Raw genomic sequence first — 72089 nt, forward strand, 5'->3', positions numbered from 1 at the left:
AGCGTTTTCAGAACATCCATTTAATAGCAGACTGGTCCAGTTCTCCATTATCCGCTCTCATGGTCCTGCTGGATCAGGAGTGACCGGGAGCTGACGGTTTATGGTGATCAGGAGTTGCAGGATGGCGCCGGTGTTTCCCTTTAGGTCATAGAGCAGTAGGTGACGCGGATTAGAATAAAAGAGTGGAAATGTTTCGGTTATTATCTGCGTCATGACTCAATTAATAATGAGGCCGGTGGTTATTTGCAGCCGGTGATTTCGTTTTATTAATTCAACTCTTCCTTGATGTTGGAAACTCGATACATAGCACAGCAGTGGCAGTTATTATGACATCACAGGGGACATGACATCATAGATATCACATGACATCACAGTTGGTACAGAATGTGTAAAGTTCTAATCCTGAACCATCTTGTGTCCCAGAGGCGGCATCTTGAGGAAGACAAGTCTATGTAGGTAGCTCTTCACTTAGCACTAAGGCCCTGTTCACACATTGTGTAGCTGTGCGCAGTTTGTGGTGAAGTTTAGAACTTCATCATTTACCCCTAAAGAAATCTCAGCAAACATCTCTGAGCGACGTGTTCTCTCTTGTGCATCAGGATGATTCCTTAGATAGGACCTATCATGTAATCCTCTTTTTTGTAATGATAGGTGTTATGTCTCATCTAGTTCAGATGAGCAGCAGTAATGAAGCACGGACAGATGACGGCGGCGCAGCAGGACGGCCGAGCAGAAACAACGGAGAACGCCGTGGCTTGATGGCAGCAGGAAGACCAGAACTGGAACCACAGGAAATCAAGAGCAGAATTGAAGCAGCGGCACCTGGTATAATAGAGGGACAGACTCTGATCAGACTTTCATCAGAGTGGTATCAGGTTTTCTCGGACATGGAGAGGAGAAAGAAAAGGTTTCTCACCTTCTCCCTTCTGCAAGTCGGTGAAAATCGGACCACACTCCGATGTCAAAGCGCGGTCCAATTTTTCCACAAGCGCATAGACTTGCATTGCCATTGCCATATTTTGCAGACTATAAGACGCACCCCAAATTTTGGGGTGGAAAATCATTTTTTTAAATAAAATGGTGGTGCCTCTTATAGTCCGTTTAACAGTAGGTTACCAGGGGGCGGCGGTGGTGGAGCGGGGTAACAGGAGGCAGGGCCACTGCTTTAGGCAGTCGGCGGAGGCAGGAGTGGGGCGATGCTGCGGGCCCTGGGCTCTCATAAGATGTTGGCGCCGGTGAGCAGAGTCCCCTTTCCTATAGATTGCCCTGCAGTAGGCTTTGGGAAAATGGCTGCTGGAGGTGACGCATGTGCAGATTGAGATCTTGGGAGATGCATGCGCCGCCTCAAGCGTCCATTTTCCCAAAGCCCACTGCAGGTCAATAAATGGGAAAAGCTACTCTGCTCACCGGCGCTGACATCTTATGAGAGTCCAGGGCCCGCCGACACCGGCCTCCTGTGACCGCGCTCCACCGCAACCACCCCTCGATAAGCTACATTCAGATATTGTATATTAGATTGTAAGCTCCTAGGACAGGGTGTGCATTATTCTGCATGCCCTCAGGAGCAGTCTGTATATTGTATATTAGATTGTAAGCTCCTAGGACAGGGTGTGCATTATTCTGCATGCCCTCAGGAGCAGTCTGTATACTGTATATTAGATTGTAAGCTCCTAGGACAGGGTGTGCATTATTCTGCATGCCCTCAGGAGCAGTCTGTATACTGTATATTAGATTGTAAGCTCCTAGGACAGGTTGTGCATTATTCTGCATGCCCTCAGGAGCAGTCTGTATATTGTATGTTAGATTGTAAGCTCCTAGGACAGGGTGTACATTATTCTGCATGCCCTCAGGAGCAGTCTGTATATTGTATATTAGATTGTAAGCTCCTAGGACAGGGTGTACATTATTCTGCATGCCCTCAGGAGCAGTCTGTATATTGTATATTAGATTGTAAGCTCCTAGGACAGGGTGTGCATTATTCTGCATGCCCTCAGGAGCAGTCTGTATACTGTATATTAGATTGTAAGCTCCTAGGACAGGATGTGCATTATTCTGCATGCCCTCAAGAGCAGTCTGTATACTGTATATTAGATTGTAAGCTCCTAGGACAGGTTGTGCATTATTCTGCATGCCCTCAGGAGCAGTCTGTATATTGTATGTTAGATTATAAGCTCCTAGGACAGGGTGTACATTATTCTGCATGCCCTCAGGAGCAGTCTGTATATTGTATATTAGATTGTAAGCTCCTAGGACAGGGTGTACATTATTCTGCATGCCCTCAGGAGCAGTCTGTATATTGTATATTAGATTGTAAGCTCCTAGGACAGGGTGTGCATTATTCTGCATGCCCTCAGGAGCAGTCTGTATACTGTATATTAGATTGTAAGCTCCTAGGACAGGATGTACATTATTCTGCATGCCCTCAAGAGCAGTCTGTATACTGTATATTAGATTGTAAGCTCCTAGGACAGGGTGTGCATTATTCTGCATGCCCTCAGGAGCAGTCTGTATACTGTATATTAGATTGTAAGCTCCTAGGACAGGATGTACATTATTCTGCATGCCCTCAAGAGCAGTCTGTATACTATATATTAGATTGTAAGCTCCTAGGACAGGGTGTACATTATTCTGCATGCCCTCAGGAGCAGCCTGTATACTGTATATTAGATTGTAAGCTTCTAGGACAGGGTGTGCATTATTCTGCATGCCCTCAGGAGCAGTCTGTATACTGTATATTAGATTGTAAGCTTCTAGGACAGGGTGTGCATTATTCTGCATGCCCTCAGGAGCAGTCTGTATACTGTATATTAGATTGTAAGCTCCTAGGACAGGGTGTACATTATTCTGCATGCCCTCAGGAGCAGTCTGTATATTGTATATTAGATTGTAAGCTTCTAGGACAGGGTGTGCATTATTCTGCATGCCCTCAGGAGCAGTCTGTATACTGTATATTAGATTGTAAGCTCCTAGGACAGGGTGTACATTATTCTGCATGCCCTCAGGAGCAGTCTGTATATTGTATATTAGATTGTAAGCTTCTAGGACAGGGTGTGCATTATTCTGCATGCCCTCAGGAGCAGTCTGTATACTGTATATTAGATTGTAAGCTCCTAGGACAGGGTGTACATTATTCTGCATGCCCTCAGGAGCAGTCTGTATATTGTATATTAGATTGTAAGCTCCTAGGACAGTGTGTGCATTATTCTGCATGCCCTCAGGAGCAGTCTGTATATTGTATATTAGATTGTAAGCTCCTAGGACAGTATGTACATTATTCTGCATGCCCTCAAGAGCAGTCTGTATACTGTATATTAGATTGTAAGCTCCTAGGACAGGGTGTGCATTATTCTGCATGCCCTCAGGAGCAGTCTGTATACTGTATATTAGATTGTAAGCTCCAAGGACAGGATGTACATTATTCTGCATGCCCTCAAGAGCAGTCTGTATACTGTATATTAGATTGTAAGCTCCTAGGACAGGGTGTGCATTATTCTGCATGCCCTCAGGAGCAGTCTGTATACTGTATATTAGATTGTAAGCTCCTAGGACAGGATGTACATTATTCTGCATGCCCTCAAGAGCAGTCTGTATACTATATATTAGATTGTAAGCTCCTAGGACAGGGTGTACATTATTCTGCATGCCCTCAGGAGCAGTCTGTATATTGTATGTTAGATTGTAAGCTTCTAGGACAGGGTGTGCATTATTCTGCATGCCCTCAGGAGCAGTCTGTATACTGTATATTAGATTGTAAGCTCCTAGGACAGGGTGTACATTATTCTGCATGCCCTCAGGAGCAGTCTGTATATTGTATGTTAGATTGTAAGCTTCTAGGACAGGGTGTACATTATTCTGCATGCCCTCAGGAGCAGTCTGTATATTGTATATTAGATTGTAAGCTTCTAGGACAGGGTGTACATTATTCTGCATGCCCTCAGGAGCAGTCTGTATATTGTATGTTAGATTGTAAGCTTCTAGGACAGGGTGTGCATTATTCTGCACACCCTCAGGAGCAGTCTGTATACTGAATATTAGATTGTAAGCTCCTAGGACAGGGTGTACATTATTCTGCATGCCCTCAAGAGCAGTCTGTATACTGTATATTAGATTGTAAGCTCCTAGGACAGGGTGTACATTATTCTGCATGCCCTCAGGAGCAGTCTGTGTATTGTATATTAGATTGTAAGCTCCTAGGACAGGATGTGCATTATTCTGCATGCCCTCAGGAGCAGTCTGTGTATTGTATATTAGATTGTAAGCTCCTAGGACAGGGTGTGCATTATTCTGCATGCCCTCAGGAGCAGTCTGTATATTGTATATTAGATTGTAAGCTCCTAGGACAGGGTGTACATTATTCTGCATGCCCTCAGGAGCAGTCTGTATATTGTATATTAGATTGTAAGCTTCTAGGACAGGGTGTACATTATTCTGCATGCCCTCAGGAGCAGTCTGTATATTGTATGTTAGATTGTAAGCTTCTAGGACAGGGTGTGCATTATTCTGCACACCCTCAGGAGCAGTCTGTATACTGTATATTAGATTGTAAGCTCCTAGGACAGGGTGTACATTATTCTGCATGCCCTCAAGAGCAGTCTGTATACTGTATATTAGATTGTAAGCTCCTAGGACAGGGTGTACATTATTCTGCATGCCCTCAGGAGCAGTCTGTATATTGTATGTTAGATTGTAAGCTTCTAGGACAGGGTGTGCATTATTCTGCATGCCCTCAGGAGCAGTCTGTATACTGTATATTAGATTGTAAGCTCCTAGGACAGGGTGTGCATTATTCTGCATGCCCTCAGGAGCAGTCTGTATATTGTATGTTAGATTGTAAGCTTCTAGGACAGGGTGTACATTATTCTGCATGCCCTCAGGAGCAGTCTGTATATTGTATGTTAGATTGTAAGCTCCTAGGACAGGGTGTACATTATTCTGCATGCCCTCAGGAGCAGTCTGTATACTGTATATTAGATTGTAAGCTTCTAGGACAGGGTGTGCATTATTCTGCATGCCCTCAGGAGCAGTCTGTATATTGTATGTTAGATTGTAAGCTTCTAGGACAGGGTGTACATTATTCTGCATGCCCTCAGGAGCAGTCTGTATATTGTATGTTAGATTGTAAGCTCCTAGGACAGGGTGTACATTATTCTGCATGCCCTCAGGAGCAGTCTGTATATTGTATGTTAGATTGTAAGCTTCTAGGACAGGGTGTACATTATTCTGCATGCCCTCAGGAGCAGCCTGTATATTGTATATTAGATTGTAAGCTCCTAGGACAGGGTGTACATTATTCTGCATGCCCTCAGGAGCAGTCTGTATATTGTATATTAGATTGTAAGCTCCTAGGACAGGGTGTACATTATTCTGCATGCCCTCAGGAGCAGCCTGTATATTGTATATTAGATTGTAAGCTCCTAGGACAGGGTGTGCATTATTCTGCATGCCCTCAGGAGCAGTCTGTATATTGTATATTAGATTGTAAGCTCCTAGGACAGGATGTGCATTATTCTGCATGCCCTCAGGAGCAGTCTGTATATTGTATGTTAGATTGTAAGCTCCTAGGACAGGGTGTACATTATTCTGCATGCCCTCAGGAGCAGTCTGTATATTGTATATTAGATTGTAAGCTCCTAGGACAGGGTGTGCATTATTCTGCATGCCCTCAGGAGCAGTCTGTATACTGTATATTAGATTGTAAGCTGCTAGGACAGGGTGTGCATTATTCTGCATGCCCTCAGGAGCAGTCTGTATATTGTATATTAGATTGTAAGCTCCTAGGACAGGGTGTGCATTATTCTGCATGCCCTCAGGAGCAGTCTGTATACTGTATATTAGATTGTAAGCTCCTAGGACAGGGTGTGCATTATTCTGCATGCCCTCAGGAGCAGTCTGTATATTGTATGTTAGATTGTAAGCTCCTAGGACAGGGTGTACATTATTCTGCATGCCCTCAGGAGCAGTCTGTATATTGTATATTAGATTGTAAGCTCCTAGGACAGGGTGTACATTATTATGCATGCCCTCAGGAGCAGCCTGTATATTGTATATTAGATTGTAAGCTCCTAGGACAGGGTGTACATTATTCTGCATGCCCTCAGGAGCAGTCTGTATATTGTATATTAGATTGTAAGCTCCTAGGACAGGGTGTGCATTATTCTGCATGCCCTCAGGAGCAGTCTGTATATTGTATATTAGATTGTAAGCTCCTAGGACAGGATGTGCATTATTCTGCATGCCCTCAGGAGCAGTCTGTATATTGTATGTTAGATTGTAAGCTCCTAGGACAGGGTGTACATTATTCTGCATGCCCTCAGGAGCAGTCTGTATATTGTATATTAGATTGTAAGCTCCTAGGACAGGGTGTGCATTATTCTGCATGCCCTCAGGAGCAGTCTGTATACTGTATATTAGATTGTAAGCTGCTAGGACAGGGTGTGCATTATTCTGCATGCCCTCAGGAGCAGTCTGTATATTGTATATTAGATTGTAAGCTCCTAGGACAGGGTGTGCATTATTCTGCATGCCCTCAGGAGCAGTCTGTATACTGTATATTAGATTGTAAGCTCCTAGGACAGGGTGTGCATTATTCTGCATGCCCTCAGGAGCAGTCTGTATATTGTATGTTAGATTGTAAGCTCCTAGGACAGGGTGTACATTATTCTGCATGCCCTCAGGAGCAGTCTGTATATTGTATATTAGATTGTAAGCTCCTAGGACAGGGTGTGCATTATTCTGCATGCCCTCAGGAGCAGTCTGTATACTGTATATTAGATTGTAAGCTGCTAGGACAGGGTGTGCATTATTCTGCATGCCCTCAGGAGCAGTCTGTATATTGTATATTAGATTGTAAGCTCCTAGGACAGGGTGTGCATTATTCTGCATGCCCTCAGGAGCAGTCTGTATACTGTATATTAGATTGTAAGCTCCTAGGACAGGGTGTGCATTATTCTGCATGCCCTCAGGAGCAGCCTGTATATTGTATATTAGATTGTAAGCTCCTAGGACAGGGTGTACATTATTCTGCATGCCCTCAGGAGCAGCCTGTATATTGTATATTAGATTGTAAGCTCCTAGGACAGGGTGTGCATTATTCTGCATGCCCTCAGGAGCAGTCTGTATACTGTATATTAGATTGTAAGCTCCTAGGACAGGGTGTGCATTATTCTGCATGCCCTCAAGAGCAGTCTGTATACTGTATATTAGATTGTAAGCTCCTAGGACAGGTTGTGCATTATTCTGCATGCCCTCAGGAGCAGTCTGTATATTGTATGTTAGATTGTAAGCTCCTAGGACAATGTGTGCATTATTCTGCATGCCCTCAGGAGCAGTCTGTATATTGTATATTAGATTGTAAGCTCCTAGGACAGGATGTACATTATTCTGCATGCCCTCAAGAGCAGTCTGTATATTGTATATTAGATTGTAAGCTCCTAGGACAGGGTGTGCATTATTCTGCATGCCCTCAGGAGCAGTCTGTATACTGTATATTAGATTGTAAGCTCCTAGGACAGGATGTACATTATTCTGCATGCCCTCAAGAGCAGTCTGTATACTGTATATTAGATTGTAAGCTCCTAGGACAGGGTGTACATTATTCTGCATGCCCTCAGGAGCAGTCTGTATACTGTATGTTAGATTGTAAGCTTCTAGGACAGGGTGTGCATTATTCTGCATGCCCTCAAGAGCAGTCTGTATACTGTATATTAGATTGTAAGCTCCTAGGACAGGGTGTACATTATTCTGCATGCCCTCAGGAGCAGTCTGTATACTGTATATTAGATTCTAAGCTCCTAGGACAGAGTGTACGTTATTCTGCATGCCCTCAGGAGCAGTCTGTATACTGTATATTAGATTGTAAGCTCCTAGGACAGGGTGTACATTATTCTGCATGCCCTCAGGAGAAGTCTGTATATTGTATATTAGATTGTAAGCTCCTAGGACAGGGTGTACATTATTCTGCATGCCCTCAGGAACAGTCTGTATACTGTATATTAGATTGTAAGCTCCTAGGACAGGGTGTGCATTATTTTGCATGCACTCAGGAGCAGTCTGTATATTGTATATTAGATTGTAAGCTCCTAGGACAGGGTGTACATTATTCTGCATGCCCTCAGGAGCAGTCTGTATATTGTATATTAGATTGTAAGCTCCTAGGACAGGATGTGCATTATTCTGCATGCCCTCAGGAGCAGTCTGTATACTGTATATTAGATTGTAAGCTCCTAGGACAGGGTGTGCATTATTCTGCATGCCCTCAGGAGCAGCCTGTATATTGTATATTAGATTGTAAGCTCCTAGGACAGGGTGTACATTATTCTGCATGCACTCAGGAGCAGTCTGTATATTGTATATTAGATTGTAAGCTCCTAGTACAGGATGTGCATTATTCTGCATGCCCTCAGGAGCAGTCTGTATATTGTATATTAGATTGTAAGCTCCTAGGACAGGGTGTACATTATTCTGCATGCCCTCAGGAACAGTCTGTATACTGTATATTAGATTGTAAGCTCCTAGGACAGGGTGTGCATTATTCTGCATGCACTCAGGAGCAGTCTGTATATTGTATATTAGATTGTAAGCTCCTAGGACAGAGTGTACGTTATTCTGCATGCCCTCAGGAGCAGTCTGTATACTGTATATTAGATTGTAAGCTCCTAGGACAGGGTGTGCATTATTCTGCATGCCCTCAGGAGCAGTCTGTAAATTGTATATTAGATTGTAAGCTCCTAGGACAGTGTGTACATTATTCTGCATGCCCTCAGGAGCAGTCTGTATACTGTATATTAGATTGTAAGCTCCTAGGACAGGGTGTACATTATTCTGCATGCCCTCAGGAGCAGTCTGTATATTGTATATTAGATTGTAAGCTCCTAGGACAGGGTGTGCATTATTCTGCATGCCCTCAGGAGCAGCCTGTATATTGTATATTAGATTGTAAGCTCCTAGGACAGTGTGTACATTATTCTGCATGCCCTCAGGAGCAGTCTGTATACTGTATATTAGATTGTAAGCTCCTAGGACAGGGTGTGCATTATTCTGCATGCCCTCAGGAGCAGTCTGTATATTGTATGTTAGATTGTAAGCTCCTAGGACAGGGTGTGCATTATTCTGCATGCCCTCAGGAGCAGCCTGTATATTGTATATTAGATTGTAAGCTCCTAGGACAGGGTGTACATTATTCTGCATGCCCTCAGGAGCAGTCTGTATACTGTATATTAAATTGTAAGCTCCTAGGACAGGGTGTACATTATTCTGCATGCCCTCAGGAGCAGTCTGTATATTGTATATTAGATTGTAAGCTCCTAGGACAGGGTGTACATTATTCTGCATGCCCTCAGGAGCAGTCTGTATATTGTATATTAGAGTGTAAGCTCCTAGGACAGGGTGTGCATTATTCTGCATGCCCTCAGGAGCAGTCTGTATACTGTATATTAGATTGTAAGCTCCTAGGACAGGGTGTACATTATTCTGCATGCCCTCAGGAGCAGTCTGTATATTGTATATTAGAGTGTAAGCTCCTAGGGCAGGGTGTGCATTATTCTGCATGCCCTCAGGAGCAGTCTGTATACTGTATATTAGATTGTAAGCTCCTAAGACAGGGTGTACATTATTCTGCATGCCCTCAGGAGCAGCCTGTATATTGTATATTAGATTGTAAGCTCCTAGGACAGGGTGTACATTATTCTGCATGACCTCAGGAGCAGTCTGTATATTGTATATTAGATTGTAAGCTCCTAGGACAGAGTGTACATTATTCTGCATGCCCTCAGGAGCAGCCTGTATATTGTATATTAGATTGTAAGCTCCTAGGACAGGGTGTGCATTATTCTGCATGCCCTCAGGAGCAGTCTGTATGCTGTATATTAGATTGTAAGCTCCTAGGACAGGGTGTACATTATTCTGCATGCCCTCAGGAGCAGTCTGTATATTGTATATTAGATTGTAAGCTCCTAGGACAGGGTGTACATTATTCTGCATGCCCTCAGGAGCAGTCTGTATACTGTATATTAGATTGTAAGCTTCTAGGACAGGGTGTACATTATTCTGCATGCCCTCAGGAGCAGTCTGTATATTGTATATTAGATTGTAAGCTCCTAGGACAGGGTGTACATTATTCTGCATGCCCTCAGGAGCAGTCTGTATACTGTATATTAGATTGTAAGCTCCTAGGACAGGGTGTGCATTATTCTGCATGCCCTCAGGAGCAGCCTGTATATTGTATATTAGATTGTAAGCTCCTAGGACAGGGTGTACATTATTCTGCATGCCCTCAAGAGCAGTCTGTATATTGCATATTAGATTGTAAGCTCCTAGTACAGGGTGTGCATTATTCTGCATGCCATCAGGAGCAGTCTGTATACTGTATATTAGATTGTAAGCTCCTAGGACAGCGTGTACATTATTCTGCATGCCCTCAAGAGCAGTCTGTATATTGTATATTAGATTGTAAGCTCCTAGGAGAGGGTGTACATTATTCTGCATGCCCTCAGAAGCAGTCTGTATATTGTATATTAGATTGTAAGCTCCTAGGACAGGATGTGCATTATTCTGCATGCCCTCAGTAGCAGCCTGTATATTGTATATTAGATTGTAAGCTCCTAGGACAGGGTGTAAATTATTGTGCATGCCCTCAGGAGCAGTCTGTATATTGTATATTAGATTGTAAGCTCCTAGGACAGGGTGTAAATTATTCTGCATGCCCTCAGGAGCAGTCTGTAAATTGTATATTAGATTGTAAGCTCCTAGGACAGGGTGTGCATTATTCTGCATGCCCTCAGGAGCAGTCTGTATACTGTATATTAGATTATAAGCTCCTAGGACAGGGTGTGCATTATTCTGCATGCCCTCAGGAGCAGTCTGTATATTGTATATTAGATTGTAAGCTCCTAAGACAGGGTGTACATTATTCTGCATGCCCTCAGGAGCAGTCTGTATATTGTATATTAGATTGTAAGCTCCTAAGACAGGGTGTGCATTATTCTGCATGCCGTCAAGAGCAGTCTATATATTGTATATTAGATTGTAAGCTCCTAGGACAGGGTGTAAATTATTCTGCATGCCCTCAGGAGCAGTCTGTAAATTGTATATTAGATTGTAAGCTCCTAGGACAGGGTGTGCATTATTCTGCATGCCCTCAGGAGCAGTCTGTATACTGTATATTAGATTGTAAGCTCCTAGGACAGGGTGTGCATTATTCTGCATGCCCTCAGGAGCAGTCTGTATATTGTATATTAGATTGTAAGCTCCTAGGACAGGGTGTACATTATTCTGCATGCCCTCAGGAGCTGCCTGTATACTGTATATTAGATTGTAAGCTCCTAGGACAGGGTGTGCATTATTCTGCATGCCCACAGGAGCAGCCTGTATATTGTATATTAGATTGTAAGCTTCTAGGACAGGGTGTACATTATTCTGCATGGCCTCAGGAGCAGCCTGTATATTGTATATTAGATTGTAAGCTCCTAGGACAGGGTGTACATTATTCTGCATGGCCTCAGGAGCAGTCTGTATATTGTATATTTGATTGTAAGCTCCTAGGACAGGGTGTACATTATTCTGCATGCCCTCAGGAGCAGCCTGTATATTGTATATTAGATTGTAAGCTCCTAGGACAGGGTGTACATTATTCTGCATGCCCTCAGGAGCAGTCTGTATATTGTATATTAGATTGTAAGCTCCTAGGACAGGGTGTGCATTATTCTGCATGCCCTCAGGAGCAGCCTGTATATTGTATATTAGATTGTAAGCCTCTAGGACAGGGTGTACATTATTCTGCATGCCCTCAGGAGCAGTCTGTATATTGTATATTTGATTGTAAGCTCCTAGGACAGGGTGTGCATTATTCTGCATGCCCTCAGGAGCAGTCTGTATATTGTATATTAGATTGTAAGCTCCTAGGTCAGGGTGTACATTATTCTGCATGGCCTCAGGAGCAGTCTGTATATTGTATATTTGATTGTAAGCTCCTAGGACAGGGTGTACATTATTCTGCATGCCCTCAGGAGCAGCCTGTATATTGTATATTAGATTGTAAGCTCCTAGGACAGGGTGTACATTATTCTGCATGCCCTCAGGAGCAGTCTGTATATTGTATATTAGAATGTAAGCTCCTAGTACAGGGTGTGCATTATTCTGCATGCCCTCAGGAGCAGCCTGTATATTGTATATTTGATTGTAAGCTCCTAGGACAGGGTGTACATTATTCTGCATGCCCTCAGGAGCAGCCTGTATATTGTATATTAGATTGTAAGCTTCTAGGACAGGGTGTACATTATTCTGCATGGCCTCAGGAGCAGTCTGTATATTGTATATTTGATTGTAAGCTCCTAGGACAGGGTGTACATTATTCTGCATGCCCTCAGGAGCAGCCTGTATATTGTATATTAGATTGTAAGCTCCTAGGGCAGGGTGTGCATTATTCTGCATGCCCTCAGGAGCAGTCTGTATACTGTATATTAGATTGTAAGCTCCTAAGACAGGGTGTACATTATTCTGCATGCCCTCAGGAGCAGCCTGTATATTGTATATTAGATTGTAAGCTCCTAGGACAGGGTGTACATTATTCTGCATGACCTCAGGAGCAGTCTGTATATTGTATATTAGATTGTAAGCTCCTAGGACAGAGTGTACATTATTCTGCATGCCCTCAGGAGCAGCCTGTATATTGTATATTAGATTGTAAGCTCCTAGGACAGGGTGTGCATTATTCTGCATGCCCTCAGGAGCAGTCTGTATGCTGTATATTAGATTGTAAGCTCCTAGGACAGGGTGTACATTATTCTGCATGCCCTCAGGAGCAGTCTGTATATTGTATATTAGATTGTAAGCTCCTAGGACAGGGTGTACATTATTCTGCATGCCCTCAGGAGCAGTCTGTATACTGTATATTAGATTGTAAGCTTCTAGGACAGGGTGTACATTATTCTGCATGCCCTCAGGAGCAGTCTGTATATTGTATATTAGATTGTAAGCTCCTAGGACAGGGTGTACATTATTCTGCATGCCCTCAGGAGCAGTCTGTATACTGTATATTAGATTGTAAGCTCCTAGGACAGGGTGTGCATTATTCTGCATGCCCTCAGGAGCAGCCTGTATATTGTATATTAGATTGTAAGCTCCTAGGACAGGGTGTACATTATTCTGCATGCCCTCAAGAGCAGTCTGTATATTGCATATTAGATTGTAAGCTCCTAGTACAGGGTGTGCATTATTCTGCATGCCATCAGGAGCAGTCTGTATACTGTATATTAGATTGTAAGCTCCTAGGACAGCGTGTACATTATTCTGCATGCCCTCAAGAGCAGTCTGTATATTGTATATTAGATTGTAAGCTCCTAGGAGAGGGTGTACATTATTCTGCATGCCCTCAGAAGCAGTCTGTATATTGTATATTAGATTGTAAGCTCCTAGGACAGGATGTGCATTATTCTGCATGCCCTCAGTAGCAGCCTGTATATTGTATATTAGATTGTAAGCTCCTAGGACAGGGTGTAAATTATTGTGCATGCCCTCAGGAGCAGTCTGTATATTGTATATTAGATTGTAAGCTCCTAGGACAGGGTGTAAATTATTCTGCATGCCCTCAGGAGCAGTCTGTAAATTGTATATTAGATTGTAAGCTCCTAGGACAGGGTGTGCATTATTCTGCATGCCCTCAGGAGCAGTCTGTATACTGTATATTAGATTATAAGCTCCTAGGACAGGGTGTGCATTATTCTGCATGCCCTCAGGAGCAGTCTGTATATTGTATATTAGATTGTAAGCTCCTAAGACAGGGTGTACATTATTCTGCATGCCCTCAGGAGCAGTCTGTATATTGTATATTAGATTGTAAGCTCCTAAGACAGGGTGTGCATTATTCTGCATGCCGTCAAGAGCAGTCTATATATTGTATATTAGATTGTAAGCTCCTAGGACAGGGTGTAAATTATTCTGCATGCCCTCAGGAGCAGTCTGTAAATTGTATATTAGATTGTAAGCTCCTAGGACAGGGTGTGCATTATTCTGCATGCCCTCAGGAGCAGTCTGTATACTGTATATTAGATTGTAAGCTCCTAGGACAGGGTGTGCATTATTCTGCATGCCCTCAGGAGCAGTCTGTATATTGTATATTAGATTGTAAGCTCCTAGGACAGGGTGCACATTATTCTGCATGCCCTCAGGAGCTGCCTGTATACTGTATATTAGATTGTAAGCTCCTAGGACAGGGTGTGCATTATTCTGCATGCCCACAGGAGCAGCCTGTATATTGTATATTAGATTGTAAGCTTCTAGGACAGGGTGTACATTATTCTGCATGGCCTCAGGAGCAGCCTGTATATTGTATATTAGATTGTAAGCTCCTAGGACAGGGTGTACATTATTCTGCATGGCCTCAGGAGCAGTCTGTATATTGTATATTTGATTGTAAGCTCCTAGGACAGGGTGTACATTATTCTGCATGCCCTCAGGAGCAGCCTGTATATTGTATATTAGATTGTAAGCTCCTAGGACAGGGTGTACATTATTCTGCATGCCCTCAGGAGCAGTCTGTATATTGTATATTAGATTGTAAGCTCCTAGGACAGGGTGTGCATTATTCTGCATGCCCTCAGGAGCAGCCTGTATATTGTATATTAGATTGTAAGCCTCTAGGACAGGGTGTACATTATTCTGCATGCCCTCAGGAGCAGTCTGTATATTGTATATTTGATTGTAAGCTCCTAGGACAGGGTGTGCATTATTCTGCATGCCCTCAGGAGCAGTCTGTATATTGTATATTAGATTGTAAGCTCCTAGGTCAGGGTGTACATTATTCTGCATGGCCTCAGGAGCAGTCTGTATATTGTATATTTGATTGTAAGCTCCTAGGACAGGGTGTACATTATTCTGCATGCCCTCAGGAGCAGCCTGTATATTGTATATTAGATTGTAAGCTCCTAGGACAGGGTGTACATTATTCTGCATGCCCTCAGGAGCAGTCTGTATATTGTATATTAGAATGTAAGCTCCTAGTACAGGGTGTGCATTATTCTGCATGCCCTCAGGAGCAGCCTGTATATTGTATATTAGATTGTAAGCTCCTAGGACAGGGTGTGCATTATTCTGCATGCCCTCAGGAGCAGTCTGTATATTGTATATTAGATTGTAAGCTCCTAGGACAGGGTGTACATTATTCTGCATGCCCTCAGGAGCAGCCTGTATACTGTATATTAGATTGTAAGCTCCTAGTACAGGGTGTACATTATTCTGCATGCCCTCAGGAGCAGCCTGTATACTGTATATTAGATTGTAAGCTCCTAGGACAGGGTGTGCATTATTCTGCATGCCCTCAGTAGCAGCCTGTATATTGTATATTAGATTGTAAGCTCCTAGGACAGGGTGTAAATTATTCTGCATGCCCTCAGGAGCAGTCTGTAAACTGTATATTAGATTGTAAGCTCCTAGGACAGGGTGTGCATTATTCTGCATGCCCTCAGGAGCAGTCTGTATACTGTATATTAGATTGTAAGCTCCTAGGACAGGGTGTGCATTATTCTGCATGCCCTCAGGAGCAGTCTGTATATTGCATATTAGATTGTAAGCTCCTAGGACAGGGTGTGCATTATTCTGCATGCCCTCATTAGCAGCCTGTATATTGTATATTAGATTGTAAGCTCCTAGGACAGGGTGTGCATTATTCTGCATGCCCTCAGGAGCAGCCTGTATACTGTATATTAGATTGTAAGCTCCTAGGACAGGGTGTGCATTATTCTGCATGCCCTCAGGAGCAGCCTGTATATTGTATATTAGATTGTAAGCTCCTAGGACAGGGTGTACATTATTCTGCATGCCCTCAGGAGCAGCCTGTATACTGTATATTAGATTGTAAGCTCCTAGGACAGGGTGTGCATTATTCTGCATGCGCTCAGGAGCAGTCTGTATATTTTATATTAGATTGTAAGCTCCTAGGACAGGGTGTGCATTATTCTGCATGCCCTCAGGAGCAGCCTGTATATTGTATATTAGATTGTAAGCTCCTAGGACAGGGTGTACATTATTCTGCATGGCCTCAGGAGCAGCCTGTATATTGTATATTAGATTGTAAGCTCCTAGGACAGGGTGTACATTATTCTGCATGCCCTCAGGAGCAGTCTGTATACTGTATATTAGATTGTAAGCTCCTAGGACAGGGTGTACATTATTCTGCATGCCCTCAGGAGCAGTCTGTATATTGTATATTAGATTGTAAGCTCCTAGGACAGGGTGTGCATTATTCTGCATGCCCCCAGGAGCAGTCTGTATATTGTATATTAGATTGTAAGCTCCTAGGACAGGGTGTACATTATTCTGCATGCCCTCAGGAGCAGTCTGTATATTGTATATTAGATTGTAAGCTCCTAGGACAGGGTGTACATTATTCTGCATGCCCTCAGGAGCAGTCTGTATATTGTATATTAGATTGTAAGCTCCTAGGACAGGGTGTACATTATTCTGCATGCCCTCAGGAGCAGTCTGTATATTGTATATTAGATTGTAAGCTCCTAGGACAAGGTGTGCATTATTCTGCATGCCCTCAGGAGCAGTCTGTATACTGTATATTAGATTGTAAGCTCCTAGTACAGGGTGTACATTATTCTGCATGCCCTCAGGAGCAGCCTGTATACTGTATATTAGATTGTAAGCTCCTAGGACAGGGTGTGCATTATTCTGCATGCCCTCAGGAGCAGCCTGTATATTGTATATTAGATTGTAAGCTTCTAGGACAGGGTGTGCATTATTCTGCATGCCCTCAGGAGCAGTCTGTATACTGTATATTAGATTGTACGCTCCTAGGACAGGGTGTACATTATTCTGCATGCCCTCAGGAGCAGCCTGTATATTGTATATTAGATTGTAAGCTTCTAGGACAGGGTGTGCATTATTCTGCATGCCCTCAGGAGCAGTCTGTATACTGTATATTAGATTGTACGCTCCTAGGACAGGGTGTACATTATTCTGCATGCCCTCAGGAGCAGCCTGTATATTGTATATTAGATTGTAAGCTTCTAGGACAGGGTGTGCATTATTCTGCATGCCCTCAGGAGCAGTCTGTATACTGTATATTAGATTGTAAGCTCCTAGGACAGGGTGTGCATTATTCTGCATGCCCTCAGGAGCAGTCTGTATATTGTATATTAGATTGTAAGCTCCTAGGACAGGGTGTACATTATTCTGCATGCCCTCAGGAGCAGTCTGTATATTGTATATTAGATTGTAAGCTCCTAGGACAGGGTGTGCATTATTCTGCATGCCCTCAGGAGCAGTCTGTATATTGTATATTAGATTGTAAGCTCCTAGGACAGGGTGTGCATTATTCTGCATGCCCTCAGGAGCAGTCTGTATATTGTATATTAGATTGTAAGCTCCTATGACAGGGTGTACATTATTCTGCATGCCCTCAGGAGCAGTCTGTATACTGTATATTAGATTGTAAGTTTCTAGGACAGGGTGTGCATTATTCTGCATGCCCTCAGGAGCAGTCTGTATATTGTATATTAGATTGTAAGCTCCTAGGACAGGGTGTGCATTATTCTGCATGCCCTCAGGAGCAGTCTGTATATTGTATATTAGATTGTAAGCTCCTAGGACAGGGTGTGCATTATTCTGCATGCTCTCAGGAGCAGTCTGTATATTGTATATTAGATTGTAAGTTCCTAGGACAGGGTGTGCATTATTCTGCATGCCCTCAGGAGCAGTCTGTATATTGTATATTAGATTGTAAGCTCCTAGGACAGGGTGTACATTATTCTGCATGCCCTCAGGAGCAGTCTGTATATTGTATATTAGATTCTAAGCTCCTAGGACAGGGTGTACATTATTCTGCATGCCCTCAGGAGCAGTCTGTATATTGTATATTAGATTGTAAGCTCCTAGGACAGGATGTGCATTATTCTGCATGCCCTCAGGAGCAGTCTGTATATTGTATATTAGATTGTAGGCTCCTAGGACAGGGTGTACATTATTCTGCATGCCCTCAGGAGCAGTCTGTATATTGTATATTAGATTGTAAGCTCCTAGGATAGGGTGTGCATTATTCTGCCTGCCCTCAGGAGCAGTCTGTATATTGTATATTAGATTGTAAGCTCCTAGGACAGGGTGTACATTATTCTGCATGCCCTCAGGAGCAGCCTGTATACTGTATATTAGATTGTAAGCTCCTGGGACAGGGTGTGCATTATTCTGCATGCCCTCAGGAGCAGTCTGTATATTGTATATTAGATTGTAAGCTCCTCGGACAGGGTGTACATTATTCTGCATGCCCTCAGGAGCAGTCTGTATGTTGTATATTAGATTCTAAGCTCCTAGGACAGGGTGTACATTATTCTGCATGCCCTCAGGAGCAGTCTGTATATTGTATATTAGATTGTAAGCTTCTAGGACAGGCTGTGCATTATTCTGCATGCCCTCAGGAGCAGTCTGTATATTGTATATTAGATTGTAAGCTTCTAGGACAGGCTGTGCATTATTCTGCATGCCCTCAGGAGCAGTCTGTATATTGTATATTAGATTGTAAGCTCCTAGGACAGGATGTGCATTATTCTGCATGCCCTCAGGAGCAGTCTGTATATTGTATATTAGATTGTAAGCTCCTAGGACAGGGTGTACATTATTCTGCATGCCCTCAGGAGCAGTCTGTATATTGTATATTAGATTGTAGGCTCCTAGGACAGGGTGTACATTATTCTGCATGCCCTCAGGAGCAGTCTGTATATTGTATATTAGATTGTAAGCTCCTAGGACAGGGTGTGTATTATTCTGCATGCCCTCAGGGGCAGTCTGTATATTGTATATTAGATTGTAAGCTCCTAGGACAGGGTGTACATTATTCTGCATGCCCTCAGGAGCAGTCTGTATATTGTATATTAGCTTGTAAGCACCTAGGACAGGGTGTGCATTATTCTGCATGCCCTCAGGAGCAGTCTGTATATTGTATATTAGGCTGTAAGCTCCTAGGACAGGGTGTACATTATTCTGCATGCCCTCAGGAGCAGTCTGTATATTGTATATTAGATTGTAAGCTCCTAGGACAGGGTGTGCATTATTCTGCATGCCCTCAGGAGCAGTCTGTATATTGTATATTAGATTGTAAGCTCCTAGGACAGGGTGTACATTATTCTGCATGCCCTCAGGAGCAGCCTGTATATTGTATATTAGATTGTAAGCTCCTAGGACAGGGTTTGCATTATTCTGCATGCCCTCAGGAGCAGTCTGTATATTGTATATTAGATTGTAAGCTCCTAGGACAGGGTGTACATTATTCTGCATGCCCTCAGGAGCAGTCTGTATATTGTATATTAGATTGTAAGCTCCTAGGACAGGATGTGCATTATTCTGCATGCCCTCAGGAGCAGTCTGTATATTGTATATTAGATTGTAGGCTCCTAGGACAGGGTGTACATTATTCTGCATGCCCTCAGGAGCAGTCTGTATATTGTATATTAGATTGTAAGCTCCTAGGACAGGGTGTGCATTATTCTGCATGCCCTCAGGAGCAGTCTGTATATTGTATATTAGATTGTAAGCTCCTAGGACAGGGTGTACATTATTCTGCATGCCCTCAGGAGCAGTCTGTATATTGTATATTAGCTTGTAAGCACCTAGGACAGGGTGTGCATTATTCTGCATGCCCTCAGGAGCAGTCTGTATACTGTATATTAGATTGTAAGCTCCTAGGACAGGGTGTACATTATTCTGCATGCCCTCAGGAGCAGTCTGTATATTGTATATTAGATTGTAAGCTCCTAGGACAGGGTGTGCATTATTCTGCATGCCCTCAGGAGCAGCCTGTATATTGTATATTAGATTGTAAGCTCCTAGGACAGGGTGTACATTATTCTGCATGCCCTCAGGAGCAGTCTGTATATTGTATGTTAGATTGTAAGCTCCTAGGACAGGGTGTGCATTATTCTGCATGCCCTCAGGAGCAGCCTGTATATTGTATATTAGATTGTAAGCTCCTAGGACAGGGTGTACATTATTCTGCATGCCCTCAGGAGCAGTCTGTATATTGTATGTTAGATTGTAAGCTCCTAGGGCAGGGTGTACATTATTCTGCATGCCCTCAGGAGCAGTCTGTATATTGTATATTAGATTGTAAGCTCCTAGGACAGGGTGTACATTATTCTGCATGCCCTCAGGAGCAGTCTGTATATTGTATATTAGATTGTAAGCTCCTAGGACAAGGTGTGCATTATTCTGCATGCCCTCAGGAGCAGTCTGTATACTGTATATTAGATTGTAAGCTCCTAGTACAGGGTGTACATTATTCTGCATGCCCTCAGGAGCAGCCTGTATACTGTATATTAGATTGTAAGCTCCTAGGACAGGGTGTGCATTATTCTGCATGCCCTCAGGAGCAGCCTGTATATTGTATATTAGATTGTAAGCTTCTAGGACAGGGTGTGCATTATTCTGCATGCCCTCAGGAGCAGTCTGTATACTGTATATTAGATTGTACGCTCCTAGGACAGGGTGTACATTATTCTGCATGCCCTCAGGAGCAGCCTGTATATTGTATATTAGATTGTAAGCTTCTAGGACAGGGTGTGCATTATTCTGCATGCCCTCAGGAGCAGTCTGTATACTGTATATTAGATTGTAAGCTCCTAGGACAGGGTGTGCATTATTCTGCATGCCCTCAGGAGCAGTCTGTATATTGTATATTAGATTGTAAGCTCCTAGGACAGGGTGTACATTATTCTGCATGCCCTCAGGAGCAGTCTGTATATTGTATATTAGATTGTAAGCTCCTAGGACAGGGTGTGCATTATTCTGCATGCCCTCAGGAGCAGTCTGTATATTGTATATTAGATTGTAAGCTCCTAGGACAGGGTGTGCATTATTCTGCATGCCCTCAGGAGCAGTCTGTATATTGTATATTAGATTGTAAGCTCCTAGGACAGGGTGTGCATTATTCTGCATGCCCTCAGGAGCAGTCTGTATATTGTATATTAGATTGTAAGCTCCTATGACAGGGTGTACATTATTCTGCATGCCCTCAGGAGCAGTCTGTATACTGTATATTAGATTGTAAGTTTCTAGGACAGGGTGTGCATTATTCTGCATGCCCTCAGGAGCAGTCTGTATATTGTATATTAGATTGTAAGCTCCTAGGACAGGGTGTGCATTATTCTGCATGCCCTCAGGAGCAGTCTGTATATTGTATATTAGATTGTAAGCTCCTAGGACAGGGTGTGCATTATTCTGCATGCTCTCAGGAGCAGTCTGTATATTGTATATTAGATTGTAAGCTCCTAGGACAGGGTGTGCATTATTCTGCATGCCCTCAGGAGCAGTCTGTATATTGTATATTAGATTGTAAGCTCCTAGGACAGGGTGTACATTATTCTGCATGCCCTCAGGAGCAGTCTGTATATTGTATATTAGATTCTAAGCTCCTAGGACAGGGTGTACATTATTCTGCATGCCCTCAGGAGCAGTCTGTATATTGTATATTAGATTGTAAGCTCCTAGGACAGGATGTGCATTATTCTGCATGCCCTCAGGAGCAGTCTGTATATTGTATATTAGATTGTAGGCTCCTAGGACAGGGTGTACATTATTCTGCATGCCCTCAGGAGCAGTCTGTATATTGTATATTAGATTGTAAGCTCCTAGGATAGGGTGTGCATTATTCTGCATGCCCTCAGGAGCAGTCTGTATATTGTATATTAGATTGTAAGCTCCTAGGACAGGGTGTACATTATTCTGCATGCCCTCAGGAGCAGCCTGTATACTGTATATTAGATTGTAAGCTCCTGGGACAGGGTGTGCATTATTCTGCATGCCCTCAGGAGCAGTCTGTATATTGTATATTAGATTGTAAGCTCCTAGGACAGGGTGTACATTATTCTGCATGCCCTCAGGAGCAGTCTGTATACTGTATATTAGATTGTAAGCTTCTAGGACAGGCTGTGCATTATTCTGCATGCCCTCAGGAGCAGTCTGTATATTGTATATTAGATTGTAAGCTTCTAGGACAGGCTGTGCATTATTCTGCATGCCCTCAGGAGCAGTCTGTATATTGTATATTAGATTGTAAGCTTCTAGGACAGGGTGTGCATTATTCTGCATGCCCTCAGGAGCAGTCTGTATGTTGTATATTAGATTCTAAGCTCCTAGGACAGGGTGTGCATTATTCTGCATGCCCTCAGGAGCAGTCTGTATATTGTATATTAGATTGTAAGCTTCTAGGACAGGCTGTGCATTATTCTGCATGCCCTCAGGAGCAGTCTGTATATTGTATATTAGATTGTAAGCTTCTAGGACAGGCTGTGCATTATTCTGCATGCCCTCAGGTGCAGTCTGTATATTGTATATTAGATTGTAAGCTCCTAGGACAGGATGTGCATTATTCTGCATGCCCTCAGGAGCAGTCTGTATATTGTATATTAGATTGTAAGCTCCTAGGACAGGGTGTACATTATTCTGCATGCCCTCAGGAGCAGTCTGTATATTGTATATTAGATTGTAGGCTCCTAGGACAGGGTGTACATTATTCTGCATGCCCTCAGGAGCAGTCTGTATATTGTATATTAGATTGTAAGCTCCTAGGACAGGATGTGCATTATTCTGCATGCCCTCAGGAGCAGTCTGTATATTGTATATTAGATTGTAAGCTCCTAGGACAGGGTGTACATTATTCTGCATGCCCTCAGGAGCAGTCTGTATACTGTATATTAGATTGTAAGCTCCTAGGACAGGGTGTACATTATTCTGCATGCCCTCAGGAGCAGTCTGTATATTGTATATTAGATTGTAAGCTTCTAGGACAGGCTGTGCATTATTCTGCATGCCCTCAGGAGCAGTCTGTATATTGTATATTAGATTGTAAGCTTCTAGGACAGGCTGTGCATTATTCTGCATGCCCTCAGGAGCAGTCTGTATATTGTATATTAGATTGTAAGCTCCTAGGACAGGATGTGCATTATTCTGCATGCCCTCAGGAGCAGTCTGTATATTGTATATTAGATTGTAAGCTCCTAGGACAGGGTGTACATTATTCTGCATGCCCTCAGGAGCAGTCTGTATATTGTATATTAGATTGTAGGCTCCTAGGACAGGGTGTACATTATTCTGCATGCCCTCAGGAGCAGTCTGTATATTGTATATTAGATTGTAAGCTCCTAGGACAGGGTGTGCATTATTCTGCATGCCCTCAGGAGCAGTCTGTATATTGTATATTAGATTGTAAGCTCCTAGGACAGGGTGTACATTATTCTGCATGCCCTCAGGAGCAGCCTGTATATTGTATATTAGATTGTAAGCTCCTAGGACAGGGTGTGCATTATTCTGCATGCCCTCAGGAGCAGTCTGTATATTGTATATTAGATTGTAAGCTCCTAGGACAGGGTGTACATTATTCTGCATGCCCTCAGGAGCAGTCTGTATATTGTATATTAGATTGTAAGCTCCTAGGACAGGATGTGCATTATTCTGCATGCCCTCAGGAGCAGTCTGTATATTGTATATTAGATTGTAGGCTCCTAGGACAGGGTGTACATTATTCTGCATGCCCTCAGGAGCAGTCTGTATATTGTATATTAGATTGTAAGCTCCTAGGACAGGGTGTGCATTATTCTGCATGCCCTCAGGAGCAGTCTGTATATTGTATATTAGATTGTAAGCTCCTAGGACAGGGTGTACATTATTCTGCATGCCCTCAGGAGCAGTCTGTATATTGTATATTAGCTTGTAAGCACCTAGGACAGGGTGTGCATTATTCTGCATGCCCTCAGGAGCAGTCTGTATACTGTATATTAGATTGTAAGCTCCTAGGACAGGGTGTACATTATTCTGCATGCCCTCAGGAGCAGTCTGTATATTGTATATTAGATTGTAAGCTCCTAGGACAGGGTGTGCATTATTCTGCATGCCCTCAGGAGCAGCCTGTATATTGTATATTAGATTGTAAGCTCCTAGGACAGGGTGTACATTATTCTGCATGCCCTCAGGAGCAGTCTGTATATTGTATGTTAGATTGTAAGCTCCTAGGACAGGGTGTGCATTATTCTGCATGCCCTCAGGAGCAGCCTGTATATTGTATATTAGATTGTAAGCTCCTAGGACAGGGTGTACATTATTCTGCATGCCCTCAGGAGCAGTCTGTATATTGTATGTTAGATTGTAAGCTCCTAGGGCAGGGTGTACATTATTCTGCATGCCCTCAGGAGCAGTCTGTTTATTGTATATTAGATTGTAAGCTCCTAGGACAGCGTGTACATTATTCTGCATGCCCTCAGGAGCAGCCTGTATATTGTATATTAGATTGTAAGCTCCTAGGACAGGGTGTACATTATTCTGCATGCCCTCAGGAGCAGCCTGTATATTGTATATTAGATTGTAAGCTCCTAGGACAGGGTGTACATTATTCTGCATGCCCTCAGGAGCAGCCTGTATATTGTATATTAGATTGTAAGCTCCTAGGACAGGGTGTACATTATTCTGCATGCCCTCAGGAGCAGTCTGTATATTGTACATTAGATTGTAAGCTCCTAGGACAGGGTGTACATTATTCTGCATGCCCTCAGGAGCAGTCTGTATATTGTATATTAGATTGTAAGCTCCTAGGACAGGGTGTACATTATTCTGCATGCCCTCAGGAGCAGCCTGTATATTATATATTAGATTGTAAGCTCCTAGTACAGGGTGTACATTATTCTGCATGCCCTCAGGAGCAGTCTGTATACTGTATATTAGATTGTAAGCTCCTAGGACAGGGTGTACATTATTCTGCATGCCCTCAGGAGCAGCCTGTATACTGTATATTAGATTGTAAGCTCCTAGGACAGGGTGTGCATTATTCTGCATGCCCTCAGGAGCAGCCTGTATATTGTATATTAGATTGTAAGCTTCTAGGACAGGGTGTGCATTATTCTGCATGCCCTCAGGAGCAGTCTGTATACTGTATATTAGATTGTACGCTCCTAGGACAGGGTGTACATTATTCTGCATGCCCTCAGGAGCAGCCTGTATATTGTATATTAGATTGTAAGCTTCTAGGACAGGGTGTGCATTATTCTGCATGCCCTCAGGAGCAGTCTGTATACTGTATATTAGATTGTAAGCTCCTAGGACAGGGTGTGCATTATTCTGCATGCCCTCAGGAGCAGTCTGTATATTGTATATTAGATTGTAAGCTCCTAGGACAGGGTGTGCATTATTCTGCATGCCCTCAGGAGCAGTCTGTATATTGTATATTAGATTGTAAGCTCCTAGGACAGGGTGTGCATTATTCTGCATGCCCTCAGGAGCAGTCTGTATATTGTATATTAGATTGTAAGCTCCTATGACAGGGTGTACATTATTCTGCATGCCCTCAGGAGCAGTCTGTATACTGTATATTAGATTGTAAGTTTCTAGGACAGGGTGTGCATTATTCTGCATGCCCTCAGGAGCAGTCTGTATATTGTATATTAGATTGTAAGCTCCTAGGACAGGGTGTGCATTATTCTGCATGCCCTCAGGAGCAGTCTGTATATTGTATATTAGATTGTAAGCTCCTAGGACAGGGTGTGCATTATTCTGCATGCTCTCAGGAGCAGTCTGTATATTGTATATTAGATTGTAAGCTCCTAGGACAGGGTGTGCATTATTCTGCATGCCCTCAGGAGCAGTCTGTATATTGTATATTAGATTGTAAGCTCCTAGGACAGGGTGTACATTATTCTGCATGCCCTCAGGAGCAGTCTGTATATTGTATATTAGATTCTAAGCTCCTAGGACAGGGTGTACATTATTCTGCATGCCCTCAGGAGCAGTCTGTATATTGTATATTAGATTGTAAGCTCCTAGGACAGGATGTGCATTATTCTGCATGCCCTCAGGAGCAGTCTGTATATTGTATATTAGATTGTAGGCTCCTAGGACAGGGTGTACATTATTCTGCATGCCCTCAGGAGCAGTCTGTGTATTGTATATTAGATTGTAAGCTCCTAGGACAGGGTGTACATTATTCTGCATGCCCTCAGGAGCAGCCTGTATACTGTATATTAGATTGTAAGCTCCTGGGACAGGGTGTGCATTATTCTGCATGCCCTCAGGAGCAGTCTGTATATTGTATATTAGATTGTAAGCTCCTAGGACAGGGTGTACATTATTCTGCATGCCCTCAGGAGCAGTCTGTATGTTGTATATTAGATTCTAAGCTCCTAGGACAGGGTGTACATTATTCTGCATGCCCTCAGGAGCAGTCTGTATATTGTATATTAGATTGTAAGCTTCTAGGACAGGCTGTGCATTATTCTGCATGCCCTCAGGAGCAGTCTGTATATTGTATATTAGATTGTAAGCTTCTAGGACAGGCTGTGCATTATTCTGCATGCCCTCAGGAGCAGTCTGTATATTGTATATTAGATTGTAAGCTCCTAGGACAGGATGTGCATTATTCTGCATGCCCTCAGGAGCAGTCTGTATATTGTATATTAGATTGTAAGCTCCTAGGACAGGGTGTACATTATTCTGCATGCCCTCAGGAGCAGTCTGTATATTGTATATTAGATTGTAAACTCCTAGGACAGGATGTGCATTATTCTGCATGCCCTCAGGAGCAGCCTGTATACTGTATATTAGATTGTAAGCTCCTGGGACAGGGTGTGCATTATTCTGCATGCCCTCAGGAGCAGTCTGTATATTGTATATTAGATTGTAAGCTCCTAGGACAGGGTGTACATTATTCTGCATGCCCTCAGGAGCAGTCTGTATGTTGTATATTAGATTCTAAGCTCCTAGGACAGGGTGTACATTATTCTGCATGCCCTCAGGAGCAGTCTGTATATTGTATATTAGATTGTAAGCTTCTAGGACAGGCTGTGCATTATTCTGCATGCCCTCAGGAGCAGTCTGTATATTGTATATTAGATTGTAAGCTTCTAGGACAGGCTGTGCATTATTCTGCATGCCCTCAGGAGCAGTCTGTATATTGTATATTAGATTGTAAGCTCCTAGGACAGGATGTGCATTATTCTGCATGCCCTCAGGAGCAGTCTGTATATTGTATATTAGATTGTAAGCTCCTAGGACAGGGTGTACATTATTCTGCATGCCCTCAGGAGCAGTCTGTATATTGTATATTAGATTGTAAGCTCCTAGGACAGGATGTGCATTATTCTGCATGCCCTCAGGAGCAGTCTGTATATTGTATATTAGATTGTAGGCTCCTAGGACAGGGTGTACATTATTCTGCATGCCCTCAGGAGCAGTCTGTATATTGTATATTAGATTGTAAGCTCCTAGGACAGGGTGTACATTATTCTGCATGCCCTCAGGAGCAGTCTGTATATTGTATATTAGATTGTAAGCTCCTAGGACAGGGTGTGCATTATTCTGCATGCCCTCAGGAGCAGTCTGTATATTGTATATTAGATTGTAAGCTCCTAGGACAGGGTGTACATTATTCTGCATGCCCTCAGGAGCAGCCTGTATATTGTATATTAGATTGTAAGCTCCTAGGACAGGGTGTGCATTATTCTGCATGCCCTCAGGAGCAGTCTGTATATTGTATATTAGATTGTAAGCTCCTAGGACAGGGTGTACATTATTCTGCATGCCCTCAGGAGCAGTCTGTATATTGTATATTAGATTGTAAGCTCCTAGGACAGGATGTGCATTATTCTGCATGCCCTCAGGAGCAGTCTGTATATTGTATATTAGATTGTAGGCTCCTAGGACAGGGTGTACATTATTCTGCATGCCCTCAGGAGCAGTCTGTATATTGTATATTAGATTGTAAGCTCCTAGGACAGGGTGTGCATTATTCTGCATGCCCTCAGGAGCAGTCTGTATATTGTATATTAGATTGTAAGCTCCTAGGACAGGGTGTACATTATTCTGCATGCCCTCAGGAGCAGTCTGTATATTGTATATTAGCTTGTAAGCACCTAGGACAGGGTGTGCATTATTCTGCATGCCCTCAGGAGCAGTCTGTATACTGTATATTAGATTGTAAGCTCCTAGGACAGGGTGTACATTATTCTGCATGCCCTCAGGAGCAGTCTGTATATTGTATATTAGATTGTAAGCTCCTAGGACAGGGTGTGCATTATTCTGCATGCCCTCAGGAGCAGCCTGTATATTGTATATTAGATTGTAAGCTCCTAGGACAGGGTGTACATTATTCTGCATGCCCTCAGGAGCAGTCTGTATATTGTATGTTAGATTGTAAGCTCCTAGGACAGGGTGTGCATTATTCTGCATGCCCTCAGGAGCAGCCTGTATATTGTATATTAGATTGTAAGCTCCTAGGACAGGGTGTACATTATTCTGCATGCCCTCAGGAGCAGTCTGTATATTGTATGTTAGATTGTAAGCTCCTAGGGCAGGGTGTACATTATTCTGCATGCCCTCAGGAGCAGTCTGTTTATTGTATATTAGATTGTAAGCTCCTAGGACAGCGTGTACATTATTCTGCATGCCCTCAGGAGCAGCCTGTATATTGTATATTAGATTGTAAGCTCCTAGGACAGGGTGTACATTATTCTGCATGCCCTCAGGAGCAGCCTGTATATTGTATATTAGATTGTAAGCTCCTAGGACAGGGTGTACATTATTCTGCATGCCCTCAGGAGCAGCCTGTATATTGTATATTAGATTGTAAGCTCCTAGGACAGGGTGTACATTATTCTGCATGCCCTCAGGAGCAGTCTGTATATTGTACATTAGATTGTAAGCTCCTAGGACAGGGTGTACATTATTCTGCATGCCCTCAGGAGCAGTCTGTATATTGTATATTAGATTGTAAGCTCCTAGGACAGGGTGTACATTATTCTGCATGCCCTCAGGAGCAGCCTGTATATTATATATTAGATTGTAAGCTCCTAGTACAGGGTGTACATTATTCTGCATGCCCTCAGGAGCAGTCTGTATACTGTATATTAGATTGTAAGCTCCTAGGACAGGGTGTACATTATTCTGCATGCCCTCAGGAGTAGTCTGTATATTGTATATTAGATTGTTAGCTCCTAGGACAGGGTGTACATTATTCTGCATGCCCTCAGGAGCAGCCTGTATACTGTATATTAGATTGTAAGCTCCTAGGACAGGGTGTGCATTATTCTGCATGCCCTCAGGAGCAGCCTGTATATTGTATATTAGATTGTAAGCTCCTAGGACAGGGTGTACATTATTCTGCATGCCCTCAGGAGCAGTCTGTATATTGTATATTAGATTGTAAGCTCCTAGGACAGGGTGTACATTATTCTGCATGGCCTCAGGAGCAGCCTGTATGCTGTATATTAGATTGTAAGCTCCTAGGACAGGGTGTGCATTATTCTGCACGCCCTCAGGAGCAGCCTGTGTATTGTATATTAGATTGTAAGCTCCTAGGACAGGGTGTGCATTATTCTGCATGCCCTCAGGAGCAGTCTGTATATTGTATATTAGATTGTAAGCTCCTAGGACAGGGTGTACATTATTCTGAATGCCCTCAGGAGCAGTCTGTATACTGTATATTAGATTGTAAGCTCCCAGGACAGGGTGTGCATTATTCTGCATGCCCTCAGGAGCAGCCTGTATAATATAATAATAATATTTATTTATATAGCGCCAACATATTCCACAGCTCTTAACAATACACAGCTTCATATACAACAGTCTTAAGTAACATAGCTAAAGATAATACAAGAATTACAGCAAAAATAATGACGCCCCTGCTCGTAAGAGCTTACAATCTACAATGAGGTGGGGGTGACACAAAGTACAATGGCTTATTTACAAGGATGGTCCAGCCATCTTGAGGGGATGAGGGATAGATAAAGGCTGCATGAGCTCATTACCAGCCAGTATTTGTGGTGCTTTTTGGTTCGGTGGAGAGTTGTGTGGAGAAATAAGGGATGGGTTGTAAGAAGATAAAAGGACTTCGATAAGGGAAGGTGATAGGCTGCCCTAAACAAGTGTGTTTTTAGGGAGCGCCTAAAACTGTGTAAATTGTGGTTCATCCTAATTTCTTGGGGTAGAGCATTCCAAAGAATAGGTGCAGCTCAGGAGAAGTTTTGAAGCCGGGAGTGGGAGGTACGAATTAGTGTGGATGTTAGTCGAAAGTCGCTTGCGGAGCGTAGAGAACGGGTAGGCCGATAAACAGAAATGAGGTAAGAGATGTAGGGTGGTGCCGCACTGTGGAGCGCTTTGTGGGTGAGAACAAGCAATTTAAATTGGATCCTATAATTCATGGGCAGCCAGTGCAATGACTGGCACAGAGCGGAGGAGTCTGAGTAACGGTTAGCCAAATAGATGACCCTGGCTGCATTAAAGATGGACTGGAGGGGGGAAAGTCGAGTGAGGGGGGGGCCAATTAATAGAGAGTTACAGTAGTCGAGGCGGGAGTGGATCAGGGCAACAGTGAGGGTTTTTGTTGTTTCCAAGGTGAGAAAGTGGCGGATTCTAGAAATGTTCTTCAGGTGCAAGCGACAAGAGTGGGCAAGAGATTGTATGTGGAAGGTGAAGGAGAGATTGGTGTCAAACACAAGGCCCAGACAGCACGCCTGCTGGCTCGGCATTATTGTGGTACCACACATGGAGAGAGAGATGTCAGATTTAAAGAGGTGAGCAGACGGCGGGAGTAGAAGTAGTTCAGTTTTGGAAAGGTTGAGTTTCAGGTAGAGAGCGGACACTGTGTTAGAAACTGCGGCCAGACAGTCACTGATGTTCTGTAGTACAGCGGGGGTAAGGTCAGGGGATGAGGTGTATAGTTGTGTGTCATCAGCATAAAGATGGTACTGAAAACCAAATTTGCTGATGGTCTGTCCAACTGGGGCTGTGTAGAGAGAGAATAGAAGAGGGCCAAGGACTGAACCCTGAGGAACCCCAATAGTGAGAGGAAGAGGGGAAAAAGTGGAGCCAGCGAATGATACACTGAAAGAGCGGTCAGATAGGTAGGAGGAGAACCAGGAGAGAGCAGTGTCCTTAATGCCGATTGAGTGGAGTGTAGAGAGTAGGAGGTGGTGGTCAACGGTGTCAAAGGCTGCAGAGAGGTCAAGAAGAATGAGGGTCACCATTACATTTTGCTGTCAGAAGGTCATTGGTTACTTTGATGAGTGCAGTTTCTGTAGAATGTAGGGGACGGAAGCCGAACTGTGATGGGTCTAGAAGAGAGTGAGTGGAGAGGTAACTGGTAAGGCGGGAGTAGACCAGGCGCTCCCAGAGTTTAGAGATAAAGGGAAGATTGGAGACTGGTCTGTAGTTGTTTGTGCAGGAAAGGTCAAGAGAGGGCTTTTTTTAATAATGGTGTAATGATCGAGTGTTTGAAGGAGGAGGGGAAGATACCAGAAGAGAGGGAGAGGTTGAAGATTTTAGTTAGGCGAGTAGTGACGACTGAAGAAAGAGACTGGAGTAGATGTGAGGGGATGGGGTCAGTGGTGCATGTAGTGGGATGGGAAGAAGAGAGGAGCCTGGAGACTTTGTCTTCTGTGACTGGGTCATATGTGGAGAGTGATGCAGAGGGGATGTGGGGAGGGGTGGGAGTCACGGCTCTTGGTGGCTGGGAGCTGATTTCCTGATGGATGGTGTATTTTTTCTCTGTGAAGTAGGAGGCCAGGTCCTCGGCACAAATGTCCGTGATGGGGGCCTGCGCTTTAGGACTGAGGAGGGAATGAAAGGTATTGAACATTTTTTTGGGGTTGTTGGATAGTGAGGAGATCAGGGTGATGAAGTAGGTCTGTTTGGCAAGGTGAAGGGCAGAGTTATATGTTTTTAACATAAATTTGTAGTGGATAAAGTCTTCTAGTCTGCGAGTTTTCCTCCATAGGCGCTCGCCACTTCTAGAGCAACGCTGGAGAAATCGGCTTTGCGGTGTGAGCCAGGGCTGTTTTGCTCTGTGTTTAGAGGTTCTGAGGGTGACGAGCGCTACTTGGTCCAGCGTGCTTCTGAGAGTGTCATTGTAGTGGTTTACAGCCAGATCAGGACAGGAAAAAGAGGAGATTGGGGACAGTGATGAGTGAAGGGAGTCTGTAAGTGTATGAGGGTTAATGGCTTGTAGAATTCTGAATGTGTAATAGGTAGGAGTGTGCTGGGGCAGGCGAGGATTTGTGAGTGTGACGGAGAGAATGTTATGATCAGAGAGGGGAAGAGGGGAGTTATTTAGGTGGGGGATTGAACTAAGCCGGACAAAGACCAGATCAAGGGTGTTTCCATCTTTGTGTGTCTCACAATGGTTGAAAGCTGTGAGAGGCCAAGAGAAGTGGTTAAAGATAGAAGCTGGGATGCGGATGAGGAGGTGGGGCTGTTTATGGGGATGTTGAAGTCTCCCAGGATAAGGGTTGGTAAATCTGAGGACATGAAGTGCGGCAGCCAGGCAGAAAAATGGTCAAGGAACTGGGTGGGTGAGCCTGGGGAACGGTATACGACCGCTACTCTGAGGGAGAGGAGATGGAAGAGCCTGATGGTGTGGACCTCAAAAGAAGGGAATGAGAGTGATGGCACTGGGGGGGGGGGGTGACCTGGAAGGTGCAATGTGGGGACAGGAGTATGCCGACCCCACCACCAATTCTGTTTTCAGGTCTCGGGGAATGGGAAAAATGCAGGCTGCCATGAGAAATAGCAGCAGGGGAGACAGTGTCAGAATCCTGGATCCAGGTTTCAGTGAGGGCCAGCAGATTGAGAGAGTTGGTCAGAAAGTAATAGTGCAGGAAAGGAAGCTTGTTGCATATAGACCGTGGATTCCTCAGTGCGCAATTGAAGGAGGGAGATGAAGGAGTACAGCTGATGTTAATAAGATTAGCAGGGTTTCGATGTGAGGTAAGGGAGAGGTTGAAGTTGGTGGAGGGTGGTCCGGGGCTAGGAGAGATATCCCCTGAAATGAGTAGTAGCAGTTAAAAGAAAAAGAGCAGATAGTTTTTGGATTTGTGACATGATTTCCTGTGCAATACCTTTGGATAAGATAGAGTGAGATTTTTCAGGAAGTTCAAAAGAGCATGGGAGCTGTACATAGGAGAGGGAAGGAGAGAAGGGCAGATATGGATGAGTGGTGATGGAGGGGGGGATAGGGCGGTGAATGTGGATGAAAAAAAGCACACAGGAATATGGATGCAAGAGTAAAGTACATCGTTAGAAGAGAGTATAAAGTGTGGGTTACCTGACTCCTGCCCTGAATGACTGCCATTGAAATGACTGTCTAACACTTGTCGAACAGGACACTTTGCTGAAGAGGACACGTGCGTGCACCCCTTAAGATGCATCTAGATTTATAGGAAGGACTATAGCATCAGGTGAGAGGGATTGTGGGAGCTGCTTGTGACTAAATTGGCAGCTGCTCAGCTCACTAGAGAGTGGATAGCTGATCAGACAAAGACCTAACAAACTATTCCTGACACAGTATAACACCTTTCTCCATCAGATAAAGTCTACAATGATGGAAGGACAGACAGTGAATATTGAATACAATGCATCAAATAACAGAGCACAGATCAAGCAAGCAGACACATTATACCATAGAAATGGTTTCAAGATGAGAGTTCAGCAGTTTACATAGATCGACACAGCAGAGATGTTATACCATAGAAATGGTTTCAAGATGAGAGTTCAGCAGATGACATAGATCCAGCAAGCAGAGATGCTATACCATAGAAATGGTTTCAAAATGAGAGTTCAGCAGATGACATAGATCCAGCAAGCAGAGATGTTATACCATAGAAATTGTTTCAAGATGACAGTTCAGCAGATGACATAGATCCAGCAAGCAGAGATGCTATACCATAGAAATGGTTTCAAGATGAGCGTTCAGCTGATGACATAGATCCAACAAGCAGAGATGTTATACCATAGAAATGGTTTCAAGATGAGAGTTCAACTGATGACATAGATCCAGCAAGCAGAGATGTTATACCATAGAAATGGTTTCAAGATGAGAGTTCAGCAGATGACATAGATCCAGCAAGCAGAGATGTTATACCATAGAAATGGTTTCCAGATGAGAGTTCAGCTGATGACATAAGTCCAGAAAGCAGAGATGTTCAGCAAGCAGAGATGTTATACCATAGAAATGGTTTCTATATGAGAGTTCAGCAGATGACATAGATCCAGCAAGCAGAGTTGTTATACCATAGAAATGGTTTCAAGATGAGAGTTCAGCAGATGACATATATCCAGCAAGCAGAGATGTTATACCATAGAAATGGTTTCAAGATGAGAGTTCAGCAGATGACATAGATCCAGCAAGCAGAGATGTTAAACCATAGAAATGGTTTCAAGATGAGAGTTCAGCAGATGCCATAGATCCAGCAAGCAGAGATATTATACCATAGAAATGGTTTCAAGATGAGAGTTCAGCAGATGACATAGATCCAGCAAGCAGAGATGTTATACCATAGAAACGGTTTCATGATGAGAGTTCAGCTGATGACATAGATCAAGCAAGCAGAGATGTTATACCATAGAAATGGTTTCAAGATGAGAGTTCAGCAGATGACATAGATCGAGCAAGCAGACATGTTATACCATAGAAATGGTTTCAAGATGAGAGTTCAGCAGATGACATAGATCCAGCAAGCAGAGATGTTATACCATAGAAATGGTTTAAGATGAGAGTTCAGCAGATGACATAGATCCAGCAAGCAGAGATGCTATACCATAGAAATGGTTTCAAGATGAGCGTTCAGCAGATGACATAGATCCAGCAAGCAGAGATGTTATATCATAGAAATGGTTTCAAGATTAGAGTTCAGCAGATGACACAGATCCAGCAAGAAGAGATGTTATACCACAGAAATGATTTCAAGAGGAGAGTTGAGCAGATGACATAGATCGAGCAAGCAGAGATGTTATACCATAGAAATGGTTTCAAGATGAGAGTTCAGCAGATGACATAGATCCAGCAAGCAGAGATGTTATACCATAGAAATGGTTTCAAGATGAGAGTTCAGCTGATGACATAGATCCAGCAAGCAGAGATGTTATACCATAGAAATGGTTTCAAGATGAGAGTTCAGCAGATGACATCGATCCAGCAAGCAGAGATGTTATACCATAGAAATGGTTTCAAGATGAGCGTTCAGCTGATGACATAGATCCAGCAAGCAGAGATGTTATACCATAGAAATGGTTTCAAAATGAGAGTTCAGCAGATGACATAGATACAGCAAGCAGAGATGTTACACCATAGAAATGGTTTCAAGATGAGAGTTCAGCAGATGACATAGATCCAGCAAGCAGAGATGTTACACCATAGAAATGGTTTCAAGATGAGCGTTCAGCAGATGACACAGATCCAGCAAGCAGAGATGTTATACCATAGAAATTATTTCAAGAGGAGAGTTGAGCAGATGACATAGATCGAGCAAGCAGAGATGTTATACCATAGAAATGGTTTCAAGATGAGAGTTCAGCAGATGACATAGATCCAGCAAGCAGAGATGTTATACCATAGAAATGGTTTCAAGATGAGAGTTCAGCTGATGACATAGATCCAGCAAGCAGAGATGTTATACCATAGAAATGGTTTCAAGATGAGAGTTCAGCAGATGACATCGATCCAGCAAGCAGAGATGTTATACCATAGAAATAGTTTCAAGATGAGAGTTCAGCTGATGACATAGATCGAGCAAGCAGAGATGTTACACCATAGAAATGGTTTCAAGATGAGAGTTCAGCAGATGACATAGATCCAGCAAGCAGAGATGTTATACCATAGAAATGGTTTCAAGATGAGCGTTCAGCTGATGACATAGATCCAGCAAGCAGAGATGTTATACCATAGAAATGGTTTCAAAATGAGAGTTCAGCAGATTACATAGATACAGCAAGCAGAGATGTTACACCATAGAAATGGTTTCAAGATGAGAGTTCAGCAGATGACATAGATCCAGCAAGCAGAGATGTTATACCATAGAAATGTTTTCAAGATGAGAGTTCAGCAGATACATAGATCCAGCAAGCAGAGATGTTATGTAATAGAAATGGTTTCAAGATTAGAGTTCAGCAGAACACACAGATCCAGCAAGCAGAGATGTTACACCATAGAAATGGTTTCAAGATGAGAGTTCAGCAGATGACATAGATCCAGCAAGCAGAGATGTTATACCATAGAAATGGTTTCAAGATGAGAGTTCAGCTGATGACATAGATCCAGCAAGCAGAGATGCTATACCATAGAAATGGTTTCAAGATGAGAGTTCAGCAGATGACATAGATCCAGCAAGCAGAGATGTTATACCATAGAAATGGTTTCAAGATGAGAGTTCAGCAGATGACATAGATGCAGCAAGCAGAGATGTTATACCATAGAAATGGTTTCAAGATGAGAGCTAAGCAGATGACATAGATTCAGCATGCAGAGATGTTATACCATAGAAATGGCTTCAAGATGAGAGTTCAGCAGGTGCCATTGATCCAGCAAGCAGAGATGTTATACCATAGAAATGGTTTCAAGATGAGAGTTCAGCAGATGACATAGATCCAGCAAGCAGAGATGTTATACCATAGAAAAGGTTTCAAGATGAGAGTTCAGCAGATGACATAGATCCAGCAAGCAGAGGTGTTATACCATAGAAATGGTTTCAAGATGAGAGTTCAGCAGTTTACATAGATCGACACAGCAGAGATGTTATACCATAGAAATGGTTTCAAGATGAGAGTTCAGCAGATGACATAGATCCAGCAAGCAGAGATGCTATACCATAGAAATGGTTTCAAAATGAGAGTTCAGCAGATGACATAGATCCAGCAAGCAGAGATGTTATACCATAGAAATTGTTTCAAGATGACAGTTCAGCAGATGACATAGATCCAGCAAGCAGAGATGCTATACCATAGAAATGGTTTCAAGATTAGCGTTCAGCTGATGACATAGATCCAACAAGCAGAGATGTTATACCATAGAAATGGTTTCAAGATGAGAGTTCAACTGATGACATAGATCCAGCAAGCAGAGATGTTATACCATAGAAATGGTTTCAAGATGAGAGTTCAGCAGATGACATAGATCCAGCAAGCAGAGATGCTATACCATAGAAATGGTTTCAAGATGAGCGTTCAGCAGATGACATAGATCCAGCAAGCAGAGATGTTATATCATAGAAATGGTTTCAAGATTAGAGTTCAGCAGATGACACAGATCCAGCAAGAAGAGATGTTATACCACAGAAATGATTTCAAGAGGAGAGTTGAGCAGATGACATAGATCGAGCAAGCAGAGATGTTATACCATAGAAATGGTTTCAAGATGAGAGTTCAGCAGATGACATAGATCCAGCAAGCAGAGATGTTATACCATAGAAATGGTTTCAAGATGAGCGTTCAGCTGATGACATAGATCCAGCAAGCAGAGATGTTATACCATAGAAATGGTTTCAAAATGAGAGTTCAGCAGATGACATAGATACAGCAAGCAGAGATGTTACACCATAGAAATGGTTTCAAGATGAGAGTTCAGCAGATGACATAGATCCAGCAAGCAGAGATGTTACACCATAGAAATGGTTTCAAGATGAGCATTCAGCAGATGACACAGATCCAGCAAGCAGAGATGTTATACCATAGAAATTATTTCAAGAGGAGAGTTGAGCAGATGACATAGATCGAGCAAGCAGAGATGTTATACCATAGAAATGGTTTCAAGATGAGAGTTCAGCAGATGACATAGATCCAGCAAGCAGAGATGTTATACCATAGAAATGGTTTCAAGATGAGAGTTCAGCTGATGACATAGATCCAGCAAGCAGAGATGTTATACCATAGAAATGGTTTCAAGATGAGAGTTCAGCAGATGACATCGATCCAGCAAGCAGAGATGTTATACCATAGAAATGGTTTCAAGATGAGAGTTCAGCTGATGACATAGATCGAGCAAGCAGAGATGTTACACCATAGAAATGGTTTCAAGATGAGAGTGCAGCAGATGACATAGATCCAGCAAGCAGAGATGTTATACCATAGAAATGGTTTCAAGATGAGCGTTCAGCTGATGACATAGATCCAGCAAGCAGAGATGTTATACCATAGAAATGGTTTCAAAATGAGAGTTCAGCAGATTACATAGATACAGCAAGCAGAGATGTTACACCATAGAAATGGTTTCAAGATGAGAGTTCAGCAGATGACATAGATCCAGCAAGCAGAGATGTTATACCATAGAAATGTTTTCAAGATGAGAGTTCAGCAGATACATAGATCCAGCAAGCAGAGATGTTATGTAATAGAAATGGTTTCAAGATTAGAGTTCAGCAGAACACACAGATCCAGCAAGCAGAGATGTTATACCATAGATATGGTTTCAAGATGAGAGTTCAGCTGATGACATAGATCCAGCAAGCAGAGATGTTATACCATAGATATGGTTTCAAGATGAGAGTTCAGCTGATGACATAGATCCAGCAAGCAGAGATGCTATACCATAGAAATGGTTTCAAGATGAGAGTTCAGCAGATGACATAGATCCAGCAAGCAGAGATGTTATACCATAGAAATGGTTTCAAGATGAGAGTTCAGCAGATGCCATAGATCCAGCAAGCAGAGATGTTATACCATAGAAATGGTTTCAAGATTAGAGTTCAGCAGATGACACAGATCCAGCAAGCAGAGATGTTATACCATAGAAATGGTTTCAAGATGAGAGTTCAGCAGATGACATAGATCCAGCAAACAGAGATGTTATACCATAGAAATGGTTTCAAGATGAAAGTTCAGCAGATGACATAGATCCAGCAAGTAGAGATGTTATACCATCGAAATTGTTTCAAGATGAGAGTTCAGCAGATGACATAGATCCAGCAAGCAGAGATGTCATACCATAGAAATGGTTTCAAGATGAGAGTTCAGCAGATGACATAGATCCAGCAAGCAGAGATGTTATACCATAGAAATGGTTTCAAGATGAGAGTTCAGCAGATGACATCGATCCAGCAAGCAGAGATGTTATACCATAGAAATGGTTTCAAGATGAGCGTTCAGCTGATGACATAGATCCAGCAAGCAGAGATGTTATACCATAGAAATGGTTTCAAAATGAGAGTTCAGCAGATGACATAGATACAGCAAGCAGAGATGTTATACCATAGAAATGGTTTCAAGGTGAGAGTTCAGCAGATGACATAGATCCAGCAAGCAGAGATGTTATACCATAGAAAAGTTTTCAAAATGAGAGTTCAGCAGATGACATAGATCCAGCAAGCAGAGATGTTATGTCATAGAAATGGTTTCAAGATGAGAGTTCAGCAGATGACACAGATCCAGCAAGCAGAGATGTTATACTATAGATATGGTTTCAAGATGAGAGTTCAGCTGATGACATAGATCCAGCAAGCAGAGATGTTATACCATAGAAGTGGTTTCAAAATGAGAGTTCAGCAGATGACATAGATACAGCAAGCAGAGATGTTACACCATAGAAATGGTTTCAAGATGAGAGTTCAGCAGATGACATAGATCCAGCAAGCAGAGATGTTATACCATAGAAATGTTTTCAAGATGAGAGTTCAGCAGATGACATAGATCCAGCAAGTAGAGATGTTATACCATCGAAATTGTTTCAAGATAAGAGTTCAGCAGATGACATAGATCCAGCAAGCAGAGATGTTATACCATAGAAATGGTTTCAAGATGAGAGTTCAGCAGATGCCATAGATCCAGCAAGCAGAGATGTTATACCATAGAAATGGTTTCAAGATTAGAGTTCAGCAGATGACACACATCCATCAAGCAGAGATGTTATACCATAGAAATGATTTCAAGATGAGAGTTCAGCAGATGACATAGATCCAGCAAACAGAGATGTTATACCATAGAAATGGTTTCAAGATGAAAGTTCAGCAGATGACATAGATCCAGCAAGCAGAGATGTTATACCATAGAAATGGTTTCAAGATTAGAGTTCAGCAGATGACACAGATCCAGAAAGCAGAGATGTTATACCATAGAAATGGTTTCAAGATGAGAGTTCAGCATATGACATAGATGCAGCAAGCTGAGATTTTATACCATAGAAATGGTTTCAAGATGAGAGTTCAGCAGATGACATAGATCCAGCAAGCAGAGATGTTATACCATAGAAATGGTTTCAAGATGAGAGTTCAGCTGATGACATAGATCCAGCAAGCAGAGATGTTATACCATAGAAATGGTTTCAAGATTAGAGTTCAGCAGATGACATAGATCCAGAAAGCAGAGATGTTATACCATAGAAATGGTTTCAAGATGAGAGTTCAGCAGATGCCATAGATCCAGCAAGCAGAGATGTTATACCATAGAAATGGTTTCAAGATTAGAGTTCAGCAGATGCCATAGATCCAGCAAGCAGAGATGTTATACCATAGAAATGGTTTCAAGATTAGAGTTCAGCAGATGACACACATCCATCAAGCAGAGATGTTATACCATAGAAATGATTTCAAGATGAGAGTTCAGCAGATGACATAGATCCAGCAAACAGAGATGTTATACCATAGAAATGGTTTCAAGATGAAAGTTCAGCAGATGACATAGATCCAGCAAGCAGAGATGTTATACCATAGAAATGGTTTCAAGATTAGAGTTCAGCAGATGACACAGATCCAGAAAGCAGAGATGTTATACCATAGAAATGGTTTCAAGATGAGAGTTCAGCATATGACATAGATGCAGCAAGCTGAGATTTTATACCATAGAAATGGTTTCAAGATGAGAGTTCAGCAGATGACATAGATCCAGCAAGCAGAGATGTTATACCATAGAAATGGTTTCAAGAGGAGAGTTCAGCAGATGACATAGATCCAGCAAGCAGAGATGTTATACCATAGAAATGGTTTCAAGATGAGAGTTCAGCTGATGACATAGATCCAGCAAGCAGAGATGTTATACCATAGAAATGGTTTCAAGATGAGAGTTCATTAGATGACATAGATCCAGTAAGCAGAGATGTTATACCATAGAAATGGTTTCAAGATGAGAGTTTAGCAGATGACATATATCCAGCAAGCAGAGATGTTATACCATAGAAATGGTTTCAAGATGAGAGTTCAGCAGATGACATAGATCCAGCAAGCAGAGATGTTATACCATAGAAATGGTTTCAAGATGAGCTTTCAGCAGATGACATAGATCCAGCAAGCAGAGATGTTATACCATACAAATGGTTTCAAGATGAGAGTTCAGCAGATGACATCGATCCAGCAAGCAGAGATGCTATACCATAGAAATGGTTTCAAGATGAGAGTTCAGCAGATGACATAGATCCAGCAAGCAGAGATGTTATACCATAGAAATGGTTTCAAGATGAGCGTTCAGCTGATGACATAGATCCAGCAAGCAGAGATGTTATACCATCGAAATTGTTTCAAGATGAGAGTTCAGCAGATGACATAGATCCAGCAAGCAGAGATGTTATACCAAGGAAGTGGTTTCAAGATGAGAGTTCAGCTGATGACATAGATCCAGGGAGCAGAGATGTTATACCATAGAAATGGTTTCAAGATGAGTGTTCAGCAGATGACATAGATACAGCAAGCAGAGATGTTATACTATAGAAATGGTTTCAAGATGAGAGTTCAGCAGATGAAATAGATCCAGCAAGCAGAGATGTTATACCATAGAAATGGTTTCAAGATGAGAGTTCAGCTGATGACATAGATCCAGCAAGCAGAGATGTTATACCATAGAAATGGTTTCAAGATGAGAGTTCAGCAGATGACACAGATCCAGCAAGCAGAGATGTTATACCATAGAAATGGTTTCAAGATGAGAGTTCAGCAGATGACACAGATCCAGCAAGCAGAGATGCTATACCATAGAAATGGTTTCAAGATGAGAGTTCAGCAGATGACATAGATCCAGCAAGCAGAGATGTTATACTATAGAAATGGTTTCAAGATGAGAGTTCAGCAGATAACATAGATCCAGCAAGCAGAGATGTTATACCATAGAAATGGTTTCAAGATGAGAGTTCAGCAGATGACATAGATCCAGCAACAGAGATGTTAAACCATAGAAATGGTTTGAAGATGAGAGTTCAGCAGATGACATAGATCCAGCAAGCAGAGATGTTATACCATAGAAATGGTTTCAAGATGAGAGTTCAGCAGATGACATAGATCCAGCAAGCAGAGATGTTATACCATAGAAATAGTTTCAAGAGGAGAGTTCAGCAGATGACATAGATCCAGCAAGCAGAGATGCTATACCATAGAAATGGTTTCAAGATGAGAGTTCAGCAGATGACATAGATCCAGCAAGCAGAGATGTTATACCATAGAAATGGTTTCAAGATGAGAGTTCAGCAGATGACATAGATCCAGCAAGCAGAGATGTTATACCATAGAAATGGTTTCAAGAGGAGAGTTCAGCAGATGACATAGATCCTGCAAGCAGAGATGTTATACCATAGAAATGGTTTCAAGATGAGAGTTCAGCAGATGACATAGATACAGCAAGCAGAGATGTTATACTATAGAAATGGTTTCAAGATGAGAGTTCAGCAGATGACATAGATCCAGCAAGCAGAGATGGTATACCATAGAAATGGTTTCAAGATGAGAGTTCAGCTGATGACATAGATCCAGCAAGCAGAGATGTTATACCATAGAAATGGTTTCAAGATGAGAGTTCAGCAGATGACACAGATCCAGCAAGCAGAGATGTTATACCATAGAAATGGTTTCAAGATGAGAGTTCAGCAGATGACACAGATCCAGCAAGCAGAGATGCTATACCATAGAAATGGTTTCAAGATGAGAGTTCAGCAGATGACATAGATCCAGCAAGCAGAGATGTTATACTATAGAAATGGTTTCAAGATGAGAGTTCAGCAGATAACATAGATCCAGCAAGCAGAGATGTTATACCATAGAAATGGTTTCAAGATGAGAGTTCAGCAGATGACATAGATCCAGCAACAGAGATGTTATACCATAGAAATGGTTTCAAGATGAGAGTTCAGCAGATGACATAGATCCAGCAAGCAGAGATGTTATACCATAGAAATGGTTTCAAGATGAGAGTTCAGCAGATGCCATAGATCCTGCAAGCAGAGATGTTATACCATAGAAATGGTTTCAAGATGAGAGTTCAGCAGATGACATAGATCCAGCAAGCAGAGATGTTAAACCATAGAAATGTTTTCAAGATGAGAGTTCAGCAGATGACATAGATCCAGCAAGCAGAGATGTTATACCATAGAAATGGTTTCAAGATGAGAGTTCAGCAGATGACATAGATCCAGCAAGCAGAGATGTTATACCATAGAAATGGTTTCAAAATGAGAGTTCAGCAGATGACATAGATCCTGCAAGCAGAGATGTTATACCATAGAAATGGTTTCAAGATGAGAGTTCAGCAGATGACATAGATCCTGCAAGCAGAGATGTTATACCATAGAAATGGATTCAAGATGAGAGTTAAGCAGATGACATAGATCCAGCAAGTAGAGATGTTATACCATAGAATTGGTTTCAAGATGAGAGTTCAGCAGATGCCATAGATCCAGCAAGCAGAGATGTTATACCATAGACATGGATTCAAGATGAGAGTTCAGCAGATGACATAGATCCAGCAAGCAGAGATGTTATACCATAGAAATTGTTTCAAGATGAGAGTTCAGCAGATGACATAGATCCTGCAAGCAGAGATATTATACCATAGAAATGGTTTCAAGATGAGAGTTCAGCAGATGACATAGATCCTGCAAGCAGAGATATTATACCATAGAAATGGTTTCAAGATGAGAGTTCAGCAGATGACATAGATACAGCAAACAGAGATGTTATACCTTTGTGAAGATAGAAGAGATGGATGGACGTTAGTCGGTTGCCATTGAAATGACTGTCAGACACTTGTCAAACAGGACACTTTGCTGAAGAGGACACGTGCGTGCACTCCACACTGTATTAGATTGTAAGCTCCTAGGAGAGGGTGTACATTATTCTGCATGCCCTCAGGAGCAGTCTGTATACTGTATATTAGATGGTAAGCTCCTAGGACAGGGTGTGCATTATTCTGCATGCCCTCAGGAGCAGTCTGTATATTGTATATTAGGCTGTAAGCTCCTAGGACAGGGTGTGCATTATTCTGCATGCCCTCAGGAGCAGTCTGTATATTGTATATTAGGCTGTAAGCTCCTAGGACAGGGTGTGCATTATTCTGCATGCCCTCAGGAGCAGTCTGTATACTGTATATTAGGCTTTAAGCTCCTAGGACAGGGTGTGCATTATTCTGCTTGCCCTCAGGAGCAGTCTGTATATTAGATTGTAAGCTCCTCTTGAGCAGGGTGTATTTGTCTTTTCCTTTGCCTGAGCTTATAATACATGTAGATATACAGCAATATGCAGCAGGACAGACGTGATCCAGGGAAATATCCGATCGCCACCACTGGGGTCAGGAAGGAATTTTTTTCCCCCCTGAGGCAGAGCTCTCCGGGGGGTTTCTTCGCCTTCCTCTGGATCTCTGGCTTCAATGGCTCTCAGCCAGTCCTCAATGACCACAGCCAGTTCTGTGGTCTCTGTGGAGCCTGATCTGAGAGTCATTGTGATCAGAGTTTAATTTCTTAAGGGGCCAGTAATATTTTTATTACAATGTTGCTTATTGCTATTCCAATAAAAAAATAAAAAGAAAGAAAATAAAAGTGTCATGTGAGTTTTTTTGTCTTGACTTTTTTTTATTTAAACAGTTACAATGATGGAAGTGACCATTACTACCCTCAATATTCCTGAAGTAGAACCAGGAATTATGGGGGCGCCATTTACAGACGGCAGACCACGTCTATCTCCACCCATTGTGGTATCATAATGTCAGCTCCTGTCCCAAGTTACATTACAAGTGTTATGGGGGTCGATCTCTGTGATGGGGGCAGGGCACTAAAATAGTATATGTCCTACACAACAAACTACCTGATCGAAGACTGAAGACCGGACACAGAGCCGCCGAGTACAAGAGACACAAGCAGAGTCTGACTGTGGTGCCAAGTGGCCCCCCACTATCCAACTCCAGGGCCCCACGTTTCAGCTTCATGCAAATATGACGTTATTCTCAATTACAAATATATATAACAATGAACGGGGTAGATTGGTAAATGAATAAGATTCTGTCTTTGTCTCTACATAGTGAGTCAATTATATTGTGCCAAGTGCTGCTCATATAAGAGGGTGGTGGACACTCTTGCAGGGCCGGCTCCAGGTTTTTCTGGGCCCCGGGCGAAAGAGTCTCAGTGGCCCCTTTAACACATACTACGATTCATGATGCACAGATACCGCAGAGAAATATATATATATATATATATATATATATATATATATATATAGTACAATGCCAAAGATTTCACTTCTTACATTACATGAGTGATATCTATTGTAAATTCAACAATAGCTCAGAAACCGGCGAATCGCTCCACACAGAATACTGGCCCCCATATAAGGCCCCATACAGGATACTGGCCCCATATAACGCTCCATACAGAATACTGACCCCCATATAACGCTCCATGCAGGCTGTTCCCACCACATAATGCCTAATGCAGGCTGTTCCCCCCACATAATGCCCCACACAGGCTGTTCTCCCCTTATAATGCCCCATGCAGGCTGTTCCCCCCCTTATAATGCCCCATGCAGGATGTCACCCACCCTTATAATGCCCCATGCAGGATGTCACCCCCCTTATAATGCCCCATGAAGGATGTCGTCCCCCTTATAATGCCCCATGCAGGATGTCACCCCCCTTATAATACCCCATGAAGGATGTCGCCCCCTTATAATGCCCCATGCATTATGTCACCCCCCCTTATAATGCCCCATGCATGATGTCACACCCCCGCCCCTTATAATGCCCCATGCAGGATGTCACTCCCCCCCCCATATAATGCCCCATGCAGGATGTCACACACACCCTCCCTTATAATGCCCCATGCAGGATGTCACTCCCCCCCTTATAATGCCCCATGCAGGATGTCACTCCCCCCCTTTAATGCCCCATGCAGGATGTCACCCCCCTCCCTTATAATGCCCCATGCAGCCATACATTTTAAAAAAATGAAATACTCACCACACTTCTCACCTGCTGCTGCTGCTCCAGACCCCTCACCCGCGTCGCCGGCGTCTTCCTTCTCTGCGCTGTGACGGCTCAGGAGAGAGCGCGGTGGAAAGCGGTCACCACGCCCTCTGACCTGAGACATCACAGTCAGAGGACGCAGAAGAGACAGGAGCTGCTGCAGAGGCTTGGGAAGAGGTAAGTATTGTGACGCCGGCTGCCGGGGCCCTGAGCACGCAAGGGGGAGCGTGCACTGACACCGCTCTCCTCCGCTCACGGGTCCCATAGCGCAGCAGGGTGCCCGACAGCGAGTGGCCCCCCCGCCTGCTCAGGGCCCCGGCACTTGCAGGTGCTGACGCCGACCCTGCACTCTTGCACAAGGGCCTACCGGAGGATTCTCCTGTTCTCCTGTGGGCCAGTCCAAGCCTGACTGTGCTATATATAATAAGGCTACATTCCTGCATTGAGCATGTCCTATTCTGATCCTCAAAATCAGATCACAACTGGACATTCTCTGACCCTCACAGATCTTATTCTCAGATCCATGATTTTCATGGATTTGTGAATGGACCTATAAAACTCTACGAGTCTGTGGACCATCCAATAAAAAAATCTTTCAACACATGGACATTTCACACAAATGTGAGAATGCAGCCTAAGGGATTTTACAGATAACATTATCACTCCAAGTCACACAGTGCAGATACAGAATAATATTTACATCCAGGCACTTACCGCTGACGTCTCATCTGATCAGAGTCGGTTTCTGCTGCTTCTTCTCCATCTGGTCAGACCTTCATGTCAACATCTCCCAGCCACGACTCGTCTTGTCATGATGATCTCCAGTCTAGAAGATAACAAGGTCACATATATTGTATATATACACGTGTTTCCCCCACACTGCGCCCCTGAATACAGATATGTAGACCCCCCCCCCCCATTAATATACTAGTAGCCACTTAGTAATCAAAATATAAAGTGATAAGCAGCACTGTGTCCCCCATTAACTATAATCTCCACCGGCCAATAGTATAAATTATTCAGTCTCTGTGACTCTCCCCAATTAACTGTAAGGCTATGTGCACACGGAAAATATACCAGGTTTTACAGTACAAGCAATGTGAGACCCCCATCACTGCTCTCTCCCAGCACCCCCATCATTGCTCTCCCCCAGCACACTCATCACTGCTCTCTCCCAGTACCCCCGTCATTGCTCTTTCCGGGCACCTCCATCATTGCTCTCTCCCAGCACCCCCATCATTGCTCTCTCCCAGCACCCCCATCACTACTCTCCCCAAGTACTCCCATCATTGCTCTTTCCGAGCACCTCCATCATTGCTCTCTCCCATCACCCCCATCATTGCTCTCTCCCAGCACCCCCATCACTGCTCTCCCCAAGTACTCCAGTCATTACTCTTTCCAAGCACCCCCATCATTGCTCTTTCTGAGCACCCCATCATTGCTTTTTCCCAACACCCCCATCATTGTTCTCTCTCAGCACCCCTGTCATTGCTCTCTCCCAGCACCCCCATCATTGCTCTTTCCCAGCACCCCATCATTGTTCTCTCCCAGCACCCCCATCATTGCTCTCCCAGCACCCCCATCATTGCTCTCTCCCAGTACCCCATCATTGCTCTCTTCCAGCACTGCACCCCATCATTGCTCTCTCCCAGCAACCCCCATCATTGCTCTCCCCAGCACCATCATTGCTCTCCCAATCCCCACCATTCTCACCATCCCCATTATTGCTCTACCCATCCCCACCATCCCCATCATTGCTCTCCCCTTCTCCACTATCCTCATCATTGCTCTCCCATCCCCACCATCCTCATCATTGCTCTCCCCATCCCCATCATTGCTCTCCCCATCCCCACTATCCTCATCATTGCTTTCCCCGTCCCCATCATTGCTCTGCTCATCCCCACTGTCCCCATCATAGCTCTGCCCATCATTTCTCTCCCCATCATTGCTTTGCCGATCACTGCTCTGCCCATCATTGCTCTCCCATCATTGCTCTCCCCATCATTGCTCTGCCCATCACTGCTCTGCTCATCACTGCTCTTCCCATCACTGATCAGCCCATCATTGCTCTGCCCATCACTGCTCTGCTCATCACTGCTCTGCCCATCACTGCTCTCCCCCCACTTCCCCTCATTCTCCTGTTCCTCTCCCCAGTGTATCAGTACAAAAAAAACAACAAAAAAAACCACAACTTACCTCTCAGCACACTCCCGCAGCATCCTCCTTGTTGCCGGAAACTTCCTCCCTTACACAGGCCCGAGCTTCTTGATGACGTCATCAAGCTGTACGAGCCTGTGTCAGGGAGGAAGTGCCGGGCAGGAAGCAGAGGACAGATCCCTCAGCTCCACTGCCATTTTCCTTCTGTCAGCAGCGGAGCTGGAGGGATCGCTTGCTGCTCGCCGCACATGAGAGGGCAATCTGGCTATGGGCCCCCCCAGAGCCTGGGGCTCCGAGAAGCAGGCCAGATTGCCCTCAATATTAACCGTCCGGTAAGGGTCCCCCTGCACCCTTGCACGGCAAGGCTCCGGTGCAGCTGCACCAGCGGTAGGTCCGCCCCTGTCTCTGAACTAATCTGCTGATATCTCCCACCATGTAATCTCAGGTCCTCCCAAGACCTCCTTCTCTCCTCCACAATCGTACGTTCGTCATCCAATCGCCTGCAAGACTTCTCCCGAGTATTCCCCATCCTGTAGAATTCTGTGGCCCAACACATCTGATTATTCCCTCATTTGGAACTTTCAAGCGGAACTTGAAAACCCATTTCTTCAAAACAGCTTACAGCCTGCAATGACCCCACTGCCACCTTACCAACAGCAGAGCTGTTGCACCCCCCAATACTACTATCCTTCCCCATTATCCTGTAGAATGTAAGGCCGCAATGGTAGGGTCCTCTCCCCTTTGTACTTGTCCGTCACTATTAGTTTGTTCATTGCAATTTCTATTTGTGTTTGTATCTAAGTCCTCCTCATGTACAGCACCATAGAATCAATGGTGCTCTAAAAATAAATAATAACAATAATCCCCCACATGATGTTCCACCCAGTCTTCACCCCTGCCCTCCATGCCGGTGTGCACACTGGAGGAAGCGGCAGCAGTAGTTGGCACAGTGTTTCATCGTCAGCATCATCAGAGATGTGCTGCAGCGGTCTGCTGACCGTTTACACTACCCATCCCACGTACTCATCCTCCAACAAAACAAGTGGTTGGGCATCAGTGCACTCAATCTCTTCCAACTGTTGGCCAGGGCCAGATGGATGGCCCACGGAACCACAGCCAGCAGTCATCAAAAAGCAGAAGATACCGCTGCATGACTTGGGGCTCAGACTGCTTGCCTGGGGGTGAGGTGGAAGACAGATGCCCATGAGCCGCAGGTGCCAAATCTGCGCTTTCAGCAGGGGATTAGGTGGAAGACAAAGCAATGGGACTGAAGGCACTCTCAGCCAACCAACCTAAAACCACTTCTACTTGTTCTGGCCTCACCATTCACCCAACGATACTCGGGCCTACGAAATTACACAGAGCATCCTGTCGCCTACTTGCAGCAAAGGAAGGTGTTTCATTTGGGCACATAGCCGACACAGATCGACCACGGCCTTTCTCTCCCTGCAGCAGCTACATTCACCACCACCAGCAAAACTGACACATCTATTTGATGCTCTCCGCTTTGTTTTCAACCCAAAAAATTGCAGAATATTACACGGCCTGTATTCAGAGAGAGAGGGGCTCGCAGATTATTACACTGCCTGTTTTCAGAGTACCCCCTAAAAAAACAAAACCAAAAAATACAGTTTTGGCTACCTACTCCTCCTCCACTTTTTCCACCTACACCGCCACCTCCACCTCCTCCTCCTCCTCAACCTCCTGCTTCACTTGGACCTCTGCCTCCTGGTTCAAGATTATAATTGTTTCTTTTTTTTATTCTGTTATTTTAAGTCATTTTCCTATCAACATTTGTTTTCAGGGCAATTGTCCTGCACTTACCCCCATTTGGCTTCCTTTTGCAGCCCCTTAGCCCTTACTATGAACATTTTACAGCCCTTTTTAAGAATTGAAGTTAGGGTCCCTATTGACTTCTATTGGGTTCAGGGTCAAGTTCGGTCCAAAACCAAACTTTTAACTGTAGCTTGGTAGAATCTGCTGAACCTGAACATCCATGGATCCACACATCCCTATCAGTAACACATCATTGTGTGCACATAGACGGTCATTTTTCTTGACATCTCTTGTTTACAGGACGATATAATTCTGAGGATGATTATTTTTAAGCTTAAAGAGGTGGTCCGCTACATTCTATAATGCCCCCTTCCATTCAGTATCGGTCCAAAATCAAGCGCGCGCTTTCCCTCTCTCCTCTGCTTTCATCGGCCGCAGGCGCTCTCTGGATTTTGGGATGTTCACGATTACAATAATTGTCCTGCCCCCAGCTATAGAGTGAGGGGCCGGTGGAAGGGGGCTGCAGACCCCACAATCACTAGAGGATAGAAACTTTCACCGCACACTCAGGAGATCCAATGCAAAAGTGTTAATGATATTTAGAAAAACCTGCAAGTGGCGGAGAAAAAACAGTTCTTTTGTTTAGAGGCGACTTTTACGTTTCGGTCCGCTCCTGGGCCCTGCTCACATAGTCGCTCTGAGTAAGGCTGTGATGGTCCAAACCATATGAGAGAGATCCCAGTGGGGATGCATATTCAGCTGAGTCCTTATGGGGAATGGCAGTAAGGGCGCTCCTGCACTTCCTGTGTGAAGGCCCTTTGGGATGTGACGTGCGGTGAAACGCCGTTCACAACCCAGTCAATCGTGGCGGGGGGGTTTAGTGCGTGCGACTGGGTCATGCCTAGGTGAATCCAAGAAATCCGGAAGTTGAGGTGACATCAGCCGAGGTCACGTGATGTGGACTGAGCAAGAAGGGATAGCGCCACCCACAGGCACATCTGGCTACATAAGGTATTTCCAAAAATAGTTAGTTAAAAGGTGTAAATGGATGGGGGCATTTTACAATGTGGCGGACCACCTCTTTACACTTGTTCATTGGGTGATTGGCAGCAGTTTACACTGCACAGTTATTGGGAAACATAAGAGTATGTGATGAATGATTAGTGCCGGTCGTCATGGTGACTGTCTGTGACAATAAACCATAGGGAGCAGCGAGCATGGTGAATGGCATAGAATGGATGATAGCTGACAATGATGTTACTATGGTAATAAACTGGGGTGGATGGTATGGATGATTACTGCAATCATTACACTGCTTATAATCTGGAGGGGAGATGATGAAGGATTCCTGCAATATTTACTGTAATGACGTATGTGGTTTATTCACAGCGGCCTGCTGATATATATTTATGTACCGTATATAGTCTTTTAATTGCTAGATGAATGCAGAGGAGAGGGAGAGCGCGCGGTGGATGCTGGGCTGTGACAGGAGGTGGCGCCACTGGGTCACGCCGGCATGAATCTGGAATGTGACATGACCTCAGCGGGGTCAGAGCCGGCTGTAGCCGGGGTCAGAGACGCCCAATGAGCCGTCAGCGATAGCGCCCCTCACAGACCCTTATAACAACCAAAGGGAATCACAAAAAAACTTTTTTCCACATTGAAATGGATGGGGGCATTATTGATTGCAGAGGACGACCTCTTTAATAAACCGTCCTGTTATTTAGTAACAATTCTTTATAAAGGGACAGTGAACACTTCTGACTAATTGTAACTTATAATTTGTGGGGTCCTGTAAATGAAGAGGTTCCTGCACACGGCCCCCGCTCAGCAGACAGCAGGCGGGTCACTCACCAGCACCTTTAGGAAGGCAGCTTTTCTAAGAAAAATAAAAGTAGCATGCCAAAAATGTGTATAGAAATCCATGTAGCAGCCTTATGGCAGCTTTACATTCTAGCTGTAATTCCGGCTTATCTCGTCTTTTGGTTTTTATTTTGATTTTTCTACTTTTCTCTTTTCTACAACTACAAATCTGTCGGCTTTCTAATATCGGCTCGTGGACCTGTTGGTTCAACCACATTCACCGTCTCCTATTACTAAATCAGGATCATCACAGTCCAACGTTGTATTAAAATAATTTAATGTCGTCAAACAATAATGAGAATTGCATGAACAGGATGTGGAGAGGAGAGTTTCAGAATCGGGTGGATTCAGTCCTCTCTTCCTAGACTTAGACCCTGTCGATATAACACAAGAAGCAGAATCATTAGAGCTGCGTCACTTACACGGCAGACAGGAAGTGTGATATAACACAATCATTAGAGCTGCGTCACTTACACGGCAGACAGGAAGTGCGATATAACACAATCATTAGAGCTGCGTCATTTACACGGCAGACAGGAAGTGCGATATAACACAATCATTAGAGCTGCGCTCACTTACACCGCAGACAGGAAGTGCGATATAACACAATCATTAGAGCTGCGTCACTTACACGGCAGACAGGAAGTGCGATATAACACAATCATTAGAGCTGCGCTCACTTACACAGCAGACAGGAAGTGCGATATAACACAATTATTAGAGCTGCGTCACTTACACGGCAGACAGGAAGTGCGATATAACACAATCATTAGAGCTGCGCTCACTTACACGGCAGACAGGAAGTGCGATATAACACAATCATTAGAGCTGCGCTCACTTACACGGCAGACAGGAAGTGCGATATAACACAATCATTAGAGCTACGCTCACTTACACCGCAGACAGGAAGTGCGATATAACACAATCATTAGAGCTGCGTCACTTACACGGCAGACAGGAAGTGCGATATAACACAATCATTAGAGCTGCGCTCACTTACACAGCAGACAGGAAGTGCGATATAACACAATCATTAGAGCTGCGTCACTTACACGGCAGACAGGAAGTGCGATATAACACAATCATTAGAGCTGCGCTCACTTACACGACAGACAGGAAGTGCGATATAACACAATCATTAGAGCTGCGTCACTTACACGGCAGACAGGAAGTGCGATATAACACAATCATTAGAGCTGCGCTCACTTACACCGCAGACAGGAAGTGCGATATAACACAATCATTAGAGCTGCGCTCACTTACACGGCAGACAGGAAGTGTGATATAACACAATCATTAGAGCTGCGTCACTTACACGGCAGACAGGAAGTGCGATATAACACAATCATCAGAGCTGTGCTCACTTACACGGCAGACAGGAAGTGCGATATAACACAATCACTAGAGCTGCGTCACTTACACGGCAGACAGGAAGTGCGATATTCCTTTAAACATTTAAAGCTGCTTAGATTAAAAAGGTTATTCCAAAAATCGTAATTTATTCCCTATGGGACTGTAGGGAATAGTCGGGGCTGTAATCTGACAGTCTTATAGACAATGAATAAAGTTGTGGTCTAGCATGTACACCTCCACTCCATTCACTACAGGGCTATGCAGAGCCTGGTTCCTGGGATCTAGGGACTCATTGTCTGGATTGCTAAGGGGGCCAGTGGTTGGACCCTAAACGATTAGTAAGTTTTATTATTCATATGGGACAACTTAGAATTTGGGGAAAAACCCTTTAGTTTTGTAAGAGTTAAGGCTGTGTGGCACCCCAGAGGGTCTGGCTGCCACAGTGGTAGTAATACCATGTCTGGGAGCAAAACAGGGGTTTCCTGGTCAGGAACACAGTACCAGCAACACCTCCTGCCCCAGACCAGAAAGGGGAGGATCCTGCCCTTTATAACTGGGTCTGGAGGCGGGGTTAGAGCAGTCTAGTCTAGGCAGTCTAGTCTAGTGTGAGGAGTCGAGTGGGACACGCAGGGGCAAGAAGCCAGGGACTGGAGCTGGAGATAGCTCGTCCTGGACGGTTTACACAGAGGACCGGACACTGGAGTCCGAGGCTGTGGGGATTGCATACCCAGCAGCAGATACCGCAGGGCAGGAGATTGCAGGTCTCCTGGCCCCATCAGAAGCCCGGAGGCTCAGCCACACGAAAGGACCAATACCGCCACAGAGGAGCGAGGAATACACAAGGCCCGAGTCGCCAGCCATACGGGTGAGCACAGCACGTTACACTCAGGGACGTGGGCCACAACACGACTATAAGCGGGATAGCCAAAGAGTACAGTCAGAACGGCAGGCCTACAACTCCACCTGGCCAGGAGGACTCTAGGATTGCTCCCAGACTGATCAGGCCTTTATCACTAGCCGGTACTCCCGTTGGGGCCCATATAATTGCCAACAGTAAAGACCCTGGGACTGCACTGCAAAGACTCCGTGTTGTCATTACTGATACCTTGCACTACTACCATCATCATCCACACACACTGCCCTGAAGCAACACTCTTCCTGTGGGGAGTTATACTACCCTGCTGCCAAACCATCAGCTTCAGAGGACTGTTCCGCAGCGGCGGTCTCTATTGACTGCACCTGGGTCATGGACCGGGTCACCGCCACGGTGACTACAACGCCCAGCATCTACAGGCCCTGCTCCGGGTACCCCACGGCCCAGGGGCGCGTCAGCTGTATGTATATATATATATATATGGATTAGAATGTATATAAGTGGATTACATGAAGTGATAACATTCTATAATATATATACACAGTATAGACACATATATATATATAATTAAATCCTCTTATATTTAGTGAAATACTTTTCCACAATTAGACGTCAGAAGCAGAAGCCGTTGTATCATTTCGGTTTCTATTGTTCTTCTCTTTATGACTCTTTACATTCTTATCGGCATATATGTATCAGTACATTACAGCTGGAGATGATTTATTGCCGTTCATGTGATACAAATTAGGCAATGTCTGGAATCCCACTAATGGTTGGACTAGGACGGCCATTATATTAGTGGTCTGCAGGTTCTGAGCCTATAACTCAGATACAACCAGGGGGGAGTACGGGATTTCCAGGAGGGCCGCAGGCAGAACACTTGTATTTCTTACAATATATGATAAACTGTTCTCCGCTGTTTCAGCGCAGTAATAGCCGGGTATTATAGAAAGCCGACTGCTGACTGACACACAAGGTGACATCAATGGTCTCAAGGATTGAACGTTGATCGTTCCATTCTCAGGGGGTCTTGTGTGTAAGGCTATGTTCACACATCATGTTTTTTTCTGCAGCAAAACCTGATCTCTTGCCAGATGTTTGTTCGGGATTTTTCATGCTGTTTTGCTTATTTTTTGCTGCATTTTTGCTGCGTTTTTTTCACGGTCCTTTTGTCTCTTATATGTTTGTACATAACGTTCAGTGAAAAAAAGATAAAAATTTCTGGTTTTGGCGCAAAAAACACTGAAAAAAAACACTGAAAAACCTGACACCTGCATTTTTGGTGCGTTTTTTCAGCGTTTTTTTCACCACCCATTACTTTCAATGGGTAAAAAAACACTGAAAAAACGCTGAAAGAAGTGACATGCTCTATTTTGCAAAAAAAACCATGATGTGTGCATGAGATTTCTGGAATCTCATAGACTTTGCGGGTACTGCAAAACGCAGATGAAAATTTGCATAAAAAAACGCATTAAAAAAAGCGCTGAAAAAAAACATGATGTGTGAACATAGCCTAAAGGTTGGTAAACACTTAAACATAATGCAATGAAGACTCGTCTGATCCTCACAGTCCTCTACTTCTGAGATTTGTAGAATCTCATTCACACCTTCACTCAAGTGTAGGTACAAAACAGGGATCCAGGTCTCTAATAAATCCACACCTCATCCACCATGAAACTCCAGCTGCCTTCCGTCCAGCGCCGGACTGGGGTGTCTGGGGCCCACCAGGGACATTGACTCCAGGGCAGGGCCGGCTCCAGGTTTTTCTGGTCCCCGGGAGAAAGAGTCTCAGTGGCCCCTTTAATACTGTACATACCACGATTCATGATGCACAGATACCGCAGAGAAAAAAAATATATATATATAGTACAAGGCCGAAGATTTCACTTCTTACATTACATGAGTGATATCTATTATAAATTCCACAATAGCTCAGAAACCAGCGAATCGCTCCACACAGAATACTGGCCCCCATAAAATGCTCCATACAGAATACTGGCCCCCATATAATGCTCCATACAGGATACTGGCCCCCATATAATGCTCCATACAGGATACTGGTCCCCATATAACGCTCCATACAGAATACTGACCCACATATAACACTCCATACAGGATACTGGCCCCCATATAATGCTCCATACAGGATACTGGCCCCCATATAACTCTCCATACAGAATACTGACCCCCATATAACACTCCATACAGGATACTGGCCCCCATATAATGCTCCATACAGAATACTGGCCCCCATATAATGCTCCATACAGAATACTGGCCCCCATATAATGCTCCATACAGGATACTGGTCCCCATATAACTCTCCATGCAGAATACTGACCCCCATATAACACTCCATACAGGATACTGGCCCCCATATAATGCTCCATACAGAATACTGGCCCCCATATAACTCTCCATACAGAATACTGACCCCCATATAACACTCCATACAGGATACTGGCCCCCATATAATGCTCCATACAGAATACTGGCCCCCATATAACTCTCTATACAGAATACAGGCCCCCATATAATGCTCCACACAGAATACTGGCCCCCATAAAATGCTCCATACAGAATACTGGCCCCCATAAAATGTTCCATACAGAATACTGGCCCCCATATAAGGCTCCATACGGAATACTGGCCCCCATATAAGGCTCCATACGGAATACTGGCCCCCATATAAGGCCCCATACGGAATACTGGCCCCCATATAAGGCTCCATAAGGAATACTGGCCCCCATATAAGGCCCCATACAGAATACTGGCCCCCATATAAGGCCCCATACGGAATACTGGCCCCCATATAAGGCTCCATACGGAATACTGGCCCCCATATAAGGCCCCATGCGGAATACTGGCCCCTATATAAGGCTCCATACGGAATACTGGCCCCCATATAAGGCCCCATACAGAATACTGGCCCCCATATAAGGCCCCATACGGAATACTGGCCCCCATATAAGGCCCCATACAGAATACTGGCCCCCATATAAGGCCCCATACGGAATACTGGCCCCCATATAAGGCCCCATACGGAATACTGGCTCCCATATAAGGCTGCATACGGAATACTGGCCCCCATATAAGGCTCCATACGGAATACTGGCCCCCATATAAGGCTCCATACGGAATACTGGCTCCCATATAAGGCTCCATACGGAATACTGGCCCCCATATAAGGCTCCATACGGAATACTGGTCTCCATATAAGGCTCCATACGGAATACTGGCCCCCATATAAGGCTCCATATGGAATACTGGCCCCCATATAACGCTCCATACAGGATACTGATCCCCTTATAATGCTCCATACAGGATACTGGCCCCCATATAATGCTGCATGCAGGCTGTTACCCCCCACATAATGCCCCATACAGGCTGTCCCCCACCTTATAATGCTCCATGCAGGCTGTTCCCCCCACATAATGCACTATGCAGGCTGCCCCCCCCCCTTATAATGCCCCATGCAGGCTGTTCCCCCCTTTATAATGCCCCATGCTGGCTGTCACCCCTCCTCTTCATAATGCCCCATGCAGGATGTACCCCCCCTCTTTATAAGGCCCCATGCAGGATGTCACCCCCTCTGTTTATAATGCCCCATGCAGGATGTCACCCCCCTCTCTTTATAATGCCCCATGCAGGATGTCACCCCCCCTCTTTATAATGCCCCATGCAGGATGTCACCCCCCCTCTCTTTATAATGCCCCATGCAGGATGTCACCCCCCCTCTCTTTATAATGCTCCATGCAGGATGTCACACCTCCCTATCTTTATAATACCCCATGCAGGATGTACCCCCCTCTTTATAAGGCCCCATGCTGGCTGTCACCCCCCCTCTCTCTATAATGCCCCATGCAGGATGTACCCCCCCTCTTTATAAGGCCCCATGCAGGCTGTCACCCCCTCTCTCTATAATACCCCATGCAGGATGTCACCCCCTCTCTCTATAATGCCCCATGCAGGATGTCACCCCCTCTCTCTATAATACCCCATGCAGGATGTCACCCCCTCTCTCTATAATGCCCCATGCAGGATGTCACCCCCCCTCTCTTTATAATGCCCCATGCAGGATGTCACCCCCATATTATGCCCCATGCTAGGCTCCATACATTAAAAAATAAAAATAAAAAAAAATCAAATACTCACCTCCCTCCTCCTCACCTGCTGCCCGCTGCTTGGGTCCAGACTTCAGCGTTGCCGGCGTCTTCCCGCTATGCGCTCCCTGTGATGGCTCAGGGAAGCGCGCGGTGGAAAGACGTCACCGCGCCCTCTGACCTGAGATGTCACAGGGAGCGCAGAGCAGGAAGACAGCGGATCTGCGGAGGCACGGGGAGAGGTAAGTATCCGGCTGCCGGGGCCCTGAGCAAGCGGGGAAGAAGGGCGGGCGCTGACACCCCTCTCCTCCGCCCATAGCCCAGCGGGGTGCGCGACCGCCAGTGGGCCCCCCTGCCTGCTCAGGGCCCCGGCACTTGCCAGGGTGCGCCGGGTGCTGACGCCGGCCCTGCTCCAGGTGCCCACCCACCCGGGCCAACCCACCCTTCAGCTATTTGCAAATACCTGTTAGCCGTTATCCCCATTATATTGGCGGCTCCTGCCCATCACTGTGCGCTCACCAGAAATGCCATGTACAATTACTGGAGTTTGCATTAAAGGGTTTTTATTGGTGAAGTTCTCAGCGATGCACAGGTTGGGAAGGGGATCACTTATTTATTGGTGGAATCTGCACTGTCAGGAGATTGTGGCACTTTGAGTATTTGGTGAGATTTTCACCTCTGTATTTATAAGACAAATCCAGGAGTGGAGCGATCCGAGGTCATGTTTTATGCATTTCTCACCCACTCCTGGTTTTGTCTTATAAATACAGAGGTGAAAATCTCACCAAATGCCAACTTGCTTTCTCTGGTGAACCACTGTAACTGCATCTCTGCTGCTGTGTAATAGTCACAGGACAGGGAGGGGTTAAACATCCAAGTATTTAATATCTATTGGAAATAAAGAGGTTTCCCCTTATTGATATCAGATAAAACAAATGACCAACCACAATCCACTCTACCAAGACCAATACTACCAGATAGAAGGCAGAAATACCACCACACCGTGACCAGATCACATATTACCACCACATAGTGCCCAAATAATGCCACATACAAGGCACAAATACCGCCACACCATGACCAAAGCACATAATACCACCACATAGTGATCAAATGCTACCAAATACAAGGTATAAATATTGACACACCATGAGACCACATATTACCACCACATAGTGACCGAATAATACCACATACAAGGGACAAATATCGTCATGTCATGACCAAAGCACATAATGCCACCACATGACAAATAATACTAAAATAATAAAAAAAGCTCTGTATATTGGGTCAGTATACAGTGATCACCAGTGACATTATACACAGGAGCTCTGTATATAGTGTATAGTGTACAGGTGATACAGTGATCACCAGTGACATTATACACAGGAGCTCTGTATATAGTGTCAGTGTACAGGTAATACAGTGATCACCAGTGACATTATACACATGAGCTCTGTATATAGTGTACAGGTTATACAGTGATCACCAGTGACATTATACACAGGAGCTCTGTATATAGTGTCAGTGTACAGGTAATGCAATGATCACCATTGATATTATACACAGGAACTCTGTATATAGTGTGAGTGTACAGGTAATACAGTGAACACCAGTGACATTATACACAGAAGCTCTGTATATAGTGTCAGTGTACAGCTAATACAGTGATCACCATTGATATTATACACAGGAGCTCTGTATATAGTGTCAGTGTACAGGTAATGCAATGATCACCAGTGACATTATACACAGAAGCTCTGTGTATAGTGTCAGTGTACAGGTAATGCAATGATCACCAGTGACATTATACACAGAAGCTCTGTATATAGTGTCAGTGTACAGGTAATACAGTGATCACCAGTGACATTATACACAGGAGCTCTGTATATAGTGTATAGTGTACAGGTAATACAGTGATCACCAGTGACATTATACACAGGAGCTCTGTATATAGTGTCAGTGTACAGGTAATACAGTGATCACCAGTGACATTATACACAGGAGCTCTGTATATAGTGTATAGTGTACAGGTAATACAATGATCACCAGTGACATTATACACAGGAGCTCTGTATATAGTGTCAGTGTACAGGTAATGCAATGATCACCATTGATATTATACACAGGAGCTCTGTATATAGTGTATAGTGTACAGGTAATACAGTGATCACCAGTGACATTATACACAGGAGCTCTGTATATAGTGTCAGTGTGCGTGTATAGGTAATACACATACTCACAAGTTCTTTATCTGCCGCAGACCGATATATCACATCTTCTATGCAGGACTTATCTCTGCAGGAAATAACATAGTTAGCTATAACTGATCACTTCCAGAGCACAATCCACACTTTTCCCAAGATTTCTACACTACATGAAATGACAAAAAAGCAACATAGTGCGGCACTCCACAGTAACAGAGCTCCAGCGTCATTCTGTGCCGCCTCATCTGTCAGCAGACATACTGGTCTGATGGCGAAGATGTAGCAGAGCTGAAGACAGAAGATCCGTGGATTACGTTGGAGTGAGGATTTTTCTTTATTAAAGATGGAGTCCCTAAATGTGTTTTATTTTTAATAAAAAAAAAAAATTCTGTCTTTTTTTCTTCTGTTTACTAGAAATTCATGGTGGCCATGTCTAATTTGGCGTGACACCATGAATTTCGGGCTTAGTACCAGCTGATAATGCAAAGCTGGCCTGGTACTAACCCTATTATTACCCAGAGTGCCACTCACCACCAGGGCCGCTGGAAGAGCCGGGTAAAGCACCTGGAAATGGTGCTATGTTGAATGCGCCATTTTCAGGGGTGGCTGCGGGCTGCAGTCTTCAGCGTGGGGGCCAAGAACGCTTGGGCCTTACCATGCTGTGAATCCCAGCCCCCAGCTGCCTTGTTTTATCAGGCTGGCGATCAGCATATGGCCGGAGCCCAAGCATTTAAAAAAAAATAAATGTTAAATAAGTTTAAAACAAATATTCGTCTTCTCTGTCTTGTGATCGCCAGCCAAGGTAAAGCCAGGCAGTGGGGGGGGCAGGCCGTAGCTGTCTGCTTTATCTGCGGTGAGAATCAGAAATTCTGTGGAGCGCTACATCGTTTTAAACATTTCTTTTCACACTTCTATATGTGACAGACCCAACAGCCAATCGCAGATGCTGTCAAAGTGGATGAGCGTCTGTGATTGGCTGTTCGAGTAATGTACAATTAGCCCATATATTCTAGTATGCTACTATGTATGGGCTGCTTTCAGGTTACTCAAGCAGCCAATCACAGACGCCCATTCTCTGTGTCAGCGTCTGTGATTGGCTGTTGGGACTGTCACACATATAGAAGTGTGAAAATAAATAAATAATAAAACAAAATGACATAGCGCTCCGCAGAATTTTTGATTCTCAGCGCAGCTAAAGCAGACAGCTACGGGCTGCCACCTCCAGCTGCCTGGCTTTACCGTGGCTGCTGATCAAAAGTCAGGAAAGCCCTAAGGTTTTTTTTTTATTTAAAAAAATAATTTAAAAAAAATGCATGGGCTCCCGCCATGTTTTGATCGCCAGCCAGGCAAAACCAGGCAGCTGGGGGCTAGGATTCGCGTCCAGATGAGCTGCAGGCCTGCGCTGCCTGGGGCGACGCCGGGTCCGTCCTCCACAGTGCGCAGAGGAAGCAGTCCCAGGGCGATGACCCCATCACCCTGAGACTGACCTCCTGCGCACGTGTGGCGCCCCTGAGGGTTCGGTCGCCACAGAGGTATTGCACCTCAACCAGAGGTGTGGTATCTCACTCTCAGGTAAGGAAGGAGTACAGCCCAGGACCCTAACACTATATCCACTACACCACATTTACGGGGGACAGGGCGAGATTGCTCCTACGGGAGAGCACAGTCCCTGATCCCTGTCTGGAGTGGGGAGGAACCACTTAGAGAGGGGGAACTATGTAGTGGATGGGTGGAGGACGTAGATCCTGGGAGCACTGTGGTAGGAGGTATAATAGGAAGGAACCATCTTGGTTCAGTCAGTCAGTGGGGAAGTTCCAGTCAGTCAGACTGAGGTGCAGGCAGGGGGCAGAGCCTCTGTATGAGCTCTGCTCCATAGGCAGGCCCTGCCAAGAGGCCTGAGCCTGGAAAGAGAGAAGAGAGGAAAGGGGAGCAGGAAGGCTCCAGGAACGAGGAGAGAAGGGACCCTAGGGGTACAGGCCATGAAGCAAGCCACCCGTACGCCCGCTGCTGCCAGGAGGTAGGGGGGTCAGGCCAAAGAAGTGGAACCGGGTCCCCCAACCAGCAGAGACAACAAGGCTCAACTGGGAACCGGAGGCTGCAGCACTTCAAGTACAGCAGGCCGCCCACACCAGCCACCAGGAAAGTAGCCACATAGGGCCAGGGGATGGAACACAAGTCGCCCGCCAAGGCCCGAGGACACTGGACAGAGGTGCCGCTAGGTGTGAGGTTCAAGGAGAGAGGCCAGAGAGGACACACAGAAGGGGGTCCTGCTAAGTGCTCCAGAGCTACCTGGGAGTCGACTGAGCCCCTCACTCGGTGAACACAGGACGACGCGGGAAGTTATAAACCTGCAGTGATAACGTGGAGTGAAAGAACTGTGAGTAAAGACCCTGAGACTGCATTGCAAAGACTCCGCGTTGTCACTACTGATTCCCTGCACTATCTCCACCATCATCTCTACACGCTGCCCTGAAGCTACACTCCACCTGTGGGGAGTCACATCACCTAGCTGCACATACCACCAGCCTCAGCGGACTACCAATAACCGCAATCCACAGGTGGCGTAGTCGGACATTGACATTAGTGCACATAGACTACTACCCTGGTTTGACCGCCCTGGGTCACGGACCGGGTCACCACCATGGTGACTACAACCCCCAGCATCTACAAGGCCCGGCTCCGGGTGTGCCCAAGGCCCAGGGGGCGCATCACACGCGCCGGCAGTATCGTGCTGCACAGAGGAGGCAGAGGGGCACTGCAGCAGCAGGCAGAGCAGGGAGATCGCTCTCCCTGCTTTGCCGCTGCAGAGGGCCCATCACTAATCATATCAGCAGTGCTGCCGATATGATTAGCGAACCGGGGGGGCCCTCTGTTCTCTGTACAGGTCCCAGGGGGGTAGGGGGTGGGGCTTGGGGGCGTGACCATTTGGACCCGGGGCCCACTGGGGGTTTTTCCGATCCTCCGGTGGGCCAGTCCGCCCCTGCTTCCGTCTCACCTACCACAAAATGATATAGCAGGAAGACATGTGCTCCCAATAGTGAAGCTCTGTGGAAAGCTTCTCTTATACTTACAGAATAAAGCCTTTTTTACCTAGCCTACTAGAACTCCTGTTTTGCAATGAGGGTCAAATACCCTAAGATATGTGTTATTTCATCAAATCAAGGAGTGTAAGTATAAAATGATGTCATATTAAGATTCAATTGATTCTTTAATAAGTTATTTCTAGAGTACCTCTGTTTAATATATTCATGAATTTATTTAATTTCTATTTATACTTCTTAATTCTATTAGTTTTATTACAATTTTTGAATGAGATTCCTATGACTGAAGTAGTGGCGGAATTTTTTTTTTAAAATAATATTTTTTATTGATTTTAACATATAACATAAGTATGTAAATGTACATTCCAATGCATTATTCTTAGCTTAAGTATTCATCATTTCAGTTTTGATTATCACCTTACTAATTGTATGGTCTAAGTACAAAGTAAACATTGAAGAAAAAAAACAAAACCCCTCCCCATTGCCGTCCCTCTTCCCCAACATGCAGGAAACACTTGTATATTTCTTGTGTGCACCTCTCCTTTCTTTTCGTCTTCTTCTTAATCCCTTAAACATTATTGAATATTTAGTCTGTATCCATATTTTATACTACATCTTAACCTGTTTCCCTTCCACCTTTTCCATCAACATTCAGATCAACTATTTTCCACTTCCCCAATGTTCCACCCAAGTCTTCCAGTATGGACCAACTGGTCTGTTCAAAGGGTTTCATAATTCCCTGAAGTTCTTGGTTTGTGTAATGTCTAAGTAAGAAGCTTTTCCATTTCATTATGAGCGATTTTATACTCTTTTCCTTGTTACGCTCGGCTTCCAACCATTCTAAGTGAAACAAAGTTTTCATTTGTGCCATTATAACTTTCCGATTTGGAAAGGAATCGCTCAACCAATCCTTTAATAGGCTTCTTTTGGCTATCATACAAATTAAGTGGAACATTGGAGTTAATGTGTCCTTTCCTTTTTGTTGTGGGGCTTCTTCTCCTTTCCAGTAATGGAAGAGGAACGGTAATGGGTGCAATGATATGTTCCCAATACCTATATTTTCCATCATATGTTTTATATCTTCCCAGAATTCCTGTACTTTAGGGCATCCCCAGAGTCCATATAACAGATCAGATTTTCCGAGTTTGCATTTTGGACAATGTACCAGACGATCCCTCATTGTTCTAGATACTGGTATGTTGAAGGCCAGTACAGCTCTGTGCAAAATCCTAAATTGTGTGTCTCTCCAGACCTCACTTAAGATGTTTTTCCGTACTGCCTGCCAACCCACCAGCATTTTTTTCCCGATTTCCTCACCCTCTATTTGTTTGGCCCAGGATCTGAATGTTTTCTCTATGTCTATTTTTCCAAGGATGCCTTTCAGATTTCTGTATATTGCGGATATATTGCATGTACCTGTTCGGTCAAATAATAGATTATCCATTGCATTCCTTCTCGTCTCTTCACTCACATTTAGCAAATGCGTCATAATTGTCCCTTTTATTTGTCCGAATTGTAGGAATTGTTGTTCACTTAGCTTGAATTTTAATATTACCTCTTCCCTACTCAGCCACCTATTTTCTTCTTCATGTAGTAGATTAGCTATTTTATGGATCCCCCTCACCCTCCATTCCTGAAATAGTTTGTTCTCTGCTATTTGTTGGAACACAGGATTTCCCCCTATGGGTAAATCTCTCGATATTCTCCATGAGAATTTAAGTTTTCTCCTAAGTTCCTTCCATGTAGCTATTGTATCCCGAAACACTATTGAGTTTTTTATTTTTTTAGGCATTAGGCTTTGTGGCGTGTGTAATAAGGCGATTAAGTTCCACGGGTACGCATACGATTTTTCCAGGACCGTATCAGAGAACCCACTAGTGTCTTTAAACCAATCTACTATGTGACGGGAAATACACGCTAGATTATATCCTCTTATGTCTGGCAAGTTTACCCCTCCCTCTTCCCTGGAAGCCATCAGTGTATTCAGTTTTATACGAGGTCTTCGACCTCTCCATATAAATTTCCTAATAGCCGAGTATACTTTCTGCACATCTACATGTTTTAGGAGAACAGGAATGGTCTGCAGTGGATACATGAGTTTCGGAAAACTCATCATTTTTAAAAGGTGAATCCTGCCCAATAGACTCAAAGGCAAATTTTGCCACCGTTCTAATTCCTGTTGAATTTTGGAGATGACTGGAGGAAAGTTTAAGTTATATATCGACTCTGGTTTTCTCCCCAGCTTGATACCCAGATATGTTATATGTGTTTTGGATATTGGAATACTGCACATTTCCTTTTCCACCATACTACTTCTGCCTCTATTTGTTAAGTGGAGAATTTCGCATTTGCTTTTATTTAGAGTGAATCCCGAATACCTACCAAAATTTTCCATAAGATCCAGGACCCCTGGCAGATCTCTTGCCACCTCAGCCATGTAAAGTATGATATCGTCTGCGAAATACGAGGCCTTAAGCTTCATGCCCCCTATTGGTATCCCTTCATAAACTTCATGTTGTTCTAGGTATCGCGCAAGGGGTTCTAATGCCAGATCAAACATTAGCGGGGACAAAGGACATCCCTGACGTGTTCCCTTTTCAAGAGGGAAATTTGCCGATAAATGACCTGGGGTTTGAATTCTTGCTGCGGGGTTAGCATATAGGGCTTTTATAACATTTCTGAAGTTTCCCACAAGCCCAATTTGTCCAAAACTTGACCTACCCAGCTCCACTTCACCTTATCAAAGGCCTTCTCTGCGTCTAGTGTAACCAGAGCCGGCTTACCTCGACTGTTTTCTTCTTTATTTATTGCATCTATGGCTAACAATGTACGTCTTACATTTGTAACTGCACTCCTACCTTTCACAAAGCCCACCTGTGCGGGTGTTACTAATGTTGGGAGTATCTCTGCTAATCTGTTTGCCATGAGTTTGGATATTATTTTAACATCTTGATTTATCAAGGATATAGGTCTATAAGATGCTGGGTCCTCCACATTTTTCCCTTCTTTTGGTATTAAGCTAATATGAGCCACATTAGTGCCCACCAACAGATCCCCCCCCTGTAACAATTCGTTATACCATGCAGTCAAAGTAGGGGTTATTTGTTGGGACATGACCTTATAAAAATCGCCCGTGAACCCATCCGGCCCAGGTGCTTTTCCAGCTGGCAATCCCCCAATGGTACTCTTCACTCCCCCCTCTGTAATGGGAGCATTTAGCATATTTAACTGTGGCTCTGAGACACAAGGTATGTTCATTTTTTTTAGAAAGTCCTCACCCTACTTGTGCCCTTGGCCTCTTCTAAATATAAGTTAGCATAATACTCCCGCAGGGTTGAGTTTATTTCCCTAGGGTTATCCACCATTAAACCATCTCTTGTCTTAAGCTTTAAGATATTACTCTTTCCCTTCTTGCCCTTTGCCAAGTTTGCTAATAGCTTTCCTGCTTTATCTCCAAATCTCCTCAACTCTATTTCCATTTGCGTCTTTCTAAATAATTCTTTTTTTTCCGCCCATATGTCAAAATCCCTTTTGGCCTCCCTCCATTCATCCCTATTTTAGCTGTTTTTTGTTGTTGAAAGTACAAGCATTTCTCCCTTAATTTCCTACTAAATTCCTCATATTTAGTGTTTGTTGGTTTTTTTTAATGTATGCACATACGCTATTAGTTTCCCTCTCAGGACCGCCTTTCCTGCTTCCCAGTATGTTTGTGGTTTCAGACCATCCACCGAATTGTGGTAAGAATACTCCTCCCACCATTGCTGTAATATCACTTTAAACCGCTCGTCTCCAAGAAGAAACGATGGGAATCTCCATATGTAGTCCGTTCCCCTTGGATATTGCTCAATTAAATTTAGAGAGATTGGCGCATGATCCGAAATCACCATTTCCTCAATTTTTGACTTTTTGCATCTGTCTAGTAGCCCTCTACTCACCAATATATAGTCAATTCTAGACCAAGTTTGATGTGGGTGGGAAAAGTGTGTAAATTCTCGTTCATTGGGTGATTCCAACCTCCAAATATCCGACAAATCTGTGTCCTCTATGAACTCTGCCAATAGAGTTGATTTCCCACTAGCTTTTCCCCTCTTGTCCTCACGTGACTCAGTTGATCTTCCTCTATAGACTGTGTGTTGTTGTAATCTCCTCCTACTATCATGTTCTTTGTTGTGTTTTGTAATATCTTAAAACGTAGTTGTTCAAAAAAAGTTTTTTGCTCTGTGTTGGGCGCATATATATTGATTCCACCAATTCCTTCCTCATTTCTTTCTAGCTTTAGCATTATGTACCTTCCATCTGTATCCCGTTCTACCTGCGTTACTTTGTACGGTAGATTTTTGTGCAGCCATATTAGAACACCTGCCTTTCTTCCCACCCCCTCTGAACCATACACCTCTCCCACCCACAATATTTTCATCCTAAACATATCTTCATTTCTCAAATGCGTTTCCTGCAATAATGCAATATCTGCTTCTAGTTTCTTTACATGTCGCAGAACCATCATTCTTTTAGTCGGGGCTCTAAGCCCCTTTACACTCCATGATACAATGTGCATACTATGATATTTTCATTTTTGATTATATGTTGGCTGCTCACACCAAATAATCACAATTTTGTTCTGACTTACATTCTGTTCCTCCATGTCTCCCCTTTGAACAAAAAACAAGTTAACAACCAACAACAAACAATCACTCAATAGCATTTTTCTGTGACTTCCTTTTTCTGGCTTATTCCCCCACAAGCTTCTCCCCGGCAATATTTCTTTCGTTAAACCACCTCTAAGTTCTTTAAGTGGTCACCCCCTCAAGTGACTACAAATAGGAGAGTCCTTGGGTCGCCAGTCTTATTAAAGTGTCCTTCTCCCTGCTTCATCCCCTCCATAGTGTATTACTTATGACGCGCCCCCTGGGCCAGTGCTGTTTGGGGGATTACCCGGAGCCAGATCAGATGGGGGTTGTAGTCTCCGAGCGGCTGTGACCCGGTCCGTGCCCAGGGTGTCAAGCTCAGTGTGTGGCAGTCCTACAGATGTTGCTGGATGTTCTTTAGTGTCGACTACGCCACCCGTTGATTTGCGGTCAATACGGCCGCCGCTGCAGAAGGGTCCGCTGAGGCTGGTGGTGTTTGTGCAGCTCTGGTAGTATAACCCCCAACGGGAGGGGTATAGCCTCAGGGGGTCAGGTGTAGAGGATGGTGGTTGTGGTGGTGCAATGTGGACGGTAAGAAGACTCAGAGTCGGGCTGTGCAGTTCAGGGTTTTTACTTACTGCTGTTGTGCTGGTCACTCCGGCCTTGAGTGACCGCCCGAGCCGTGCTGCGTCCACCAGGTCCTGGACTCGGCCAACCCCCAAGCAAGTCTGGAGCGTGGTCCTGAGCTCCCTTTCTCACTGTCCTTACTACAGCCTTCCCCACCAGGGATCCACTTATATCCGGCTCCCTTGGGCCTCTTGTTGGGTAACCTTTTCTCTGGGTTCCCTGACCCTATACTCGGTTTGCCTTCTGAGTGGATTTAGTGAGGGGCTGCTCCACTGGTAATGTTGCAGCCTCCGGTTCTTAGTCGAGGGTAGTTTCTCTCCTCCACTAATTTGGGATCCGGTTCCCTTGCGTGCCAACCCTTCACCCTTCTGCTTTTATTCTGGGCTCTTGGGGTTCCTTCTTCTCCCCCTCTGGGTCCTCCTTTTCTCCTCTCTCTCTTGGCCTTGGAGCTGGCTGACTGTTGACTGTCCTTCCCTCTACAAAAGACCCTGTCTCTAGATGGTGCCCACCTTATATACTCCCTCTATGTGTGAGCTCAGGTGACCAGCACCCAATGAGCTCCTAGCGTTACCCAGACTGCTCCCCCTATCTGCCCCTACACTACTGGGATGTTCCACCCCCCTCCCACTCCAGCCAGGGACAGACAATGTCGTACCTGCACATATATCTAGTGGGAGTACCATCGATCTGTCCCCCGGAAATGGGATGTATGTAGTGCATGCAGCCTACTGAGCTCAGTTCCACACTCCATCCTTACCCGGGAGTGGAATACCACACCTCTGGCTTGAGGTGTAATACCCCTGTAGCAGCCGAATCCTCAGGGTGCTACACTTATCTGCTTCAATATCCACTTCCTGGATTATCTTGTGATGTCTGGGTGTTCTTTGCCTTTGGATCTGTGGGCTCAACCTCCAATTTTCGGATTCCTCTTCTCTCTCTGTACTTTGTTCTGCTTTTCTCCCCTGCTTCGGCGATGTTCCGACCTCTGTTTCATCTTGTCCGTTTTTCCTCAGCAGCTTCGATATGTACTCTTCTGCATCCTTCGGATTTTGAAGGCTTTTTGTTGAGCCATCTGTGTGCCTTACTTTCAATATGGCCGGGTACAGTAATTGGAACTGTATATGATTTTTAAATAGTCTAGAACCACAGTCACTGAACATTCTGCGCCGTTTATTAACCTCCACAGAATAGTCATTGAAAATGATAATTTTGTGTCCTTGAAAAGTTAACGGCTCTCTTCGACGTCTAAACGCTCGCAGAATGTTTTCCTTATCGTTAAAGTCCAAGTACTTGGCTATTGCTTGCCTTGGTCTCTGGTTTGTCTCTGGCGTACTGTTCGGTCTTTGAGGGCCTATTCGGTGCGCCCTTTCTACCCTCCTGTGAGAGGTTATTCCCAGAGCCTCTGGTAAATCATCTTCAAATATTCTCTGAAGTTGTCTGGGCTTGATAGTCTCCGAGAGTCCAACGACCCTTAAATTATTCCTACGTGATCTGTTTTCAAGATCTTCAATGCGATCTACCAAAATATGAACTTGCTTCTGCAGTAAACTGATGTCTTTATCAGCCTGTTCATTTATATCCTCCAGGCGCCCAATTCTGCCTTCTGCCTCCTCTATTCTCACTTCATGTTGTGAGATGTCTTCTTTAAGACCCATCAGCTTCTGTTTCATTGCATTCTCAAGGGAAACTCTTATCTGTGGGGTGAGGTGTTCGATTACTGATTCAGTAAGTTCTTTGTAGTTTATACTGCTGAAGTCTGCCTGCATCTCTCCCATTAGCTGGCCAGACTCTCTCTGTCCTCTCCCATCTTCTCTCACCCCCATCTCCTGCTGGGAGTCTGTACACAATTCCTCCCCTCTTGGCTTCTGTGCTGGCTTCTGTGATAAGGGCAAGGCACACTGAGAATCTTCATTGGTGGCCATTTTGGATATCTCCTGAATCTCCCGTCATACCACTCACCGGGGTTTTACTGCTGCGGAGGAGATAACGTTCCATCGGCTGGTTAATCTGCTTCTCACTGTTCTGTGCTTTTGATCCTATGTTTTCTTAACAGTTTTTACTGCTTTGAGGGGGTGAAATCTGCCGGGGCTGCGGAGCTATTTCTTCTTATCGCCTCTCAGCCAGGGCCTGACCCGGAAGTCAAAGTCGAGTTATATTTTATCGTCCACCGGTTTTCGCATGGAGCCGGCAAAAATTCAGGAGGTACTGGATTGGAAGCGTCCTGAAGATTTAAAGGCGTTACAAAGGTTTTTGGGTTTCGCCAACTACTACCGCAAGTTCATCAAAAACTTTTCTGTAGTAGCCAAACCTCTGACGGATATGACCAGGAAAGGGACAGACTATTCTAAATGGTCCAGTCCAGCCAGGGAGGCATTTAATACCCTAAAGGAGTGTTTTGCATCTGCGCCGATTCGCATACGGCCTGACGTCACTCAGCCATTCATTGTAGAAGTTGACGCGTCTGAAGTGGTGGTGGGGGCTGTTTTGTCGCAGGGTGCGTGTCCTGGTAAATGATGTCGCCCGCTGAGAGAAATTATGACATTGGTAACAGAGAACTGTTGGCAATCAAGTGGGCTTTTGAGGAGTGGCGTCATTTTTTGGAGGGGACATTTCATCCAGTTATGGTAATCACGGATCATAAGAATCTGGTATATCTAGGGTCTGCAAAACGTCTAACGCCCAGACAAGCAAGATGGGTGTTATTCTTTACCAAGTTTAACTTTTTTGTCACTGTCACGTAAAGGCTGGGGAACAAGGGCATTAAGGCGGATGCCTTATCTCGCTGTTTTCCTGGAGGTGGAGATAATTGTGAACCGGTTCCTATACTTCAAAAAGGGGTTGTGGTTGCATCTACAGGTGCTTCTCACAAAATTAGAATATCATCAAAAAGTAAATTTATTTCAGTTCTTCAATACAAAAAGTAAAACTCATATATTATATAGAGTCATTACAAACAGAGGGATCTATTTCAAGTGTTTATTTCTATTAATGTTGATGATTATGGCTTACAGCCAATGAAAACACAAAAGTCATTATCTCAATAAATTAAAATAATTAACAAAAAACACCTGCAAAGGTTTCCTAAGCATATAAAATGTCCCTTAGTCTGTTTCAGTAGGCTCCACAATCATGGGGAAGACTGCTGACTTGACAGATGTCCAGAAGGCAGTCATTGACACACTCAAGGAGAGTAAGCCACAAAAAGTCATTGCTAAAGAAGCTGACTGTTCAATGTTCATAGAGTGCTGTATCCAAGCATATTAATGGAAAGTTGAGTGGAAGGAAAAAGTGTGGTAGGAAAAGGTGCACAAGCAACCGGGATAACCGCAGCCTTGAAATGACTGTTAAGAAAAGGCCATTCAAAAATGTGGGGGAGATTCACAAGGAGTGGACTGCTGCTGGAGTCATTGCTTCAAGAGCCACCACACACAGAGGTATCCAGGACATGGGCTACAAGTGTCGCATTCCTTGTGTCAGGCCACTCATGACCAATAGACAACGCCAGAAGCGTCTTACCTGGGCCAAGGAGAAAA

The sequence above is a fragment of the Phyllobates terribilis genome, unplaced genomic scaffold, assembly GCF_046119375.1.
Source record: "Phyllobates terribilis strain yellow unplaced genomic scaffold, ASM4611937v1 Scaffold_291__1_contigs__length_2406647, whole genome shotgun sequence".
Taxonomy (NCBI): Eukaryota; Metazoa; Chordata; class Amphibia; order Anura; family Dendrobatidae; genus Phyllobates; species Phyllobates terribilis.